The sequence below is a fragment of the Rhopalosiphum maidis genome, chromosome 1 (assembly GCF_003676215.2).
Source record: "Rhopalosiphum maidis isolate BTI-1 chromosome 1, ASM367621v3, whole genome shotgun sequence".
NCBI classification, from domain to species: Eukaryota; Metazoa; Arthropoda; class Insecta; order Hemiptera; family Aphididae; genus Rhopalosiphum; species Rhopalosiphum maidis.
Window position 1 is genome coordinate 77227241 of NC_040877.1, and position 72089 is coordinate 77299329.

Below are 72089 nucleotides of genomic sequence, written 5' to 3' on the forward strand. Positions count from 1 at the left end.
CGTTAGGTAGATCGCATTTACGAGGAAAGGATCGTATCAAAAAATATGTTAAGGCAGTAGAACCAAATATACAATGGAGAGAAGTTGTAGAGCAGGGGTGGCCAACCAGTCAATCGCGACAACCTTTCGCATTTTCTTGAAATTTTGAATTTTTTTTAGAAAACAATTGAAATATATATTTTTTTTAAATTTGTATATCTTTATATATCCCAGTAATAAATAACTATGAAAAACGAGATTATACACAGATATCGAATAAAAGAAGTGTAACACGCATGTACATATATTATAATAATAATATATTTTTTGTTTATTGACAACCTTTTTTTTTTTTTTGGTCGATCGCAAGTCTATTAAAGTTGGCCACCCCTGTTGTAGAGGATAGGGAAGTATGGTGCCATATTTGTTTATAAGATAATTATTTTAATACTTAGTGCAATATTAATAATTTACTTTATCTAACTTTTGTAAAATGTGACAGATACTTGGCACATAACATTATTATAGTGCTGTGGCGGGACAAGTATAAACATTAATTAACCGTGTAATGGCGCTGTGCTCTGTGGCGTAGTTCATCAATAGTTGCGATGAAATAAGTAAGACGTAAAATTCTTCAGTGTTTTTTTTTTAATAATTGTAAATATTTCTAATAAGTCTAAATAACCAAATCTTAACATAGACCACGAATTAAGGTATATCATAATTCGTGTCATAAACTAACATGAAGATGTTCACGGGAACAAATACACTTTACCATGCCTCTCACGAATTTCGAAATTTTTCCTTTAAAAACGTGTTTTTTTAACACTGATTTCAAAACTGTTTGAATTTTTTTGCGGAAACCATTATTTTGGAAGTTATAACTTACCAAATTTTGCGACTTAACGTTTGTACACATGCACGCCACACTTCTGCTGTGCGGAGCGCCTATAACATATTTCGATTATTTTTTTTTACGGACACAATTCAAATTCTAATTCAATTTCATACTTTGGTTTATTGGACTTAATGAACTTATACACATATAAATATAACCCAACAGTAGATACAATTAACGAAAATATTCTAGTTTAGCAGCCTATAGATTTTTAAATTTTTTTTTCTAAAATATGTGGTTTTTAACGCTTAATAGATTGGTGAAATCAAAACTTATCTAACATACTTACTTTTGAAGTTTTTGTACGTAAACATTGACAAACATCATTTTCAAAATTCATAATAAATCCTTTCTTAAGTTAACTGATAATCAGATTTTTTATTATTATTATTTTTTTTTTTTTAATGTACAGTTTTAGATGAAAAAGTTTTGGTGAAGTCAGAATTGTACTATCAGGCTTATTTTTAGAGTTACTTAATTTATGAAAAATGTAATACAGGTAAACAGGTAGTTAAATTTTACTTATAAGGCCAATATAATATATATATATATATCAATAGTTATCAAAATAAGCATCATTAATAATAATAATAATACCTATTGTGAAAATAGCATTTAAGGGAATTGGAAGCGGTGACTTTCTGTCTTTGTCTAACATACGTGGAACATAGCTATACGCCTGACAAAATTAAGGTGCTTCTAGTTGTTCGATTTAAAATATGTAAAGATGTTTTAATTGGTATAAAAGTTTACTTTGCATCGGTCGAAGCACTTTTTCGATTGTTTTATTATTTAAAATAAATATTTTGATGAGAATAAATATTTTAAATTTTATAAATTTGTCAATTTTTATTATTAAATATATTAAAAATATTATAAAATATGCTTCGACCGATGCAAAGTAAACTTGTTTATATATAAAAAAAATGTTGGACTCCCCCAAATTTTTTTTCAGTTTCGGCCTGGATAGTATCTGGTAAAAATATCTATAAAAAGCAAATGTTTTGTTGTACCTATCCATTTTTTGATTCTTGAAATGTCTGAAATATAGTTTAAATTTTAAATCACTGCAGGGAAAATGCACCTTTTTGTATAATATACCATTGTAGACGCCCATAAGTGGCATAAGCGTATACACTGGCGTAAATTGGGTCCATTTCTAGTGGTGCAGTGGCATATTCTCAACTTATAATTATTTCCAACACACCAATAATCCAACTTCTTAAGTAAAATCCTTCCCTATAAACTATAATATATTTCTTTAAATAATAAATACATTTTGAATTATTTTAGCAGTAAAATCTTTATTATTATAATACAATAAATTCCCGTTACAACGAATACCAATACAACGAAAAATCCCGTTATAACGAAAGTCATAGAAGTCCCCTGCCGAAAAGCAGAGCTTATAAAGAGCTTATTCGAATTTTGGTTACAACGAAATTTCCGTTATACGAAACAAAAATCCGGTCCCCTGGAGTTCGTTATAACGGGATTTTACTGTATTAATAAAAAAAATAGTAAAAAATGTTTTTTATTTATTTTAAGTTGAGACGACGTTCTCTTTCCACAGATCCCGAATCGAATTCATCAATTACACTGGGTCCAAATTAATATTATTCTTTTTTTCGAGATGCAAAGTAGCTAAACTGCTAAACTACTAAGCCTTTCTTGTCTTATAGTCGTTCTAAGCAGTGCCGGATTTACCATTAGGCTAACTATGATGTAGCCTAGGGCGGCAATTTTTTTCTCTTTTTTCGACTCTATAAACAGACAAAAAATTATTTTACTCTTTTATTACATGAGACTGATCTCAGAGAAGAACCTGAAGTTTTACGAAATTATTTCCCAGATGATTTAGAGTCGTCATTTGCAAATTAATTGATTCATTTTAAATTATACTGCAAAAATAAAGGTATTGAGAAAGTTTCCCCATCAAAACTACTCCAACACATACGTGATCATGATCTGACATCTGTTTTCCGAACATAGACATTTCAGACATTTTAGATGTGGTGGTGCAAATGCAGCACTTGCACCACCCAGTTTACGCCACTGAGCGTGTATATAGTATAGCTAGGTGAACAGATATGGATGTAACTAGGATTTAATAGTTACAAGGACTAGTCTTAGAAAACCAAATTTAAAAATAATTTGAAGGCTAATTGAGGCTAAAAAGTAAAACCTTATAGTGGGCTAAGCTCCCTCCGGACCCTCCTAGTTACGCCGATTTGTATACAGACGGTACTAGTGGTACCTATATTACTAGTTATAAAAGTAAGATATATCATACATAATATAAATATATAAAATAAATATTAGGTAACTAGGTAAGTATATAACCTGCGATTTGTTAGTTGTTGCAAGTATAGTTCACTGAAAAATCCTAATTTGTTATATAGTATGCGGTATTATAATATGACCTATGCAGTATGCACGTTTTAGCGGAGAACGTTGAGTGAACTTTGTGGCGGGACGTTTTCTGCTTTAAAAGTTGACCTAATTCTTCAGCAACAGACCACTATGAAGTCATAGGACTCATACGTAGGTATTGCAAGTGTGTTTTTGAATCACCACTGAATCGTGCTTAAAAACATTTGAGCACCGATAACTTAAGAATACCTATACTATATATTGCAACAATATTTTAGGTTTACACCGTAGTCGTCATCCGAGTATTTGATGCGTATGTGTGCAATAATAATTATGTGTCTTGGCCGACAACCATAATATTTTGCTTGTGCAACCATTCGCCATGTAACACAGAAAACATAAACACAGAATACTCGCCGTTTCTTTGAGGACGCTTTTTGGTCGCCGCACCGACGATTATTATTATAATTTTCTTCCCCTTCTTTGCACGCCACCATCGAACTATCGAAGCACCGTTGCAATGATAACAGTACATTTCGCCATGTTTGTTGTTGTGTGTTCGTTTGATTAGATTTTTCTGTTTATCATTTTCTGCGCGTACAAGTGACTACTGAATATTTTAATACCTAGAGACTTTGCGTTAAACTTTTGTGTCCGATTTGCACCATTATTATCGTTATGTTTCCCTTGTCGTCGCTGTTGTCCGAAATTTAGCTATGGTGCCGCTTGTGTCGTAATAATAACGATCCCAAACGTCCGGGTTTCCCCGGAATTGTGTACGTTGTCCCTGGAGGATTTCCACAATGGCGCTAATTGGCTTCGCGCGACCTAAAGCTCTGAGCCAGTCCGACGATTTCATTGAGCTGTGGACATGAACTCTGGTGTTGGTTAGGCAGCTATTAAGACGATTGTTGTTCCGGGTAAGTGCCAAGTATTGGCTATTTGCTATTTTAATTTTCAATTTGTGCTCTTAATTGCGTCATAATTGGGTCAAAACATCGTCCTTGTAGGTTTTTCATCGTCAATCCCTCTGCAGTAATATGGACGAGAAGATCAAAGTGGACGACTGCCATCTGGAGCCTGATGCTCCAACAGTAGTCTCTGAAAAGGGTGTGCTGTTAAGGACCAGTGCTAGAGTGTCCAAAAAATTACGTATGACACCAGCATCTACTTCACCCGGACCCAGTTGTTCTAAAATAGGTTTGTAGTGTTTGTACATAGTATCTTCATGCTAGTCTCGCAGGCATATGATTTATTTTTGTGTACAAATCACATATCTGTTATAGACTCAAATGATGCTCCAGTTTTCAAGTCTTCCAAAATTAGGCGTGAACTTTGGTCAGCAGAAGATACCAATTCTTTTTTTGAAGGCTTAAATGAGTTTGGCAAAGATTTTGAATCTATTCAATGGTTTATGGCAAACCGAGCTAAGCGTAAAGGTTCTTGTGAACAGGCTATTAAAAGTAAAGAACAATTGAGACACTTTTATTATCGGACATGGCACAAAATTTGCAAATATATTGAATTTCCTAAAGGTAATGACTAATAAATAATAGTATCTTTGACAATTTAATTGTTTAAAATGTATTATTCATATTACTGTATTATTGTAGAAATGCAAAAAGTAGTGCAAGAGCTATACGGGTTAATTAATTACGGTGAACTTAAACGAAGAATTGGATTTTGTAATGATAAAAATTGGTCAAAATTATATGAAATGATATATCATGGTTCGACTAAAGTCAGGAGTAAAGGAAAACTGTGGAAAGTTAAAACACCACATTGTAGAGCTTTGAGAAAGCTCAACTGTCTTGAAGGTATAATGTATTTTTTTTACTGTTTATAATTTGTTCTAATACAATTCACATTTTTTCAGATACAATTGGAGACTTAAAATTGCCAGGAAAAGTTAGTGTTGAATTAAGGCCTCGAGATATGGATACGTGGTCTTTAGTCCAATCACTTGCCATGAACCCTCGCATTAGAGCAACAGTTGAGTTACAGAAACCTTTGTCTATGCTTTTGTCATTTTTAGAAAATAGATGGCAAACAGAAAATCGAAAACTTGTATCCTTTTCCCAATTGGTATTTGATTTTAATTTATTATTATATACAAAGTAATATATTTATTATATCTGTCTAAATTTTAAATTAAATGTCCTTAAACACTATACTACTAGCGTGAACAAATACACAGAGTTAAAACACTAGAAATTGATCAAGAATCCAAAAGAATTCTAAGAGTTGCTCCAGCAACTGGTGTTAATATTACTCCTATTAGTGTAAATTTTAGTGATATTGAAAATACAAATGTTAGTTTATTAGCTCATAGAAACACACATGGAATTTCTAAAGAATCTGTAGAATCAATTCTTCAAAAGGTAACATTACAATTTTACAATATTATTTTTATTTTTGTGTATTTTAAAAGTTATTTATTTTTTATTTAAAGTTTCCTTCAACTAAAGTCCAAAAACCATATGTTAAACGGGTGCGTACAGAAACAGTTAATTCTGCATCTGGATCATCTGGGAGTCAAGAAAATAGTTCAACCACATGTTCATCTACAGTATGTCCGATAACAGATGTAACTTACGATGGTGAAAAAGGCTTGGATATTCTAATGGCAAGTCCTCCCAAAAATGATCCGGTTATTTCATCACATGACCAAGAAAAAGAGAAGAAAGAAGAATTTATTGCTAGAGTTAAACAGGGGTGGACATTAGCAAATGTTGAAGCTATTAAAATAGGGGAACTTTATCTCATAGTAATATTATTTTATTAGTACTTAAAAGAATATAATAATAATATACTCTTTATTTTTCACATTAATAAAATAACTTTTTTCTTTTTAGTGTGGTGCTGAATCTAAAATTCAACTTGAGTATTGGTTTGAAGATTGTGTTGAAGCTACCAGTCAAAATAGACTATCCCAATCGCTCAATAAACTCATTTCTATTGCTCAGTATAATTTAACTTCTTCTAAAGTATGTCTAGGTTCTTAAATATTAACATTGAATGTTTATTTTATTGTTCACTGAATGTAAGCTTATTCTATGTGAAACTTTCAGGGCTGTTCATGCGGATCTGTAAACAACAAACCACATAGTTTGCCAAGACAGACAGAGGTAAATTTTAACCAACCAAATCATGCTAATTAGTAATTTTATTATATAATATCAATTTATAAAATGTGGCTGTATTATTAATTTTAGATTAAAACAGAGGTGGATCAAAATCAACGTGGTGCTTACTCGTTAGTCAGTGGTTGCAAAGTAATGGTTCACCCATCATCAGTATTCAGACGACCTTTGCAGCCAAAACCTTTACATTCAACTGGTTCATTCAAAGCTCAACTTGATGTAAGATTTTTTATTTACAATTTCAATTATTCATTTAAATTTATAAATTATTACCTTTGCTATTAATTTGAGTATATTTAATGTTACTTATATCAGGTTATACCGGTAATACTATACTATTTAATTAAAGCACTCATAATTCCAAAATCTTAATAGTTTTTGAAATAATGAGTGCCTTACATTAAAATTTAATATACTTTGTGTAATTAATGATTAACACTTGAACTTTTATTTGCAGAAATTACAACCTAGGTATTGTAATCGAACAGGTCGACCCAGTAATAAACATGTTGGCATTGTTCAAAAACTTCTGCCACTCCAACCAAAGACCAGTTTAACTATTGTGCAAACATCTAATTTTAGGCCTATTGTACCAGCAATTAGTTCTGAACAAAATCAGTTAATGGACGGCAAACAATGTGATATTAACCATGTAGATCAAGCCCCACTTTCTCCAAAAAGTTAGTATAATAGTTTTTTTATTTAAACTTGTTAAGGAAAAATAGTAATATGATGTGAATAATTTTGGAGTATAAATTATGAACTTTCTTAATTTTGTATCTTACCAACTAAGAATTGAACACTCTTCCCCGCAACTTATTCAAATATCCTAAACCACTTTCTAAAATCTTTGTTAGATGCACAGCAAACAACTAACTTGATATTTTTGTTAAAAATATTGATTCATAAAATTAATGTTTGATGATTCTATTTAATCTTACTTTCTTGTAGAATTCTATGTTAATTTCTATAAAAGAAATGAACTAGCTACCAACTAAAACCGTTCATTGGCTGCGCATACCCCCATCAAATTTTGTGAATTGTCTAATAATAATAGTTAATACATTTTTCTATATATTAAATATAATATCAACAATTTGTAATAAAGTTAAGTAAGAATTAAAAATTATATTATTTAAATGAAATTTTTGAAATTTAAAACCATGGATATGTGTGAATGCCAATATACTGATAAAGTATCAGTAAACCATGAAACATGGTAAATGGTATTAGATATAGTAAAAGCTCTAAATATTATTTTTAATTTATTTGAGAAAATGGAAAAGGGGAAATTTACTTTAGTACACTTTAAAATTAATGAATAATGAATATTACCAACTATAAGCTAAATCATCCATTGCTGTGTATGACTACATTTAGCTTATTTTGAATCACCCTTTTTGCTTAATTGTGTGTTATTTTAAATTTATCATACTATTGTAAGCTTATATTTATTGAAAATTGTAATTGTAAAAGTTAAAAATTCATAATTATAATATTATTATTTTTTTAGAAGAGTGGAAACCCCCAGATGAAGATATTCCAGATGATGTAAGTATCACATCATCGACTATAAACAGGTTAATGGACATAGCGTTGCCGTCCATGAACGAATTCTCAACTCCAAATTTTTCTGGTCTTTTATCAAACTGTAGTAGTTCAACAACGTCTATTAGCTTAACAACACCATCCACTAGTCCTTCTAGACTTTTGAAGGACGATAGCAATCAATGGCTAAATCCAGATGTATGTCAAACTTTTATTGCTTAAAATATGACTAATATGTTATTATTATTTTACATAATTATGATTTAGGTCACTTAGTTTTCATTATCTAAAAAAAGTTTTTAATTTCAGATGGACTTTTCATTAAGTAGTTTCTTAGGTCATCTGGATAAAGAACAAATGGCTGAAACTACAAGAAATGATCAAAAAGTTATTTCAAATGATGTAAGTATAATATTAATTTTAAAAGTTATTTTAAGTTCTATTTCACTTCATGAATATTTTCACATAGCATAGTAATTATTAATTAATAATAACTATTAGTTTATTGTTATGGCCTGTAGTACTTAAATTGTTATCAATTTTGTGTTGATCGATATAGTGGATTGTGATCAGTGATGTAGTCCTAAAAATTTTTATGGGTACACGCATGAATCATTGTAAAAAAAGTATGCGGGGCTTTGCCCCCCACACCTCCCTATAACATGAACGAGTACTGAATGTTATCTAGCAGTAGCTATTACATATTTGATAAACAAAACCAACATTTTCATTTATAAATAGCATGCTAACCCATCGACCAACATAAAATTATGGTAGACTCAGGGTAGAGATAGCATACTGAACAAGTATTCACTATTTTGTTTATTTATTAGTTGTTTATAATATAATATACAATAATACCTAATACAGTATGATATATAATTATATAAATATCAAAATTTAATAAATTTACATATTATTTGCTGGGTAACGTGAACGTTAATACATCTTATTCAAGCTCCGTGTACCTGCGTACCACGATTTTCGTTATAAGTACACGCATAATTATAAAATTAGGAGGTGGGTACACGCCGTGTACCCTCCACTACACCACTGATTGTGATACTGTGTATTATATATTACGTATTGCTAATAATTAGTTAAGTTTTTTTCACTTTGGTATTGATAAGAACTCCAACAAGCAAGCATTGAGAAGATATAAATAATATAATAATTTATATCTTTATACATTCAATTTTATATACAATAAATACTGAATTATACTTTAGTAAAATCAGTCATGAATTCATGACTATAGTGTAATTTGTTACGAAATAGTCCAAGATGTGTTCTTTTTACATTTTAATCATTTGTAACTGATATGACTCGTACTAAGTGAGTACCCTAGGTCGTCAAAGGCACGACTTGATATTCTTGAGAGAAATTTTAATAAGAAGTTAAGTCTTGTGATGAGGTGGTGATAATGATGAATATCTAGCAATTGGTCATCAACCACTGAAGTAAATCGATCGATACCCAACAGTGCAATTTCTGAGTGAATATTTATGATACCTACACATTCTTGTTATTAGTATGGTTAATATAAACTATGTCATTAATTTAAGTAACTGATATAAGGATATATTATGTAGGTGTCAATCTAGGTATTCCCTGATAAGACCTCAGAAGAGAGGGTAATATAGAAAACCAAATATATTATTGTGTATATCAGTAGGAGTGATAATTTATTTTTGTGTTATAAGTAATGATTCAATTATTTAAAACAATAAAAATCTTTAGTTTCTTATTAGCGCATCACAATATCAGCCCTTGAAATGGATCATTATTATCTCCAATCCATATTATCTTATTAAACTTTTTTAAATGTTTTTGATGTAGAAATAATCAACATAAAAATTGCCCTGACCATTGTATACTAACATATAATAAATTAACAATATAGTAAATGTAATGATTTTTTTATGTATAGATATATGTTTTATTTAATCCGAAAATCCGTTCAGGAGGAATCTTCCTTTTTATCCTATCATTAGATCTGCTTAATTGTTAAGCCAACACAATAAACGGTAAATATAAATATTTTTATTAATCTTAATTTTCTGATAATAGGTGGAAGCCCAATTTCAGTGTCTTATGAGTGAGAACAGTGTGGATTACACCGCTAAATTTGCAGATTTAGCAGCACAAGTAGCTGCAAGCAATAATAACTGCCAGTAACTTTCATTATTATTTTTAACTATTATATATATTTATTGAATTATAATTTAATATTAAACAATGTTTTGTTATTTAATATAATATTACATTTTTTTTTTTTTTTTTTTTTTTGACGTTATGTACAATATAAAATATGAATATTTATTGTTTTATTTATATTATTTAATATCTTTATGTTATACAACTACATAATGTTGTTAATATTTTTTTAACTTATTATATTATGTTGACAAAATAAAGTTGTGTTCTTTGTAATATAATATTGAAACAAATTTTATAATAACATTTTTTTTTTTTTTAATGTTTAAGATTTTATTCTAAATTTAAACTATTCAGTACCATAAATGATAATCCCACATAGCTATAGTAATAAATTAATAACAAATTCAGTGAATTTGATTGGAAATAAATATATTTTAACAAGATAAAGGAAATATTAAACAATAGTAAAGTTATTTTTAAAATTGTTTAAATAATATTCAAATAACAGTTAAATTTTAAGTAAAATACAATTTACATTCAAATATATTGCAGAAAAATATAGAAATTAGTTTTCCATAAAAAATATTGCAAAGCATATTTTTATCAGTACATTATTGGTGTAAAATATTAATAATAATAATTAATATGTAAAAAGCAAGAAAATTAATTTGAAAAAATGTTGCACTAATTGAAAAAAAAATGGAAGTATTGGATTTAGTATCACTTTTCTCTATAACATTTTATAAAAAAAAAATTGGACATTTATTTTATATTAATTCGGTTTGAATGTATGTTTTCTTTACTTAATACTTTTGACTAATTAACATAAATCATCACTGACACTTTTACTAAATAAATTGTTTACACATTGAGTGAAATGTAAAATTAAAAAATGTTATTTTAGTAATGATTTTAAAAATATTTACACTTATAATAGCATTTATCTCCAAAAATATTTTATTGGTAGTTTTCTAAATCTTTGTTTTTATGGTTTATTTAAAAGATACAGTTTATATATTATTCATACGAAACATTGGAAATATTTTTAGGTATTATTTATACTTACATAGTATACTATGAATAACTAAAAATTCAAATACATAGGTTATATTAATAATATCTCATTTCCAAATATTAAGAGTAAAATAACCTTTATTTTTAAATTTATTATATCTTTATATTCAAAAATACAGAATGTGATAATTTGTTATTCAATAAATTATAATAATATTTATTTTTGAATTTTACAAAAATTGGTTTAGGTGAGTAATAATCTTGTAAATATTTGTATAATTAATATAAATTTATCGTACATAATATTCTAGAAAAAAATGATAAAACAATCAAATTATCAAATCTATTTTACAATGTCAAATACACAAATATTTTGATTTACAAATAGGAATGCATAAGTTATAATAAATTGAATACAATTATTGAATGTTTTTTTTTGAAAAAGATAAACATATCTATAATATAATTAACATTAAAATAACAATAACAGCACAAAATAAAATGATAAAATATTAGTATTATTTATAAACAGTTGTAAAATAATCTACCAACATATATATATATATATGTATAAACTACTATAAAATTAATAACTAATGTGTTGTATATGTTGGTGGAATTTCAGTTGATATATATACTATTAGTGTAGGGACTAAACAAATTAATTTTTTTTAGTAATATAATCCAATTATACTGTGTCAACTGATTTGCATTTGATTTATTAATTAAAGCAAGTGAAAAGTAATATTAGGTTTAGTACCCATTATAGGTAATTATCTGATACCTTTTAATAATGCTGTCAAATTGCTGACTTGGCACTTGTATATTATTATGTAAAATTTTAATTGTTTAACAACATTTAATCGACCAATTGGAGTAAGGAATTAACAGTAAGATCTTTGTTACCGTTGTTGGCTTCAAAAACAGTTTTCACTGTTTCTTTATCCATATTTGGGAACATGTCTTGAATCTAAAAAAGAAAAATAATATGAAATATTAATTTTATTTTTAAATTATATGATTAACTTACTTGTTTTAAGTCTTCTGCACTAAGAGTTGGTACTTGTGGTGCTGAAGGTTGAATATAAATAGGAGTTAAATTGGCACTTGAATTATTGAATTTTGGCATTTGTGGTAACATCATAACTGAACTTGTTAAGCCCAAACTAGGAGGAGTCTTAAATTTAATAAGAAAATATAATTAATATATAATCTTTGAAACAAAAATATAACATTAGGTACAGAATTGTAATTTTCATAAAAAAAATGAATACTCACTCCAAAACTTATAATTATATTAATAGTTCCTTCGTTATTTGGCCCTTGTTTACCAGTAAGATTATACCACTGTTCGATTGTAACCCCTTTATAAATTTGATTGGGTATTGGTATTGTTGTCCAAGCAATAAGTTCATCCATTTTGAAAGAACATTCATCAAATATTTCTACGTTAATTTGATTAACACCTTCTTGTGGAAGTCTAAAAATTTACAATTCTTTTATAATTTACAAAAATCTGAATACAATTTTTTTTTTAAATTATTTAGCACTAAAACTTTAATTACGTTTGAACAGTTTTATGCCATTTAGGAGTTTTACCGCCATTAGGATCTGTTTGTGTCTCATATACACAATGTCCAATTCTAAGACGTACATATGGATCCATTCTGGTTAAACCATAGTTTTTGACTAGGCGTGCTTGTACAATTGTAATATTTAATCTATTTCTATCACGATCTCCTTGCACACAAGATAATGCTTGTTGTAGAGCCATAGCAGCTTGTTGGTCCGCAGCCTCTTGTTGTAATCTGTTAGTAGAATCATCTACAGAAACCACGTCAAGGCGTAAAAAGTCTTTAGGTAAATCACCAACATATACCTGCAAATGTAAATATTATTATAAATTTAATTTAATTTTATAAGACCAGTGGCATCATATGTGGGATGCAAGGGTGTACAAATGCATCCAGTGAACAAAATTATTATTTGTTTTATACTATAATTTCTATAAAATGATCTACATTTACAAAAAAAGTGTGTTGAAAAAAATTCATGGGATGACTCGACCATGCAAGTGACTGGTATTACTTTAGATTTTCAATATTGGTTTTGCATCCCATGAAAAAATGTGAAATGATGCCCCTGTATAAGACATAACTACATAAGATAAAATTGGTTAATTTTTTAATAGTGAAGATTAAGAGAGATATTTTTTCACATCTATATCATTATTATCTTTATAGAATATTAGTAGAACAATTAATATAATTAACACTAATAATAATATAAACAACATATTTAGGGTTATTTAATCTGTGATGCAGCTATGAGTTTCAAATGGTTTAGCATAAAAATTAAATCTGAGATAGAAAATATCAGTAAACAGTGAATTTGTTATACTAAAATACAGGACTAGATTTATGTACTTATATCATATCTATAACTTTTATACTTATATCCTTTGGACTACTATCGTCCAGAAATGTTTTCCAAGGTATCACCCACTTAAATTTGATATTACATTCGCAATACTTATATATAGACTTATCATTTATCCCAGTTTTAAAGAAATTTAGTTTGTTTCAGTTTATAGAAGCTGAGAGAAAATAATATTTAATATTTAACATAGAATATTGTACACTGTGTCATTATATAAAAATTATACTAAAATATTACTAAAAAATAATAATCAGAATATATTTATTTCCACATGAGTGTTATATTTCTATAAAAAATGTTGTTCAATATCATGTCCCTATATTCAGGGTTTAAAAATCTGTATACTTATAAACAATGATCGACGACATTGAATATAACTTATAGTTTATAAATTATTATATATTTGCAGATAACACTATATAGTTTAAATTATACATCAAGCCAGTTTCATGATATATAATATTTATATGAAATATATTTTTACAGGATTTTACGCTTTAATGTACAAACACTTTAAGGTAGATATTCTATGAATAATTTAAACAGGCATTAATAATTATTTGTAATAGAGAGTAAAAGAATATTTACAGTTTTTTAAACCAATATGTATTTATGCATAATATATTACAGTGGCCAATGCTGACTGATGTATGGGCATGCTCAATTATCATTATGTATTATACAGTAGAACCTCAATTATCCGGGGTAATGGCGAGGAGAGGGTCACACGGATAAATGAAAACCACGGTTAATAGAGACTTTTTATAATAATGTAATTTTTTATTTAATTATAATTAGAAATATACACAATAATGTTATACATCTACAGTCCATATTTATTTTTAAATTTTCGGAAGAGTGAAAATTAATTGTGAACACGAATAATTGAGTCACGGATAATCGAGGTTCTACTGTAGTTCTAATTAATTTATTATTAATAAATAATACACAAATTTGTATTAATTTATAAATAAGACTTTAATTTAATATAAATATATAATAGCACTTACTTAAATAATACTTTAATAATTGTAATTGAGACCTGACTCTTTTAACTAAAATAAGTTACCTTCACATGTTTTTTATTTATAAATAAAATCAATTCTTTTTTCTTTTTCAACAAATTTTTCCGTTACATTATCGTAGAAAAACTAAGAAAAATTGTCATATACTCGTAGACGTAAATTATATAAATTACTACATTGATGATGTGTAACAGAATGAGCATTCCCTGGGTGATTAATACTGCGGCTGCTAGTTAGTGGAGGCGATCTCCGAATAACTGGTATTTTATAGCGATAACAAGCGTCGTATAGCTTGTACACACATCTATCGTATGCTCTGTCATTAAATGTGACAATAAAAATAAACAAAGATAAGTATAACAGAAATAAATGAAATTATTGCAATACATTATGTTTTTTTAAAGTAATATATTATTGATTACAAAATAATTTTTGTATTTTGGTTAATAACGTTTTATTCCTAAACATGCGGCGCATGCTGAGCATGCCTGGAGAATTTGCCACTGATATATATTAACATATAGTCTATAAATAATAATAAGACATTGATGCAAATAGAAGATGGTTATTGTGTTAGTTTACAAATTAAAATACAATGTTGATTAATGATAATAACCACCACATACATATTACCAAAGATAATGACATATGCATTCCCAAATTAACCAATTTAAATACTATTTAATATAAAGATTAATTTATATTTCTACTGTTGAAATGTCTGAAAACTACTGAATTTAAACAATCTAACATGATAATTTTAAAACTGTTACTTAATTTTTGTTATAGAAAATAAATAGATATAATGTTAAAAAATGTTATAAAAAAGTTCCATCATACACATTAAGTATACTAACAAACTTAACTTTTATTCTCATTTTGGATTATTGTTTTTCTTTTGTCTTCAGAAATTTATGACTTTATATTACAAATGATTATATAGATAACCATTAATATTATTATATTTTAAGGAATTGTAAATACTGAGTTGAATTACATGTATTAATAGATATGAAACTATATACAATAAATGGATAAGATAAATGAATATAATATACAAAACAATTAGCACAATGTCAAATACAGTACTTTCAAGTAGATTTTAATAAAATAAATACATAAAAATATTATGTATATTGGATTATTGGATATTAAATTACCATTTTTCGTCTCTCATCGTTAACTCTGGCAGTTACTGATTCCATAGTTTAAAATTCGTTTTACAACACGGACACGTATTCAATTTGTCAAATTGCCAAAAATATCAAAAACCACTATTGAAATTAAAATGTACACAAATGTTCATTTGTTGTTTGTGTAATGTTCTTCTATTTGTTTTTGTCGACAACACTTAATTCACAATTGCGTATTTGAGTTCACTGTATTTGTGTGAGTGTTGCTAAAAAAATATAGTATAACAGTTACACAGTATAACTAAAGTAGTAGTAAAGTATAATATTAATTATTATATTAGTCACCTAAATAGTAAATACAAAATACCTATGAAAATTTACAAACGTTATCACGCAAAAATATTTAAATAACTTTTCTATGAACAGCACTAGTGATAAAGACACAGGGTAAGAATAATAAAAGATAAGAGAAAATAATATAAATTATAATAATCATTTATACCATTGAACATTCTATGTGAATAATATGATATTATAAATATTATTCAAAATATCACAGATATATAATATAGAATAAATATTCTATTCTATATTATATTTTATTCTATGTATCTGTGCAAAATACATTGTTCTTTGAAAGGTGGATTGGTATTCAATGAATTGAATCCACCTTGGTGGCTTGGTTCTATGATAATAACAGCGATAATATTATTCTATCGTGGTATTATCATTTTTTCTACCACAGCTGTGCTGTAGATAATAAAATATGGTATGATGAAATTACCGCACTAACAAGAGTTAGTTGCATGCACTGATTGCCGAAATAAACAGAATGCAAACAACTTAACCTCAACAATAGCAATCAGTTTCTCTGTCCTTCTCGAAAACGTGTTCATTTTGATATTTCTTTTTAAGAAATTCTTCTTTTTAATTCCACTAATTTAGCAAGTATTTGCTAATTTTTTATTAAATTTATTGCTGTACCTATACACTAGTCCATAATGTCCGACGTTGAAGATGCCGTAGAGGTTGGTGAACACGGAGAAATGTACAACCTTTTGAAAGAAGTGTTAAAAAATGCCCAGGTGAACGGCAGCCTTTTGCACGGAATACACGAGGGTACCAAAGCTCTAGAGAAGAAACTTGGTAAATGTTAAACTTACCATTTAATTTATTTTATTATAAATTACATGTTTTAATTTTTTGCATAGGAGTACTATGTGTGTTGGCCAACAACTGCGAAGAAGCCATGTACAAGAAATTAGTGACTGGATTATGTGCCGAGAACAGTACTCCTCTGATTGAGGTAGACAGCAACAAGACTTTAGGGGAATGGAGCGGTCTTTGTAAGTACGACAACAACGGTCAAGCCAGGAAAGTGGTAGGGTGTTCATGCGTGGTTGTCAAACATTTCGGAGACGACACACAAGAATTGGACACTTTGTTAGAGATTTTGAAGAAAAAGAATTTTGCGTAGATCAATAAAACCAAATCTTTTTAATTTAATTGTTAAACTTGTGTTTTTTATTTTTCATTTAATAACTGAGAAAATACCAACATGGCACTGATCTTTGTATACCATATACTTAAGATCAGATAACATTAATATTATTCCAATTATTAATTTTGTTACTTAATAATTTGAATAAGATTTTACTTGGGTTCCCATATTTATGTATACATTTCTTTATGGTAATGGTTTTGGTTCAAATCTAATACATTTTTAATATTTTGATGATAATTTTCACCTGTTATATTAAGTGAATATTATCCTTATTGCAAGAGATTCATAATATTACACTATGCTATACATTGCTAAAGTACATATTTGATGCTTATTGCTGACAACTTATCTGTTGTCACTCTATGCTCGTTTTAAATAATGTTATAACTATTAACTTTGGTTTCTATAATAACTTATTGTTTTTTTCTTTCATGCGCATATCTTAAAGTATCATAATATAAAGATAATGGGTTAAAAACAGGACAATCACATTTTAAATGGCATGTATGGTCAATGGTCACCACCCTAGTTTTACCAAATAATGAGAAAAAATAATAGTGCCATACCACATATATTTTTTCATTAAAAAAAATGACAAGGTGTAAAATGTTAATTTTGGTTAAAAGTTGTTAAAATAATTGCAGTTACAAATATAATTATTTTTTAATATATATAGATATTCGAAAACTCGCTTGTTGAAATAAACTACATTTATATAAATTGTTGCACTTAAGGTTTTGAAGTGATGTTAATACCTATATTAAAAAAGTGATAACTAATAATATTTAAGTTATATTTGTTAACACAATAATACCTGTGGGCTGCGTTAAACCAAATTTTATCTTTATTAATGTTATCGTAAGACGTTTGTTTACTAAGTATATTACGAAAAAAAAATATATGCTGAGAATTACATAAACCCAAAACATTTAATTGGAGAAGGAGATATACCAATTTTTTTTTTAATAATTCTAGCATATAGGATAAATATGATTTAATTTTATTATTATTTACTTATTGAACTGAATAATTGATTTATAATATACTTATACTTTAACTAATATTTGGAATTTTGAAGTTAAATGCATTTGACGTTTTGTTCCTAGATTTGTTTTTCATACAATATGTTTAAATATAGGAGCATTTTGTTATAAAATATTACTAACATCTTGTCATGATATAAATGCTAAATCTAAATAAAATAATACTGTAGTCATTGTCAAATTTAGATTGTTATATACTACAAGATAAATATTTAAAAAAGAATCAAATGATAATTACACATTAAAACAAAATTCCATTATTTGATTTTATCCAACAAGCAGCGACTACTGTATTTGGTGTAATAATTATGTATTGGGTAGAATGGCTATTTTAAATCTAATGGTTTCTAATGAGAAATTGGCTGTTTTTGTTATAGTTCAAATGATATGTGATAAATGCATGCCAACATCATTGTCAGCAGGTATTGATAATGTGATCAGTATTGAGTATATTATAAATTTATAAGATAATTCTATTAAAATATAATATTGAAATTATATAATGTATGGGTATTTAATTTTAAACATTATTTTGACCCTGTAAAATACTACCATATCTGATACATTATGTTTAGGATAATTTTTTAATCAAACAACACTTATTTTTCCTACACATAATATACAGTTGAATTAAACATTTGAAAAAAATTATGAATATGTTTTACTATAATTTTTTATGTTTTTTACTTTTTGAATAATAATAATAGTATAATATAATATTTGGAAGCAGAATATTTTTATTTCGATTTTGATACATACAAATTGAAATTTGGACAATTAGTTTATGAGTTATAAGCATTAAAATTGGGTGAGCTGAGTAATAAAATTACATTTTGCCAGATATCCATATATTTCATTCTGCTAACCAAAACTATCAAATCATCTTAATTTCAATTTTTATAAATGCTTAGAAAAGTGTTTTGCTTCAGATCATGAATTTACAAATGTATGTTGTCATTCAAAAAATTAAAAATAATAATGATAAAAATGTTTATAAATTTTGAAATAACAAAAATTATTTGATTGTAGAATCATCCTATATAAAAATATAAGCTTGAGAATGCCATATGTATAACCCAAAATATTTATCAATAGTCAATATTGAAAATATTAATGATAATATTATGATATGTATTGATTGTATGAAATTATATATTATATTCAATATATTATAAATTAGTATTTTGCAGGCTTGTTTTGCAGAAATGTGTTTTTAGTTGCCCCTTTTATATTGTTATTCTAATTAATTATTATTTATTATTATTATCGTATGGTAATACTAATTAATAAATATATATTATTTTCAAGAAAATTTTTTAACTTAAGCGTTTTTATTCTTTAAAGTACATACAGTTAAATTAAAGATTAAAATTTTCATCAGCATCCAATTGTTAAATTGTTTTTCCTCAAATACATATTTTTAAGGTTTGGTCATTAAATGTTAAATTGTATTCAAAGGTAAGTGGTTATTTTTTATTATTGATAAAATAAATAAATTCTACCTTTGTAAATACCAACATCTTAATAAGTATAACATTTTCTTTGAAGTCTAGCTCCTTAATTTCAATAATTATGATTAAGTGAATAATGTAGGTGTAATAATAATTAAACTTATAATTAATTAAAATAACTTTTATGAGTTAAGTTAGTAATCTTTATTAAGTTCATGGTTAAGTGATATTTGAATGGATTGTAAGAAGTCTTCGTCTATGCTAATTCACAGCTGTAAAATAAAACAAATAATATTAGAATTTTTGGATCAAATTATACAAAATAGTTTACTGTATGCTATAATAGTATAGTATTTTCTAAATATTGAAAAAAAAATTCTATAAGTTTGTAAGTTGTAACTAGGGAAATTAGTAATTAAATACACTGCTATACTATGAAGTATATTATAATTCAGGGATTTGTATATGTTTCCCACCTGCATGTATTGTAATCATATTTGTATCCTGTTGTACATTCTTGCTCTTCAATACATCGACATGAACAAGTGTCTGAATCCCATACCTTTTTACCTTGTTCTTCGCACTCTTCTCCTGAATTATTACAAACACATTGACATTCTCTGGCATTATACATTTGCGAGGGCTTACAGTCCTATGGAATAAAAAGGTATTTCATTTTTTCACTTCTTGCAGGTTAATATTATATAGTTTTATTTGTTGCTGATAAACACACTTTCTCTTTAACGATACAATCACATTTACATTTCACATGTTGCTCTATAGTAATAATTTTTTTTTCTTTGAAAGTGAATGTTTCATTATACTGTAGAATGGTAACCTGTGGATAATACATTTAAAATAAGAATAAAAGTAATATAAAATAAATATTTAAAATGTTTTAACTTTCTTCAAAATTAAGCATCTCTACTTCGGTTGGTTGACAGGAAACCAAACTGCTACCACAACAACCACCACATCGCTTCACTCGTGTACAGGGCGGAGAATAGTATAAACTTGGGTTATTATCATCTCTCAGGCTAACTGTTTGATTTTCTGTGGTACAAGTGGCTGCTTTTGGAATAATCGTCGAATCTTTGGATTGTATAATAAAATTAAATATTGGTAGGTAATCACTAATCAATCATTATAATTCAATGTATTAAAATAGTATGTACCTACTGTTATAAAATATATAATTTTAATTTTTTTAATCATTAATTGATATTTTTGTTATATTCCTATCCAATATTATAATTAAAGACCGGATTTAATTGCACCAAAAATATGCTAAAATTGCAATGAAAACAATACAATAATTGCATAATAAAATCATATAATTGCTTCAAAAATTATACAAATTGCATTATAAAATGTATAATTATTATTTATTTTCTTACAAACATGATAGACATTTACAAATTATAAAATAAAAAAATTCTTGAAAATAATCAATTATTAAAATATATTATTAATTTATAAATTTATAATTCTCTATACTTGTTGATTCTTGATGGAGTTTTTAAGAAGGTTTTTTTTCCTAAAATATTCAAAATTGTGAACATTTATAGATTAATACCATTGTTAATTAATTTATTAATGTCTGAATATAATTCACAATTTTTTTCTAATACTCTGTTAACTATCAAACACGGGATATGAATTAATTTTGGATACAATATTTTAATGTTTTCGCTGCTTTCACCATATAAGTTAACCAGCATCATTTATAAAAAGTAATACTCTTTGTGTTTTTTGATAGTTTCATTGGTACCCACTAGTTCTTTACATGAAATTAAATATGATTTTTCTGAGTTTCCATCTAATTTACTAATTAATAAATTAGCAGTACTCAAACCTAAATAATAATTTTTATATACATTTTTCTGTAATTGTTTACGTAAATTAATTATAAAAAAGTCGGCCAGTGGGTATCGCTCTGCTGTATAGTAGAAATGGAGAGTAGGTCACTGGTCTCTATAATGGATGTGTTTAATTTGAATGCAATAACAGACAGGTATCATTGTATACGAAAAATGATTCTGAACGGAAATGATTTGTCAGTCAATGATAATTAATAAGATATATCATATTATTACCTATATTTAAATTGTAATATATCATTATTTTACATGATTTCGAAAAAAATGTTCATTTCATATGCTCATAACATTTTTTCGATATTGACTTGACGCTGGAATTTTTTTTACAGTTACTTGAAGGAAACCTTATGGATAACCTTGTATATGGTTTTTTAACCTTAGGTATAAATCACAAAAATTTTATGAATTTTCAACTTTAAAATCCCTTACAAATTTTCGCAATTTTGATATATTTTGTAAATTTTTGAACTTTAAATGCTTATAAACAAAAATTGTGATTAACGATTTTTGATTTTTTTTTTACTACAATAAGTAAAACTTATAATAAACCTTGTGTTAAATTTTAAAGATTTTATGGATAGCCAAATTATTTTTATCGGCATTTCAAGAAAAAAAACTTGGAAAAGTAGAAAATTTAAATTGTCTATAAGTAGCTTAAAAAAGATCAAAATATTTTTAAAATTTAATCGTAAATATATAACGCTAATATAAACATTTGGTGGACATTTCAAGTATTTACAACGATTCGTTTTTGAATTGCAGCAAAATCAAAAAATCGATTTTGTCGAAAAGTAATTATGAGTAAAAATTCCCGTTTGTCCGTTATCTTTTCAGGGTTTTTCCGACGCTTTTAAAAACTACTTACTTTTAACCCCCTTAATTGGTACTTTAGTACCAACTAGATGAATTTTCCTGTTCAAAGAGGGGCTGAAGTCAAAAATCAAAGCATTATTACTACTCCAAAACGTGATGACAGACACAAAAATAAAAAAAAATACATCTTTGTAAGATTAATACATTCATCACTCCGTTCAAAATCTAAAAATATAAAAATATTTTATAAATAAATAATAATAAATTATTGTTATAGATACCATTAATGATCCATAGAAGTCCATAGAAAGACTGTAATTAATACAAATCGTGTACATATTTGATCAGATTCGAATTATTTAATGATATAAATAAGTTGCAATATCAATTAAATCCGGTCTTTAATTATAATTTACAATTATAAATACAATTAATAATATATCTTACTTTGACCATCATTAGTTTCATACTTAAACATTTCTTGAATATCGATATGTGGCATAAACTTAAATAGTTCTGAAACACTTTTAACCTGGTTTAATTCCATTATGATGTCCAATGGTATCTAAACATCGAGACAATCATTCTTAGTATAGAACACACATAGGGGCGGTAATGTATTAAAATTGAAAGTATAGTAGGTACAATTAATTTTTGTTTGTTATTAATTAAACTTGAAGTTAAGTAATTGGACACAATCAGAAAAAATTTAAGTTCAACTTTTTTTTAAGTTAGACTAACTTAAAGTATATAGTTATAGTCATAGGTGCAATTTGGGCTAAATTTATGTTGACAAAAGTGAACCGTGGGGGGCTTTGCCCCCTACACCCTCTTACAACGCCATTTATGCATTCACCATATTAATTTATTATCTATAATTATTAATAATTTATAATAACATAATACTAAAAAAAAAAAAACAATTGCCAAGTTAAAGATCAGCATGTAAACTTTCTTAATTCTTCAATTTTTAGAAATTTATTAATTGTATGCAATATGTATGTAAAATATATTTTATTTTCATTTTTATTTAGTGAGATAGATAACTGAAACCGGAGAGCGGATTTTGTTGTTTGAGGTCTTGTTAGATTCACATTGTCTAGGAGAAGTGCAGTGATTTTCAGAACTTTATCTTTTATAGTTAATTCACTAAAGAGACTCAAAATAAGTTAAAACACATTTCATTAGGTGTTTTTTATTTTTTTCAACTTTATAGCTTTGTAGTGAGTTAACGATTGAAGATAAAGTTCTGAAAACCTTCACAGCACTTCTTCTAGCCAATGTATATCTAACAAGACCTCAAATAACAAAATCCGTTCTCAAGTTTTGGTAATATACCATGCTAAATGAAAATTTAGCAAAAAATAACTAATTTTTTAACTATGAAAAATTAAATAATTTTTTTTGAAAATTTTTAATCTCACATTTTGTATCTAATTGATAATCCCTTTTTAATGAGCTATTAATCGACTTTTTAGCTAAAATAGTTTTGGAGAAAAGTTAAAAAATAGACATTTTGGGTCTGTTCACGCCGACGTTTTTGTGGATTCAAATCGTTATACTACTTGGGTGTTATATCGGATATTTTATGTTAAAGCTAACATAATTATCCACCTACTCATTACAACTGAGTAACATTTTTTCCTATTTAACAAAAATTCTTGTAGTTTTAAAAATTCAGATTGTTTTCACGGGGTTTCTAAAGTGTAAGGGGCTCTAAGATGGTGCCTGCTTCGCTTAAACTACAACCTTAACCCTTTGGGTAATCTAGTACGAATGTATGAATGTATTTGATTTAACGTTATATCTTATATATGGGTACCAATATGGAAGTAATATGAGTACCTACCTATTTTATGTAACTTTGTAGTCTTATAGATACAATAGAATAATACAAAACTAACTAATAATTACTTCTGGATAATTTTTAATTTGATAACTATTTGACTCGATAATATGCCCACCACACGGTCGTTCGGGTCCATGTTTGTTAGTGTTAAAGATGTTTTCACTAGACGAATCTTTAAACTGTTTAAACTGATATTTTTTGTCGAAAGTAGCCGTTGTTGTGATCAAAAGTAATAAACAATAATAAATTATAAAATATGTATGATACATTATGGATCGTGTTTTTACAACTTTGTTATTGCGTTAGCTATAGGTACATAAAATGTGGTAGCCGAGACCGAGTTAACTGTATAAAATCGTGTAGATTATCATAAGTGTTATACACTTTACTATTTTTTATTACACTACAGTATTATTCACACTAAAGAGTAAAGAGGAAAACTTGAGATAAGAATTGTTTAAGTATCAATTGAATTATTTCCTAGAAAATTTACCAAATCATACATAAATACTTATTACGTATAGGTATGTTGAGTATGGTGTATTGGTGTGTCAGTGTAGGACGTAGGTAATTAACTATAGTACCTACAAATAACACTCCAAATAGGTGTAGCTTGCTATTTTGGTATAAAATTAAATGGATCACCTATTACCTAGCTCACGCGAACTTTTTTTAAATATAATAATAACATAATAACAAATATTAATCTTTATTTACGTAATTAAATTCCAATTAGTATCTTATGAGTTATTACTAAGATAGTAATAGTAAGATAGTAATACCACAGAATAGATTAAAATGATTAAATACTATAATAATATGTGTATTATACATTGTGTAATAAGTACCCCCCTCCCCATCACCTAGCTTATAAATATAAATAAATAGATTTGTAATAAATATATTTTTAAATAATATGATGTAATAAAAGAAGTATAATAGACTTTTTTTTTTATTATTTTTTGAAAAAAATTTTATTTACAATCTATACATAATAATACAATAAGTAAATTTGATAATGAGAATTTTTGGCATGAGTTCACATGATTAGAGAAAATATTCATTGATATTACTCTATAGTTATGCAAATAGTGTATAATTAACTTGGATTATATTAATCAGATTGCAGTGGCGGGGCGAGGTAAAATTTATAAGTGGACAAAGTAGACTTAAAGAGGCTCTTTTTTAAATTTTTTTAGTGAACATTATTTAAATAACAATAGTTTTTAATAAATATTAAGATTTAGAATATTTTTAAACAATAAACTCTAATTATTAACCTTTTATTTGCAAATGTAGTTTTAATATAATTTTATTTACACATAATTATAAAATTAAATACATATTTTTTTAAATTAATAATACTATAAGAAGTTTCAATTTTTTTTTATTTTCAAGAAATGGACTTTTCGGCTTTTTGCTTCACTAAATGTTTTAAGTATATCTTCGTAATTTAAATCATTCGCAATTTTCGTTTCAATGGACAAAACTGCTAATGCTGAGAGTCTTTCCTGTGTCATCGTATTTCGTAAGTAATTTTTAATTATTTTAAGCTTACGAAAGATAACATTCGGCAACAAAAGTATACACAATATACGTGCGTGTTGACTATAAAGGAATTTCAAGAAACGACCATTATTAGACATTAGTTTAATACTGACTATACTGTTTCTATCAAATTGTCCTATGGTTTTTAGAAATAATAAATCATGTTTCCAATTTTAACTGACGCTCATATAGTGTATTTTCAATGTACAATAGTAACAAAAAATAACTACATTGGTACAAAAATGTATTCTAATATGATGAATTTTTGACTAGTACCTAATATGTAATTATTATGTTCATGATTTTTTTTTACAATAAAATAATTTTATAGATATAATAATTTTTGTACAGATACTTCTCCCATATTTCTCTATGGTTAATTATAAAACCCTTTAGAACGTGAGGCCCTTCGAGGTGCGAGGCCGTGGGCAATGGCCCACACCGCTCACGCCTAGCGCCGTCACTGAATCAGAGTTTAAGTATAAAAACCATTTTTTCTATTATTTAATATTATGATTTTTCTTCTGTTCTTCAGACTTTCAGAGGAGTAGGTAACATGTTTCTGGACCATTTTTTTTCGTCTACGTGATGTATTAGGTAGATAGATGGAGGAGAGGTTTGATATGAGAGGATTTGAGTGATGTAATTTTATGTGGAATATTTTTATAATTTAGAGGCTTGATAGGGGATGGTCAGTGTGTAGATCTTAATTATTTACGTACCATGGAGCAGGCGCGGGTCTAGAATATATTTGGGGGGGAGGGCAATACTATGTGCGTATCCGTATTTTATTGGCTGTCAAAAACAGACATCCTAGAATCTGTGTGGCAGAGTCTACGGGAAGGGATGGCCCCCTTCCCCTACCCATTGGATTCGCGCCTGCCATGGGGCATTGGTTATTCTGAGATATTCAATGAAATGCCTATATGATTTTTATGTTGGAGGTTTTGGAAGATCCCCAAAAGTAAATTCCATAAAAAGCCAAAGGAAAGAAGTTTGTAAATTAATATATATTTTTAAGAGGTGGATTTGATTTTAATAAGGGTCGTAGTTGGTGTAGTCTGGTTAAGAGGATGTAGAACCCGCATGCGTTGTTTCCGTCTTACACACGTGCGATATAGCAAATTTTCGTTCACCAGTTTCAATATTGCTTCATGGGCGCCTGCAGAAAATTTATCAGGGGTATAAATGCATAATGAAATCAAACACCAAAAAATACATTAAAAACAATTATATATCATATATATATAACAATTATATTCCTTGTAAACTACAAAATGTGTTTGAATTATATGAAATCAAATACCAACCCCACACAATAAAGTAAAAATATCGATGAAATGTTTATAAATCAAAATAAAAGTTAAAATGTTTAACATTCTATTTGAATTCTGTGGGGGGGGGGCAAATGCCCCGTCTTGCCCCCTTCCTGGGGCTCATGTATTGTGCTGTTAGTATTGATATTGGAGTGAACTGACCTATTATACAATTTAAAAGTAAGATTATTACCCAGGGCCTCTTGTAGCCTTTTATTGATATTGTTATTTTTTAGTAAGTTATGATCTTTTTGAAACTGTAGATTTTAAAATGATCATAAATTACTTAAAAATAACAAAATCAATAAAAGGCTACTGGGGCCTTGGATAATAATCTTAACTTTGAATTATATAATAGGTCAGTTCACTTTAATATCAAAACTAACAGCGCAATAATGAAACTTATAAATAAAAATTTGCTATGTTGCATGTATGTAAGATGAAGACGATACATACGGGCACTACGTCCTCTTAACCTAATGGGGTAAGCATGCTTAAAAAATCACCTTGTATATGACCTTAGTCCATGTACCAAGATATATGACGAATAGAACATTTTAAGTTTCTAGTATATCGAGGACAATTATTATAGTAATTAGTTTCGTGTTCTGAATGAAAGAAATTGAGGCCATTTGGCGCATAGATGTATTATATTTATATATAATATACAATTATAAAATATATGGTGGTATATTATCACAAAATAAATTATATTTAACAATAAATAAAAAGAGAAAAAAAATAATAATTAGAAATGAAAGGTTATATATTACTAGCTGAATTACCCAGCTTCGCCCGTGTGTATTTTTTGCTATTTTAAAATGATATTCTTCATTAGTTAAATCAACAACCATTGTTGTGTTTTAAAGAAGAAAAAAATGTATTTCACATTTTATATAATTTATGAGCTAGTCGGTATTTTACGCCTCGGGACAATTCATATTTACACGCCGCAAAAATACACACACCAAAAAATGGTCAGGTTGCAGGTAGCTGTTAACCCTCAGGCCGCCGTGCTGTACTGCCGTACCTTGGTTAATACGTCTATGGCCGTACCGTATTCCTGTTATCGGCCGACTGCTATTGTTATTATTATATGAATATAGATATACAAATTTATTTTCACTGGTTTCAACCCTTTAAAATAAAAATATTGAAAATCGAATAACGTGGTGATGGTAACACTTAGGAAGCCTTCCTGAGGAAGGTATTAGGAACAACTCTGTGAAAAAAACTTGGATAAAAGTCAAATAGCGTCGAGCGTCGTCACAAAATGATGGGAACATAAAAAATGCCTGATCTTTTATATTCATATATCTAAGGATTATTATTGTCTAAGATTTGGCGTTTGATTACATTTTTGAACCTGATATGATAAATATTGTATAGGTCAAGGCATATAGTTATAGGTAACTTTCTACCAACATGTTGTTACCTACGTAATAAATATACACCAATGACTTGCGTATTGTGAACATTTTGAACCAGCAGCTCTGTGCACATTGCACCTGACGTGATTGTACACCGTATCGTGACCACATACCGGACGTGACCAGATTTGGGCTGCTTCTTTCATTCGCTATCGCCGCCGGTGTTATCTCTCTGTAGATAATGTGTTACAGAGATAAGTATTATTATTATTATTATTATTATTACTATTTTAGTATTATGTACTATGTAGCCTATATATAGGTGCCGTAGTAGCCGTACTCCGTGGTGCGTACGTGCAGTTTGTGTTCGTGGTTCGTCCGTGGATTGTTCGCGAAATACGATATTCATGCGTTTTTCACCCTAATGGGTCTGTGTATCACCGTGTGTACGAACTACGAGTTTGCACTTTACCCGCGTGTGTGTGTGTGTAAGACATTTGGTAATGAGTGAATCGATGGTTTTTTAGTTTTTATTTTCCGTTTCTGGGTGGTAATCATTGAACATTAATCAACCGTAGTGAAATCAGAATTACTTTGTCCGTCGCCAAATTTTACGATGTGTGAGTAATATTGCGTTTAGTATCTTCGCTCAGATCTACACCTGCGTGTCCGTTATTGCGACGCTAATGGAAAACCACGACCAACAATTGTGAATCGAAGAAAATTATCACTAGTGTCCCGAAGCGATCGATTTAAAATAAAATAAATTAAGTCTGATTGTTCACACCAACATGTGAAGTAGGTTGGCCAAGACGTCAAGTGGTACTAGTTGAGACTGCCTCACAGCTTTGTCGACAAACGTTGTGTAAATGTGTTACAAGCATATTTTGTTTTTATTTCAGAATATGTCTTAGTAATGGGTCGAAATCGAAATAGAAGAGCCAACCACAGTGTTCAGAGTACCAATGTACCAATGTCCCAGCGCAGTGACTATGTTGATCTATGTCGCAACATTATACGCGACATGGATCTGTATGGAGTGTGTGTGCTAGATAATTTTTTGGGTTATCAACGAGGTATGACTGTACTAGATGAAGTTTTGAACCTATACAACATGGGAGTGTTTAAGGATGGTCAATTGGTTCGAAATAAAGCGAGTAATAATCTCAAAACAATACGAGGTGATCAGATCATTTGGGTTGATGGTCGTGAGGATTGTTGTAAACAAATTGGACAGCTTATAAGTGATGTTGATGCTGTAGTTATGGGATCAAACAAAATGAATGACAATGGTAAACTTGGAAACTATACCATTAATGGCAGAACCAAAGTGAGTTGTTAAGAAAAATAAACTGTATTCAAGAAATTTGTGTACAAAATGAAATAAAATGTATTTGTTAGTTTGGATCTTGTTTTATGTGAAATGTACATCTTGGTTCTTGGTCTTTAGTATTAATATTATCATTAGAGAATATATGTTAACTATTTAGGAAAATTAATTATCAATATTCAAACTACAGTAAGACTAGATAGAATTAAACCAAAATAATTAAGATTTAAATCACAATCATCACATTTATTACTATATACTTATTGTATTATGGTATATTCTATAAAACAATTTAAAAAATTGATTTATTTAGCTAAGTTAATCTGTTGTTGGTCGCATATATTTTTTATTCTTTAATAGTTATGTTGAGAGAATATCTCTGAGTAAGTGTGGATCATTTTACCACTAGACAAATATTGACAATCAATAGTCAAATACAATTTCTCTTGATGTACAATTAATTTTAAATTAAATGTTATTGAACATTAAAATAATATTGAGGTGAGAAAATATCTCACAATGCGACCAACGATGGGTACGGAGTATTATAATATAGATACATAAAAACATTTATATTAAAATAATATAGATTTAAGTTGTAATTAAGTTGAAAAACATATTAACATATTTTAAGTTCATTATTTAATCAGCTATATTTATTTTTTGTCACTATTTATAAATAAAAGGATTTTTTTCTATTTTTTGAAAAAAGCAATGTATCATTTTAAATTCATACACAACAATGACTATGGAATATATTTCTAAAATAGTTTTAAATAACATGATGAATATTTAACAAATGATTTGTGGGCAAATTTGCATGTTCACTTTTTTATAATATCCTACATAGTACATATCATAACCTAATTGTCTGGTATATCTTATTTTGATTTGTAAAAGTATTCTTTATTTAGTTTCCTTTTGTGAATCAAAGTTAAAGCCAAAACATTGGTCCATGTAAGAAGACTTGTTATTTTAAACTTATTTATAGAAAAATTCAGTTTTTGAATTATTATATTTGTTTTAATAAACAATTCTACCGTCTACACCTGTAATTTTTTTAAAACTGCTACTAAACCTTCAAATTAACTCTATGATTTTGTGAGTGTATTTTTCAATTATATTACTGAAGAATATATATGTATATTTTTATTTGTCTTTTTCTGCTTTATCAAAATATTGATGATTATTCTGTCATTCTCTATTTTTAGTTGAAATTGAACTACCCTGAATATCACTGGATTTCAAATAAACAGACATGCATTTAAAAATTAGCTATACAATTCAATATTACTTTATTTATATATTTATATTAATAAATTTTATATAAAATTAAATGATTTGAATTAATTTTAGGCTATGGTCGCTTGTTATCCAGGACATGGATCTCATTATGTCAAGCATGTAGATAATCCAAACAAAGATGGCCGATGTATTACTGCAATATATTATTTAAATAAAGACTGGGATATAAAAGTAAGCACTAGTAAAATATTGGTAGACATCCAAGATTTATATTTAGTCTGGTTTATGAAATTAATGTTGTTCTAGTTATTTATTTTGTTTTTTTTATATATATAGTTTTTTATAATTATAATATAAATTAATAAAAATTAGCTCTTAATTATTGGTATAAATATTGCATGCATTTATTGTTGTGACTTGTGATTAAATAAAATAATCATATTACTAGAAGACATAAATCCCATAGTCTCATATTTCTGATCTATTATTGCATTTAATTTCATGAAACATTTAATAGCACTTTTTTTATCATTATAAATAAAATATATAAACTTGCTAAAATATGTTTTTTCTTCAATGCAAAAAAAAAGATTTGCGGAATTAATACTCTATATAATCGTTTTCAAAATTATTTTATTTGTATTTAGATAAAATTTGTCAAATGACATTATTTAAGTTTTAATAATATAAATTTAATTATTTATGATTTAATTATAGGCTTATTGAATTTTTTTGTACTGTAGGAAAATGGTGGCTTGCTAAGAATATTTCCGGAAGGTTGGAGTGATCAAGTGGCTGATATAGAACCATTATTTGATCGTATATTATTCTTTTGGTCTGACCGAAGAAATCCTCATGAAGTTCAACCAGCTTTTAAAACTAGGTGAAATTTTCATAGAAATACTATTTTATTCTAAGTATGCAAATAGAGTTTAATCTATGTATTTGCATTAATTTGGTTTAGGTATGCAATTACTTTATGGTATTTCGATGGCAATGAGAAAGAAGAAGCTGGAAGAAGATTTCAAGATGCAAGTCAGTCTAATATCTGTTGTTACCAAAATGTTTGTTATTTTTAATTTGTCAGAATATTGTATTATTTTAACATTATGTTTATTTTTTTCAGGCGACTTAAATAGTATGCATGTTCCATAGTCTTGAAAATATCAGTAATGTCTCATTAACTGGTAAATTGGACTCTTGAAATTCTGTACTGATCTTAAATAAGAATTTATGTTACTCAAGGTGATCTGTACACAGATCAACACAGTAAAAGGGTTAAGGTTTTTAATCTGTGATTTAGTTTACTGACCCAAGTACAATTGATTCCTTATAATTCAAATAATTAATTTTGGATTTTAAATAAATGGCTCAAACCATTTAACCTGTAGGTAGAAATTAAGTAAAAAAATATTTGTATATTTATAAATAAAATATGATATAAAATAATTATGTGTTTTATAAATTTAAATATCACAACAGACTTGTATTTTTAAAAAACAATCTAATAAATTATTGTTATTAGTTCAATAAATATTTTGTTACCATTATGATGTAAAATTTAAAGTTGATAATATGTTCTATTTATACAAATTTGCAGTAATTCATTATAATATGTTCTTATTTGTTAAATTGTTTAGGAATATATAAGTATATTTTTGAATACTGAGAAATATTTACTATTTAGTATTCAACATAACATGTTAATCCATATACCTATTTATTAATTATTTTTTGTGATATCTTAAACAATTTTCTTCTCATTTACTGTTTTTCCTTATTCATGGTGTTTATAAACACAATATATATAATTATTTTTATTTCTTATATATAAAAAAAAAAAAAATAACAACTTTTTCTATAATCCAGTCTTTTATTTTAAATTTAACATTTTTATTATGTTTCATTGCTTCGATTTAATAGAAGCATTTGTATTACATTTTTGAGCTAAACGATTTTATTAAAATGTTATAATGTATATAATATTCTCTTTTTGCATGTATGTAAATAAAGGTTTTTGTATTTACAATTTTACAACATTTTTTTCTCAAAATTATTGCTTGAGTTTATTGTATTACATTGGTTCATTTCAGTCCAATCCATATGGTTCGAATATATCTGTGGGTCCGTTGTATATTTAATTAATATGCACCACAGTATTAACCCAATTAATGAGAGAACTAGTAAACAGCTACGTTTTGGCTCTTGAAAGTGAAACATTTCTCGGAAGTCAGGAAATCCCATGTGGTTGCAAAATTTATGAGCTATAATTGGTCCTATAACATGCCCAGTGGATATGAATAGCAATGCTGAATATGCTCCAAATATTGTAGTATACATAAACTGAAACACTAAAATAGCTAATTTAATAAATATCAAGAAAATATTAAATAATTATTTTCAAAACAAAACATTTTACTTTATGTATTATTAACATTTATTGATATACTATATCTATACTTTGCCTAATGAGATAATGTGTATAGTCTGTCTAGCGAGAGAACACGTCAATTCTACGCAACCCCTTGCATTACCATGCTATCAAAACCGGTTCGCTTATGGCTGGGTATCATTGGGGAATGCGCAAAAAACTGATTTTGGTCGATTTGCAGCGCGTTCTCTCGCTGGACAGAGTATAGATTACACACCGTCCTAACCTAATAGTCATGTAGAGGTTCATAGTAAAATCAATTGTCTGGCAGACTTATTCTCTTCCCCGACAGAGTATATACAAGTCACAAGAAATTTATTAAAAATATTTTTACACAACATAATTATTATATTTAAGTATATAATACATATGTGCAATATAATAAAAGATAATACATCAATAAAATGTTTTTAAGAATTTAAAAGTGTACCTGACATAATAAAAGCATCTAAACATGGTACACCAGCATGCATTCTTTCTATCCATTGATTAAAATGTGCTAAACAAGATATATAGTATGAGTTAAAATTAGATATGTAGTAATATTATTAAAACAATTCCATTACCTGCTCCAAAAAATATGGGACAAATTAAAATAGTGGTCATTGGCTGGAAACATTGAAGTAATAGAGGTATAATGCAAGCTCTAAAGGTAAATTCTTCAGATATTGGTGCTACCACATAATTTCTGAGCCAAATCAAATCTGTTACGTTTGATTTAATATTTTCAATACCTGAGAATAATAAATTAATTATTAAATTGTATTAAATATATTATAATATTATTATGGTAGTAGATTATAGATTTAAAACTTACTAATGATGTTTTTTAATTGAATGCTTTTACAAAAAATTAAACATATTGAACCCAGAAATAATATACATGTTAAAAAAAGTGAAGATGCAGCGGACATAAATATTCCGTCCCATTTCAAACCCAACCAATACCAAATAGGTACCTAAAAGTATTTATTTAAACTTTTAATAAAATGAAATAATTTTTTAATTAGTATATCTTACTTTAGTTTTGTCGTTAATGAAATACCATGTATATAATGGTGAAAATATTAACATAAATGATACACTAAGAAATCTTTTCTTTATAGTCAAAGGATGATCTCTTAGAACAAAAAAAAAAAAAGTAATTAATAATTAAATATGTTTATAAAATTATAATATTATTCACAATTGACACTTATTGTTTATGAATTACAATAAATTCATTACTATAATATATATCATAATAAATTATGAAATTACCTAGAATGTTGTGAATTCCATACATACAAACTGGACACATAAATCACAGATAATAAAAGGCTTTCCAGAACACATTTTAGGTAAGAACATTGGTAGTTTGATGTAATATTCATTGTAAGAACAAAATTATGGTCATATCATTTTTTTTCTTTTATTCTTGAACAATTTTGATGGTAAGCTATTAACAATAATTTTAAAATTTATGCATTCTAAAATAATGTATTAATTTTTATATGCCTATTACAGACCTATTTATTTATTCAAAAAGTTGTAGTATAATACTTAATACCTAATTATTAACTAATATTAACACCTTATGAAATTGAAAATTTCAAGTTTTCTGAAATAATATCTTGTCTATAGGCGTGTGTATGGGGCGAGCTTGACTGGAATCTTTTTATGAGCATAATAAAATTTCAAATTTGTGTATATTATATTTAACTCCATCATTATATTCGTGGAGATCATGAAAATTGTATTTTTCGTAATAGTTAAATAAAATAAAAATATTTGTGTACCACCACATAATTTTTATTGATTTATTTATGTGACTAAAACATTGTGCACAAAATGTCAAAATATGAGCCTAGTATGACTAAAAAGTACTAAAGAATCTATACTCTATATAGACAATGGCCTATCGCCTATGGGAAATAGGAAAATTCATTTATCAATTATTACATAATTACACATTTATATATTATCTACTAAGTTTATATGTATAGTTACATATAAAAACATGCATTAGGTATATGTATTAATATAATATATTATTTTCAACTTCAAAAATATACAAGTACCTATGTCTAGCACATTAATGTTGTATCTTGTATGCACATACAACTTGATTCTATTTGCATAGGTATATACATATTAAACAGTTTAGAATTTTCAATTATTACAATTAGAATGTATGTACCTAGTATGTTAATGTGTCAAAAAAATTAGGGGTACTGTTCAAGTATTGAGGAACTAATTCTTCCAGGCTCGACTGGAAATTAAAGTCTGCGCACGCCTATGATCTTGTCTAGTAATATGAACTGAATTTTTAATTAATATACAATGACATTGAAGTAATTTACTTTTAATAATTTAATGTTTTAAACTCAAATTCATTGTATTGCTGATTAAAATTTACATATTATTTTGAAATTAATTGGTATGACAAATACAAATTATTTGAATTCACATAATAGTTTAAGATAAAAATTATTTTAGAATATATTTTTTTTTCATAATAACTAAATTATAGGTAGTTTATTAAAAGTATATCATATTTGTTTTGTAAAAAAAATGAATCTATTTTTGTTTTTAAATTCATTGAAAAATAACTACAGTTCTGTTCATTTTTTTTGCTGATACTTGGCTCTATAAATATTTAAATTAATAATTACAAAACATGTCTTTGACATTAACAGTTAGGTGAACAAAAATCTATTTATACAAGCAATGAGAAGTTCAATTATACTAATATTTCATAGAACATTATAAACATAATAAGCTATTAAAAATATTGAACTAATTAATTTTTGTTAATTCAAAATGTTCAAAGAAATCAGGTTATAAAATACAATGAAGAAAATTGTGAATCATTTCAAACAAACGGGGAATTTAATTTAAATGAAAATTTAACATGCAAGTATTGTATGATTATTTACCTTTTATTTGAATTGGTAAAGCACTTAAATACAGAATACTAGATATGATTTTTATAATTATTCTTTATAACAGCATTTAACCGAAAAATTCAACGAGTAAATGAGTAAAATAATTGTGTATTAGTACTATTGGAGTACTTTAAGTAATTTATAGTATACTTTTATTTATGTTTTTCGATTTATAACTCTAATTATATTTTAATAAGACATTAAAAATTCAAACGGACGGTTAGTGGACTCGATCCAAAATATTAATATACTACATCCTAGCAAATAGCATAAAACATATTACCTAATATCTACCAGTTCCGAATTGCGAATATTTTACAAGTCGTTAAGGGGCAACTAATGATGAATAAAATATAAATATAAAAACACGACAGTTGCTATCACTGATAGCCACCAGTTATCAGTTAGTGATAAGTGCTATCAAATATGGCGTGTTTCGGATTTATTTTAAATGCGGGGGAGGGTAAAAAAAATACTCCTATTATCAGTGAAACAAATAAGTCAAATTTTTGTTTAGGGGAGAGGTGGTTCCTCCAAAACTTCGATAATATTAAATATTTCATTAAAAATGAAGTATACTTTGTACAGAGTACTAAATTTTGAGTTGGATGACTTAGCAGAAATTCGAGATGCTAATGATCAGTTACATGAAAAAACGTACAATCACAATTTATTATTTTATTATTTAATTAATGAATGTTCATATTTAGAGAGCTAATGGTTTAGTGGCCCCATTATTGGTTTATTAAATTAATCAATTTTAGATGCAACCTTGCATGGCCGCACGCGTCTCCCCCTCCCATTATTTGGGCCAATGCAAATTTTAATAATAAATAAATTGCAGTCAGTAAGGAAAGTAATACAGGTACAATTGTACAAATAATCTCGTAGTTGTGCAATAATAATAGCTGGTGCTATGAAAATTATAAATATTCGACAACGCGTTAGACGCGTTGTCGGCATCGAGTAAATATTCCAGGTAAAAGTAGACGGAAAATATCTTAGTCAGAGGCCTCGGTAGGGTGCGGACGGTCGAGCCGAGTCCGGCGACCGAAATCGGAAAAAAACCTAGATATCGTGAGTATAGAAACATAAAAAAAAAAAATAACATTCGTTCAGTCGTTTGGCGAACTACGAAGGCCCCACACGCCGAACGGCCCGTACGCCTGTCTGCGACGGCGACGTCGGTACGTTCGTCTGTTCACTGTAGCAGTTGTCCCGGGGCGTCACGTGACCGGTTCCGGGACGCGGTATTGGTTCGAGGGGCGCCGTCGACACGACGGTGCGATGCGTGCGACCGTGTCTACATTATTTTTATTTTTTCATTAATGGTAGTTGTCGTCGTCCCCAGTCGTCCGACGTCGTTCGCCGCCGCCTCCGCCGACCGAAGGTGGGTGAGTGAGCGCTCATGCGGACTCTCGGTACTCAAGTGTGCGAGGGGTGGTAGTGGTAGTAGTATTTTATTGTAGTAATAATATTGTAGTAGTAGTAGTAGTAGTAGTAGTAGTAGTAGTAGTAGTAGCAGCGATTCGGTGGTGGTCAGTGAGGGGCGCGGCGGGGAGACATTGTGTGGCGCTACGGTGCGTGCGTGCGACAGACAGAGAGAGAGAGAGTGTACGAGAGAGATAGCGGGTGCGTGCGTTCGTGTAAAAGAGAGAGAGAGTAGACGTTTGCCGAGAGAGGAGAAAAATGCCTGTGCGACTTCACCGCCGTCATCGTTCATGACCAGCAGCAGCAGCAGCAGCAGCAGCTGCCTTGTGCCTCCTTTCTTTTGTTTCGCCGCCGACCCGAACCGCGAGAGCGTGTGCGTGCGCCCGTGTGCTCGTTGGTGCATTGGTGTACGCGATTGTGTGTGTGCGGGAGAACCGAGTTACGGTGTGTATATGCTGTATATGTGCGTGTGAGCTGCGGAGTACAGACTGTAGTGACTGTGTGTGTGTGTGAGAGCGTCGTCGCTGTTGTCGTCGTCGTCGTCGTCGTCGTCGTCGCCGTCGCCGCCGCCACCGCCGCCGCGTTCACGTATACACACACATACGCAACTTAATATAAATTTTATAAAAAAAAATAATAATACTTTAATATTGTAATAAATAATATTATTGTTTATCAGCACTAGTGGAGTAGGCTTAAAGTGGCAGACCGCAGAAGCCAGTGTGTGCGTGTGTGTGCGCTGTATTTATAAATAAAATTGTGTACGTGTGCGCGCGCTGTGTCCGTATGTATCCGTCGTAGGTTCGCGTTCGCGTGCAATAATAATAATAATAATAATAATAATAATAATAATAGTAATAGTAATCAATCAATTTTGTGATAAATTTTTTACCCGCTATACCATAGGTGCATCTTAATTGTTTCGTTTTATATATCATTTCGTTGTCCGACCGTACGCGACGCGTTTTAAAAATTGTACGAAAAACGTCCTCGAAGAGAATGCCGAGCGCATCGTTCAGCTCTACCCGTTCTTATACGCGGAGGACGAGGAGAAAAGGCACCAACCGTTTGCCTATACCGTCTAGAACGTCGAATTCTGGTGAGTACCTTTGTATTATATCGCTTCGCTGACAGTTTCCCGTTTCCTCCTGTAGGCTATGATTGGTGGAGGGGGTAAGGACCCTTGGAGGTGCCCCTATGGCAATGAGCAGCGTGCGAAGGCCCAGCGAAAAGCGATTGCTTTCAAGGTAAAATGTGTTTCGTGTGCGTACGACTTAATGAATCGATAAACCAGACTCCGCGTGAGGCCTGCGTTTTGCTGCTTAGTACCGGACGGTAATGATAGTGCTATAAGATTTTGGTTCATATTTTTGGGGGGTTGTTGTTGCCATAGGGCCACCTTGGTTGTCCTGTGGGGGCGGGTAATTTGTGTGGCACTCGGTTGGTGCTAGTACTGACGTCGTGGCATGCAGGGGAAGAGGGGGAAATTTAATTACTAACAGAGAAATGGGTAGTTAAGACTTGGACTTTCCAATCGCACTAGGGTGATGGTCTGTTACCAGTGCCTTTGTTTTGGTGAACAAACCTGCCACATCGATCATCATAAGATAGATTTGGTGACTGTTATGGATATTTTGTCTACCGTATTTTTTTGATTATCAGTTATAACCTTGTAATTGTAAGTAGGTAGGCTTCGTACAAAAATACCTTCATATTTCATCATTGTTGTCTTTTACCATTATCTCTTAAATATTTTATTATGTTGAGAAGTTTTTTTTTATTGAAACAATATTTATAATTTATTTACAATCTGTATTTACATGTTATACAATAAGTAAATTTGATGAGATTTGATTGACGGGAGGGGGTAGTCACCAATGGCGGCACCCCTTAGTTTAGAAGTTAAGATATTATAAAGATAAATCATGTTAAAATATTATGTTCACTCTCTTTAAATATTCTTAACTATTTTGTTAATTATATAGTATATACTAAATGTTTCAAGTTCCAAACAAATGACTGCATTTTTTTGGTGGTGAATTACCTAATGTTTTTTTTTTGTATACATTTAGACTTTGATGTTTAAACATAGAATGACGTTTATTGTCGGATGGCCAGTTTGCTGTGGTTCGTAGTTAGTTTTCTGGCTTAGTTTTTAACCGGTGACTGGTTGTCAAAATTTGATTATCTGTTTGGCCAATATTATTATGTTTTCCTTTGTTGTTTCTATCTGATCTTACTTAACCAATAATTAGGTAGTAGATATATGATAAAGACTGGGTACTTATTGTGTGTTTTAAATATATTGATGTAAATCATAGATTTTAGTTAACTATTATTAACTACCTATTAATAAAAAATAATTATAATAAAATATTTAAAACCTATTAAAAAACCATTATCTTTTTTCAAGTAGGTAGGTACTACTGTTAATTGTGTGGACTTTGTTTTAAATAATGAAAAATTGTATTTATAACCATACATTTACCTATTATTTTATTTCAAGAAGGTTTAATAAAGAAAAATAAACCATTATAAATTATTTGTCCGTGGGCCAGGGCCTTGAAATATTAAATTAGTCATTTAATCATTGAAGCATTAAATTAAAGACTTGTATTTAATAAAAACGTTGGAACCTAGATACTAGCTTTTGAAACATTTACTCTAAAAAGGTTTGGTTAATACCAATTTCTTTAAATTGTCTTGTAAATTGTAATGGTATTTTATATTATAACTATTTTTATAATTTATTTGATATCTTTCATCTTATTAAAACAACACTTATTGTGTTTACATTCCTATTTTAAAATTTGAAATCTTTTATTTGTATTTATTGAGAATCTCTAAGTACTAGAGAGGATACTGCATTCAAATTACCTATGACTTGCATGACTTGTATACATAATAATTACTCGTCATAAATATGAATTAAAATACATTTTTTTTTAAACTTATTTTAAATTGTATATTGAATAGGTATAGCTATTATTATAATGTAATATTTATTATTATTTAGGTGGAGTTGTTGAAGCTGGAGTTACATGTGAACCTTTAGTTGCTGCAAGTGGTAGCTATGCTACTCCAGGAGGTGCTAGTACTAGTACTAGCTTCCAACATGTGCCGCCTTATGATTTACGTGGCCGAAAATCACCTTTACACTTACATGATGCTAGTACAGCTGGATTTAATGCAACAGCACCAGTTCACCCGACTGCCACTCGTCCTACATCACCTACAGCATCTGCTACTGCATCAGTATTACAGTCAGCTGCTACTCCACCTTTATCTCAACCTGCTCGAAAACGGCTTAGGAGAAATACTTCATGTACAATTACTAGCTCTGACAGTAAGTGATCAATTTATTAAGTTATATATTTAATTTTTTGCAATATTTTATCATTGTTTTCTGCTTTTTATATGTATCTATAGTTTGATATTGACTTAATAATATTTCATACTTCTGTAGGTAAATTACAAGATAGGTACTCGTACAATATGCTGTTTACCGGATGCTTGGTGATTTAGTATGCTATCTACAAAATAATAGGTATCAACCAATCTCTATCATTTTGTTATTAAGATTAGATCAGTGTTCGTTTTGGGAGGGCCTGGGGGCGGATTTTTAGTATTAAAAACAATAGTTATTAATTTTGATATCTATTTAGTATATTGAATAAATTACTGTAGAACTCCAATTATCCGGACTAATTAATGTCAAGGGTGTTCCGGATAAGCAAATATCCGGATGATTGACGTATGATGTATCAAAAGTTATATAATTGTATGAATATAATGTATGTATGTATTTATTATTAATATATATGTAATATAATTTAAAATTCATAACCATAAACAAATAATTTTATTATTTATTTATCTGAAACAAAATAAGCCTTAATTATAATATGTGACATATTTTTAAACCAAAAAAAAGCTTTTTTATCTCGACCAGATGATTGGCGTTCGGATAATCGGAATTTTGCTGTATATATATTGATTAATATCATTTTTTTATTTACTACTGTAACATGTAGGACGTAGGTATTACTTTCAAAATATATTATGTTTGAAATTTAAATATCTGTGTAGCTGAAAAGTGCTATTCAAAATATAAGTAAGGTTGGTGAGGGGGATATGGGAGTTTGCCTTAAGTAATACTGTTTGGAACGCAATTTTTAAATTTTCGCATTGAGCTCTACTTAATTTTTCTTAACCCGGACATTGAATTAGACTTTTTAGAACAAAAATCAAATTAGAATTATATTGGCATATAATTCAAAATCAAGAGATATAATACCTATGTATATTTTGCATAAGAATAGTCTTACATTTTCATTTGTAGATAGATAGGTAGGTTTATTAGTAGCATATTAAATCAGTATAAAATTATAGTAGATAGCATATTGTATGATTACTGATATAATTATATAAATTTAGATTTTTTTTTTAGAAACTTAAATAAAATTGTATACATATATTATGTAAACACTGTACACTTGGTAAGAGTTTTAAGTTGTGATTTTTATTAATTAAAAATAAAGTCTGGTTTGTATCTACTTTGAAAAAGTATAGTAGATTCTGCATTTCTGCTTAATGTGGGCAGGCCAAGACCAGCCCTGTTGGCCAACAATAAGTGGTTGCCTATAAAACCGAAATTAGTTAAAAAAAAAAAAAGTTTTTATTTTGCACATGTGAATCATACTATTTAAAAAAATATTTAATTACTATATAAATAAAACTAAATTTACATACTAAACATAATTACAATTTGGATGTGGAAGGTATATAAAACATTGTAATTGCTCATTGTCTAAGCTGTTTATTGTGGATCTGGTTGACAAAATGGGCAAACGCTTCAAGTTTATCAGACGGACTATTTTCATTTTTATTGCTTCTGATAACACTTACACACATACATTTAGTCAACAAAATCCCATTAAGATTTAAATGGCTTTATATTACTTTTGATACACACAATCTCATAGATATGACGAAACCCGATTAAATTAGTCGTTTTTAAATACATATGTGAATATTCTTAACGCTATGATAAAATAAAAATTGCCCACATAAACCGAATCGAGTACCCATATTATGTGATTTTTTTTTAATCTTGTTAATATACATTTGTATTGGGACCAGGCCATTTTACCCATATTAACCGGTGCCCACATTAAGCGGAATCCTCTGTATCTAGTTTTCAATTTTCTCAATAAGTAGTATAAAAATTTTTAAAAAATGTTGAAAAAAAATTAAGTTTAGTTAGGTTCTTAAATTATTTCTTCCAAATTTAATATCATAACATACACTGCATTAAACCTTAATAATATAAAATAATATCATTCCAATATTTGTCAGATATATTTATAATACAAAAAAGTATAAATATAAATTTTATAGGTTATTAAAGTTAAAATAGGCATATTGATCTTTATTCTTTTAGTCTAATATGAAGCCATTTTAACTATAAATTCAATTTCTATAATTTAAAATAAATACCTAAAAATTAATTTTTTTAAAGTAATTTTTGGGTATATATTTGACTTAGTTGATTTTTTTTTTTTTAAGTGATCCTAAAACAATATCTGATAAAAATTATATTACTCAATAGTATTGATTATAATCCATTAATTATAAATATTCAAATTATTAATTATTAATTATAATCTTGAATAATTCTTGTAAAGTTTTAAAAAAGTTAATGATATAAAGTATATCAAATTTAAAAATAAAAATGTAAACATCTTTTGAGACAAATAAAATGTAACTTTAAAATTTCCAATAATTGATAGAATAGAAAAAGAATAGAAATAATAGCAATAGAATACAGAAAACCATTTGTGTACTTACCGTTAATATAAAAAACATACTTTTGTATAACAAAACAATTGTTTTAAATTACTTTTTATACAATTTAAATAAAAACTAATATTAATGAGTTTAAAAAATCTACTTAAAAATTATTAAAATTATTATACTAAAACATTATTAATTTATTTTTTATTTTTTATTATTAGAAATTTATTTATTTTGATCTATTTGAGCATTTTATTATATGGACATATTTACTTAGACATTATTGCCATGGTATTTTTTACATACACATTATATAGACTAATGTCTGTACAATTATATATTTATTTTATTTGTTTGGGGTATAAATATTTCTGTGAAAGGAAACATTATAAGTAACGACTAGAACTAAATTTTTTAAATTAAACAATTGCAGTATTATTAATTTTATGCAAAATACAATCAATAAAAAGATGTATTCTTATGCTTTTATATTATGCTGATGGATTTGATGTTAATTTTCACTGTATATATAGTTAATAAATCAATACCACTGATATGATATCAATCCTTAATTAATGGCGTGTATATTCTTTAAATATTTAACATTTATAAATTATTTAATAATTAAATTTGTTAAATATCTTTTATGTTTGTCTAATAAGTAGCCAACAAAAAATAAAAATTTAAATAGGTGTTTTGGTTTTTATTAAAATAAGTTACCTATTCCATTCTAAAATAAGATATCAATTTTTATGCTCTCTAGTCTCTGTGAAAGAGGGGAGGACATTCTAATATATAGTAGCCAATAAACAAATTTAACTATTCATATTATATATATAGATAAAGCTTGAAGTTGGAGAAAGTCCAAAGCAAATGTTTTAACTATATGTTCATATAAAATAAATTACTTGTGATATTTCCATGATTGAAATCTACTTATATTTCCTATTTCTATTGGTATAATATGTATACAATAACATTTATTTATTTATGTATGGATAATACCCATTTACTTATATTCTGTTATATTCTCTCTAGGTTATTTTATAAAAATAAAAAAAAAATGCTTTTAACTATATAAAAATATAAGTATTTTTAGTTATTATTAAATATAGTCCTAATATAAAGTTCCTAACTTTTGATATACCTATGTGCTCCTTTAATAGAATTGTATATTACCAAGATACCCATATTATATTCACATTATGTATTGTACTTTATATTTTGTATTAAATAATCGTCTCATATTTAAATTTTTATTCTTTCCTGTTTTTCATTTATTGTTGGTATATATAGGTACAGATTTATTATTACATTTTGGTGAATTTTCATGATAAACCATTTATAAGTACTTATATATGAATATAAATTAAAATATATTTGAATGTTTCAGATTCAAATTCAGCCGCCCATTATTTACAATGTGAACTGCCAGATGAGGTAATGTTAACGATATTCAGTTACTTATATGAACAAGATCTATGCAGAATAGCACAAGTTTGTAAACGATTTCAAGCAATAGCGAATGATAATAATCTATGGAAAAGATTATATCAAAGTGTATTTGAGTATGATACACCACTGTTTCATACAGAAAATTGTCGTTTTGATTTTATTCCATTTGAAGAAAGTGAACATCACAATCCGTGGAAAGAAAGTTTTAGGCAACTGAAAAAACGTTGTTTACATGTACGACCACATTATAATGGTACTGCTAAAGATCCAGTTAGGAGAATGCCACATTTTGAAACAATCCAAGCGGGTTTAGATTATGCAGATGAGCATTTAAATGGTGGAGCAAAAATATTTTTACATCCTGGTACTTATCGAGGAGAATTTTTGGTGATAGATTCAGATGTAACATTAATTGGAGCTGCTCCTGGTGTTGTTGCTGATGCAGTAATTCTTGAAAGAGATTCTGAATCAACTGTTATGTTTGTTGAAGGTGCCAAAAGTGCCTATTTGGGACATGTTACATTAAAATTTACTCCAAACGTTACTTCAACAGTACCACATCATAAACATTTTTGTTTGGAAGTTGGCGAAAATTGTTCACCTACAATTGATCATTGTATTATAAGAAGCTCATCAGTTGTAGGAGCTGCTGTATGTGTAAGTGGAGCTGGTGCAAATCCGAGGATTCACCATTGTGATGTTAGTGACTGTGAAAATGTTGGTATATATGTTACTGACCATGCTCAAGGAACATTTGAAGACAATGAAATTTGTAGAAATGCTTTAGCTGGTGTTTGGGTTAAAAATCATGCAAATCCAGTAATGCGTCGCAACCATATACATCATGGAAGAGATGTGGGCATATTTACATTTGATAATGGATTGGTAATTATTAATTTTAAAAATAAATTATTCTATTTTACTTATTCTTACAATTTCTTCTTTTTGTTTAGGGTTTTTTCGAAGCTAATGACATTCATAATAACCGCATTGCTGGTTTTGAAGTCAAAGCTGGAGCAAATCCATCTGTTGTACAATGTGAGATTCATCATGGTCAGACAGGTGGCATTTATGTCCATGAAAATGGTCTTGGCCAGTTTATTGATAACAGAATTCATAGTAACAACTTTGCTGGTGTTTGGATCACTTCAAACAGCAATCCGACTATACGGCGTAATGATATATATAATGGACATCAAGGTGGAGTATATATATTTGGTGAAGGCAGAGGACTTATTGAACATAATAATATATATGGTTAGTACAAAGATATTTATAAATATCATGATATAAATATTCATATATTTATATATATTTTATCAGGAAATGCATTAGCTGGTATTCAAATTCGTACAAACAGTGACCCTATTGTTAGGCATAATAAAATTCATCATGGACAACATGGTGGAATATACGTACATGAGAAAGGTGCAGGGCTTGTTGAAGAAAATGAAGTATACGCAAATACATTAGCTGGTGTTTGGATCACTACTGGTAGTACACCAGTTTTGCGGCGCAACCGAATCCATTCGGGTAAACAAGTGGGTGTATATTTCTATGATAATGGACATGGAAAACTTGAAGACAATGACATTTTTAACCACTTATATTCTGGTGTTCAAATAAGGTGAGTAATAATTTTTCTGTATGAAAATATTAAAGATCAAAAATCTATTGCTGTATTTTAAAGATAAAGGAAATAGACTACTACTTCTTAACTTCTTTTAAATTGTACTCAAAACATTGTAAAATTTAAAAAATAACTCATTTAAAGTATGTTATTGATCTTTCTTCTAAAGTTGATGACATTATGATAATTGTCTGTCAATTAATGTACACCACTAATGAGAAGAGAATCACTTTTCAAAATTTTCATTTTTAAGTAAATATTTAAAATTAGGAATACAACTTACAGGGTTAGACAAGTCACTTAAAACAAAATATCATTATACATGATACATGATACTTTTATATTTCGAATTGAATTTTATTAACTATTAAACGTCTATGCTTTAAACTGTTTATACATAAATATATATAAAGTCATAAATATAAATAATAGTTAAAAGTAAAAAATAATAATAATAGTTAATAGTTCAATACATAATATTATAAATTTATAACTAATACATTACTATGTATAAATTATAAATACATCAAAATAAGTATTAAAATTAATAAATTACATAAAAATTACATCTCAGTTTATACTGGTATACATTTTTCATTCATATCTAGGTAGAGTATTCATATTTTATGAGAATAAAAATTCTAGTTTAGTGTTTATCTGTATGACTGTAGTTGGGTATACGGGCACCTTAATTTAATTTTGTTTTTTAAATTGTCTTGCAAGTTATAATACTGTGAGGTAATTTTGTTATTGTTAATTTGGCTTGATTGCACCTAGACAATTTTTTTAAAAAATATTCAGTTTAGGTATTTGCGACAAAATTATCTACAATACAATATTAATAATACACACACAAAAAAAATATACCATAATTTATTGTTACATTTATTTTAAGTTTTGAGTGTAATGCAAATCAAATTGTTTGGTACTATTTAGTACAATTTTTTACAATAATAGTATCTTATATCTTTCGAAAAAATAAGATACATAATACTTGATACTTTAAAATTATGTATAATGATAAAAGTTACAAAATACAATATACAATTGTACCTTTAATACTACCCAACCCTAATAACTTATCATATAAAATTAGTTGGTATCTGTTAATCTAACATCTGATGATCTAAGTAGGTTTTTAAAATTATCTTATGTATTAAAGAAACTTAATATTAACATATTAGTAATTAAGGTAAATTATTTACCAGTTATGACTATTTATAATGTTTTACTTACCTAAATAAATGTTGTATAAAACAGTAAAAATTAAAAAATGCAAAGAGTTATAACTTTTGTGTGTTAAATTCATATTCTTTATTTTGTGTATTAGTTATTAGATTGAGATAAATTATATTAAACCAACATTATTAAATATATTTTAATTTTTTGATACATTTAGTGTTTTGTTAATTGTATTTAATAAATACTTAGTTCATAAAATAATAATATATTTATATATTTTTTTTTTAGAACTGGTAGTAATCCAATAATTAAAGGTAATAAAATCTGGGGAGGTCAAAATGGTGGAGTTTTAGTATATAATGGTGGATTAGGAGTTTTGGAACAAAATGAAATATTTGATAATGCAATGGCTGGTGTTTGGATAAAAACAGACTCTAACCCAACACTTAAACGGAATAAGATCTATGACGGCAGAGATGGTGGAATATGTATATTCAATGGTGGTAAAGGTAAAATATTTTTTATTATTTTATATTGTTGTAGTAAAATTTTTAAAAACAATTGTTTTAATATTTGCTTATTTTATTATATTAAATTAATATATATTCAATATGCTGAATGGCGAAAATTAACATCATTAACATATACTGAATTTTCCTGTTTAGTATCATCTTTCTTGTTATTAAATGCATCACAATTTGATCAGTGTTATAATTAAATTATTGGTTTTTTTTACTTATGTTTCTTACAAGTACTATTTCATACATTCAAGTGCAAGTCGTTCATTAATATTTTAGTTTTTCAGTTTTTAAGAATTTCTTTTTTTAAACCCCAAACTATGTATACTCAGGTCAGCAAATGTATAACCTAAGATTGGTGCACAGAACTCTTCCATATTTCTTAGGTTAAAGAGGCCCTTTTTTTCAATTTTTTTAGTAAACATTATTTAAGTAACAATAGTTACTTAATAAATATTAAGATTTAGAATATTTTTAAACAATAAACTCTAATTATTAACCTTTTATTTGCTAATATAGTTTTAATATAATTTTATTTACACATAATTATAAAATTAAATACATATTTTTAAAAATTAATAATACTATAAAAAGTATTGATTTTTTTTTTATTTACAAGTAATGGACTTTTTGGCTTTTTGCTTCACTAAAAAAAGAAAATCTTAAAAACTGAATAACTAGAATATTAATGAACGACTTACACTTGTAAGAAACATAAGTAAAAAAAAACCAATAGTTTAATTATTTTCAGTAACAACAAATATACTCAAATATAATGTAGCTAATATGTTAAAAATATTTATATAATTTATTAATTTACAGCACTGATTTAAATAGTGAGTACTGGAAATCAGCATTAATTTGTTTGGTTGAAAACTGAATAATTGAATAGTACATACTATTATCAAATAACATAAGGCAATGAGTGGCTCTCACTATATTTCACCTAATTTGTTTTACTAGTTCTCGTTTTAATGCAATTTTTTGCCACAGCATGTGAAGCTGTACTTATAGCCTAAAATAATATAGAAATGATACTCGATCAACTGATTGGATTTTTACTTACATGTGACCTGAAGTTATAATCTTATAACCTAAGAAATACGAAAAAGAACTCTGTGCATCAATTTTATGTTATACATTTTCTGACCTGAGTAAATGTAGTTTACCTGGTGACATGGTTTAAGATAGTACCATCTTAAATCATGTCTGGTGGTGACCAAATCATAGTGTTGAATACTTATTTATAATGTGGTGTTATTATTTAATTTAAAATTTTTGCTTCCCTTATTTACTTTTTTTTATGGTAGTATTCCATGCATTTAACTGTTTATATTATACAAAATAGAATAATTTACAGTGTATTTGAATTGATAAAAATGATTTAATATCCAATAATTTAAATTTTATGTTGTAGCATAAATATAATTTTACTGAAACTTAATAATATTTGTAACTATTAACCACCTACCCATAAACCTGTTTGTTTCTAGTCATTCTTTTCTTCATCTCTACATCTAAGTACTTTGATCCAACAATTCAACAATAGTAGTTACTAATACTAATATTTTATAATTTTATTCATATACATATATATATATATATAAATATAAAAAGTTAAATATAATTATATTAAATAAAATTTTATTTTTTTTACAAAATTGTATTTTTAACAAAAATATTATTCAATCTCACAATTTCTTTTGATTATTTTATATGAACCTCTTCCATTAATAAGATATATTATTTTTTTAGGTAATTTAGAAGAAAATGAAATATTTAGAAACGCTCAAGCTGGTGTTTTAATTTCAACTCAAAGTCATCCTACATTGAGGCGCAATAGAATTTTTGATGGCTTAGCTGCTGGCGTTGAAATCACTAACAATGCAACAGCCACCTTAGATAGTAATCAAATATTTAATAATCGTTTTGGTGGGCTTTGTTTAGCCAGTGGTGTACAACCTATTGTTAGATGTAAGTATAGTTTATTTATGAATCTTAATTTAATTTTTGAAGAATTGTTATTAATTTTATATTTTTAGGCAATAAAATTTATAGTAACCAAGATGCTGTAGAAAAGGCTGTATGTAATGGTCAATGTTTGTATAAAATATCCTCATACACTTCATTTCCAATGCATGATTTTTACCGTTGTCAAACCTGCAACACGACTGATAGAAATGCAATTTGTGTAAATTGTATAAAAACATGCCATGCTGGACATGATGTTGAATTCATAAGGCATGACAGGTATGTCTAGTATAAAATATAGTATGATTATATTTCATAGAAAATATTTTATTTGTGTTATTTATATTTTCAATTCTGCAATAAAGGCTTAGAAATCTTTTTAATAAACACAATATATTTTCATTATATCTTAGACATAACTATAATATTTAATTAAATAACTACAACTTTTGTATTATAGATTTTTCTGTGATTGTGGAGCTGGCACATTAAATAACCAATGCCAGTTACAAGGAGAGCCAACACAGGACACAGATACACTTTATGACTCAGCAGCACCAATTGAATCACATACTTTAATGGTGAATTAAAAAGTAAAGAAGACATTTTAAGTACTTAATATTAAGTAAAACAAAATGTATGTATCATATTAGGATTTTTTAATTGTTAGTAAATAATACTTGATGGTAAATGAACCAATTAATAAACCCATTATATGGTTTATTATGTAACCTTAAGTATAAATTTATTCATTCCTTTTGTTCTTCTACTTAACAAAAAAACTTTTCGTTTTAAACTTAATAAAACGTACAACCTAATATATTGTCCAATTTATTATTACTAATTCGTTGTGTATTATTTTGGATAAATATTTTTGACTGCATAATTATGTGATTTATCATTTCATGTTAATAATAATAAGCCATTCAAATTTAAACAAAACAATTGGTTGGCTCACCTCATTCTTGATAGGCAATTTTTTTTTTTATACTTAAATCAGATTACCTGAACATTACCTACCATTAGGCTTAAAACTAAATTATGGTATTAATCTATCAAGTCTGTTAATAAATTAACAAAACTAGAATTTAATTTGTATTTTTTTTCGTATTTTAATTATTAATTTTGATGTATAATATAATAAATATATATATCGATTTAATTTATTAAATATAATTAATATTAGAGTGTGTACTTTTTATAAATTGTGCAATATATTTATTGAATATATATATATATATTTTTTTTCATATAAATTATCATTTTTTTTTTTTTTTTTGTATCATTCTAGACAATTATTGTATATTAGTTAAGGCCATTTTGTGTATAAATTATTTCCACTTAACATCTAAGCTTTAATTGTAATGGTAATAGAATGTACTACGTCTATATTGTTTATAAATAATTTTAGAAACATTTGAAACTCGACATCAAAAATAATTTTGTAAATAGAGTTAAAAATAATTTAAAATATTTGTATTTGTTAATTTGTATTCGTTTTTTTTTCGTAGACTTAATGTACATGTTTTCAAAATAACATAAAAAATGTTGATTTCACAATTTTTTTTCATGTATTTATATATAAATATATAATATGTTATATATTTATATATATTTATACTTGATATAATAACTAAATAAACAGCACTTAATGAAAAAAAGAAAGAAAAAACGTTACCATAATCTTAAAACAATTTTTTTCTGTCTTTCCATTGCTCAAAACAAACTAATATATAAAAAAAATGTTAGAAATTATATAGCACTTTATGATTCTTATCATCATTAAATAAAATCACAGGTCCCGTGTGCAATTTTTCTTAGTGTTTAGAGTTGTTGTTTATGTGTTTGCTTGACATTTTATTGTAATGCATTTATTTAACAAAAATGTGTAAATAATTTTTTTAAATTCAATTTGTTTTCTTTTTTTTATGCTGTGTTGTGCCATAAATTAATATTTTGTACAGGAAAACACTCCAAACTCTCAGGACAGTTTTTTTAAACATTTTTAATTTGCTGTTTTTATTTTCATAATTATTTAATATTTTTTCTATTCTTCAAATGTATTTAAGGTTGTGATTTAATTTCATTTTAACATAATATTATGATGATTAATAAAACTAGTAAAATACTTTATTTCCTGATCTTAATTGACTGTTGTATCATGATTATTCTTATTATTTATTGTGTAATACTGCTGTATTTATAACTATGTCATACCAACAACCCTAGTTTTGGAATTATTTTTATGCCGAAATGAAGCCGTATTATTTTTTTTTTGTTCAGAATTCCTTTTGATACCGGGGAAAAGTATGATGTTACCTCAATGACTGGTATTTGATACTCTATCAGATACTGAGTACCTGATACCTTTCAAAATGATTTTTTTGACTTGAAATTTTTGCAACCAGTCTATTCCAAAATTCAAGATTTATGATTTAACTTGAATCCTAAAAAAACCTTATTCAAGCTGGGCGATTATCATCATTATGATGTCATACATTTATCTAATAAAGTATATTTTTTAATTCAATGTGATCATAATTTCTTTACTTAAATCATTTGAAAATTGTTTTAAATTAGACTAGTGCTAGATCCTAGAGTGATGTTAATACATTTATTAAGTTATGTTACATATTATTTGTTTGCTTTTGCATAATTTTATATCTAATGTGGTATCACATGGATCCTAGAGATCAATGAAAATAATTGATGACGAAGCATTCGTAAACATACATTTTACCAAATCTTTAAGTTTGAAATTTGTAGTTTTTTTCGCCATTAATAAATGTGAAATTGGTGCGATTACAGTTTTATAGCTGCCAGATGTTGAAATATTTTCAGACCACTTTGTACAAGTGTAAACATTTTTAAAAAATTTCTTCTCACTTTTACTAATATCCCACGAAAAAATGTTATACAGAATTCTAATTTGGTTTTCACCCAAAACATTTCACTTCACAGAGTTGTTGATGTTATTACTACTTCTCTCAAAACGAAAAACGGAAAAAGTACTGTTCAGTTGTACAGATGTAATCATCTCAAAATGTTATCTCATTGATACAATACCTTGAAAATAAATATAAATTAACTAAAATTTACTCACATTACACCCAAACTTAGACCCAAGGATTGTCTTGAAATTACATTTACCTACTCTGTAATCTGACATTCAAGGGAAACAAAATACCTTGGCCATGATACTTGACAGGAGATTCACCTGGGGAACTCATCTTCAAAGCAAAAGGAAACAACTTAATATGCTCGTCTATAGTCTACACCTTATAACAAAAGTTCTTTCTTAACCTTTTTTTGTATGACGTCACTCTAATTTGGATTCATAAAAATTGCGGCACGGTTTTAGTTAATATAAGTGATTTTTGAAAAAGTTATGATTGCAATATTGCATATTATATATATTTATTTATTAATTAATACATTTATATATTATATTATAAAAGCAGTAGGTACCTATTAGTTTATAAAGGATATTAATGGTATCCTTTACCTTGTGATTGGTTTTTGTTATTTCTTATGTCGAAAATGCTGATTCGCACATGTATGATGTTGCAAAAGGAAGCAACATTTACAATGCTTTTTTGCTCACTCCGGCATATTCGTTTTGCAAAGAAATTCAAAATGAATCATTTTAAGACATACAAAATTATTAGATTTTAACATTGCACATTTGTATTTTTGATGATATTTCTAATACATGTTCTTTTCCCATAGAAGTTAAGTTTATATTTTTAATATTTTCTTCCTCATATGGACCATAATATAATGAAATTACCCACTGTACTGTAGTTGTTGAAAGTGATGAAAAATAACTCTTTAAACTTCGATAAAGTGTCATTAAATGTTCACATATTATATTTTTCAATTCCATTTTCGAATTATCCGTTCTTAAATGTACCTAGTACTCACTATTAATTCTTCGACTGAAGAAAAGCATGACAAATCATCATGTTTTATGGACGATAACCGTAAATTGTTATTTTTTTAAACATTCAATTTTATCATTTGTAGAAATTATATTATCTTTACGATCTTGCAGCATACCTAGGTGATACTCGAATTTAAAATATTCAATTTTTGAAAAATATCTGCAAGGTCTGGTAAGTTAATTTAGCACACCACATTACACCATCAATTGTATTTGCATAATTATTTATGTTTCCAGATTGAAAATAAATATTATAATTGACTTATTAGGTACCTATTCATTATAATAAATTATAATAATAAATAATAATAATTATATTAATAACAATAATCATATAAAATATAATATATATTTTTTATTTGTTTATTTATTTTAACCTTTGTATATTTTATCTTTTAAGTTCTAATACACGAGTTAATAATTTACCTCTTGAAAGCCAACGTATTTCAGTTTAAAACAACAGAGTAGTGTGTTATACTATTCTGTATACTGATATTTTTAATTTTTACGTAATTCTTCAAATATTCTATATTTAACTGGTTGTTTTTAATGTAGTTTATCATTTCAATCACAGTTTTGAGAACATTACTTAATTTCCCCCCATTCGAACTTTTAATCATTCGGTGTAAAAACAGTGAGTTGTAATCAATGACGGCTCTACCTACGTATTTTGGGGCTTTGGGCAATATTTTTGGTGGGGTCTGTTAGCTTATGTTGGTAACGCTGATGTCCAGCCAGGGCGACTAGGGCATCAGTGTAATTAGTTGTTTTCGAGCTTATTAATAGTCATTCGTTTATACAAGTGTATAGCGGCGGAGTAGTGGACTAGCAGTTATAGCTTTACTGTAAGCTTCTTCTTCACCGCCTCACCATATGATTTATTTACCAAGATAAAAGAGTGTAACAATTATAAATAAGTATGTTACATGACACTTATATGTAGGTATACGTACGTACCCTGCTGCTGATCAATGCATTATTTAACACACACATATAGTTGTAAGGCCTATGGACAAGCTACTGAATGTATAGGTAGTCAGTCGATTGTACACCTTAGACATAAAAGATTGCAGGACTCCGTATGACTACGTTAATCTCATTTTTAGTATAGAAGATAATGGTCCGCGAGTAGCATTAGTATTTAGTATATAATAAAAGTTAATAACATCTGAAACAGAACCCTAGTTATTTATATTACATTTAAGATTTCTACATTCTACCCCTGGCTACGGAAACTATATCTATAGAGTCTTACGACTCTCCCCGGATATCTCATATTTAGCTGGTCATTTCCCGACCACGTTACTAGAGAGAACTTAAATTTGATGCAATTCCATAAAAAAACATAGAATATACCAATATACCTACTTGAATACCCGATATTGTAACTTTAAAGGTAAATCGTATTTAATTAACCGATATTTACTTAACTGAAATAATCAGTTTTTCATTAAAATTATTTTCTTTTAATAACTCTAAAATTTCGAAATATTTAAGATTTCTCCAGTATAGCGTAAAAGTATTAAGGTAAAAAATGACGAGGATTTAAATTCGAGTTTGGACAGTTAGGTTAGGTACTATAAGTTAGCTAGGACTATAATTCTATAATTAAAATAAATTATATATAAGTATACAAGCTATGATGATACTCTAGAAACCTATGGAGCTTTTTGGCTCACACAATAAATTGTGAATATACTGTATCATACCACACCACTCGTTGAGTTAGGTTATCAATAACCAGTATAGTACAAAATATATATAAAAAAAAACAATTTTTTCAACATAAAATATCTTTATTATTAATAATTAAACTTTTTAACTAAATTATAATTATAATAGGTACGTGGTTGCGTTTGTGTTACATAATATCGTGTGTGAAAATACCATTTTTTTTCATTCTAATGTATACCTTTTTAATCTATTATTAAATTCCATAAGTATATAAGTGCTAAATAACTTTAATAACTAGATTAAAATTTTAATATATAACATAAAGATCATTTAATTGTTATTCAGTTGTAAAATAACTGTCATTAAACATACTTATTTTGTAACAATAATGTACTTAAAAATAAAAAATGGTAAAATATGCAATTATATGCAAAATAAAATTTTGATATTTTGAATATAGATATCATCAAACACATTTGTATATAAAAATGGAAGCTATTTGACACCCTAAAAAATATGCAAAATCATAAACATCCTAACCTTATATTCAAAAATCTTATATATTATATTTATTATTATACAAGAGTTAGTTCATTTTTCCACAACGAATCGGGTAATGGTGTACATCCTGAAAATTAGAATTATTTAGATACTTAGATATCTTAATATTGAATAATTAAATATTAAAAAATTTGGACATTGTTGATTTTTAAACAAATTTTAATATTGTTAAATTAACGTAAACACCTAACCACATTAAAAAATCATTAATTTTCATACACATAAGTACCTAATATAAGTTATAATCACTATAATCTTATAAATAGAGAAAAAAATAGTTACATTTCTGTTATAATTTAAATATTATTAAGATTTCGAATGGTTTCAAAACTATTTTTTTAGATCTAATTGGTTGTTAATTATTCTTGATTTATTAAAATTATATTGTGCTTTATAAAATGTAAATATAAATTAAAGATCTGCAGTATTTGATAAAATTGTCAAAAAAATGTTTTGATAATTAATGAATAGAATTGATTCTATTATGTGTATCTAATTAACATAAATGTAATACGCTTCTAACGTAGTTATATAATTTATATTTTATTTTACCAATAATTTTTAGCCTTAGTATGTATGTTTTATACTTTTCTCCTTTAATAGCCCGACCTGATAATAGATAATAATACATAATTTGAAAACATGATTCGTTTTTAAAAAGTAAGAAATTAGTAGACATATAGAATCTTATTAACATATAAAGATTAAATTGAGTTAATTTATTTAAATTAATAACTAAATTACTAAATCTTATATGTATTATTAGTGATTGTCGTAGACCAAGGCCATAACTGAAAAAAAATTTCTGGGGGAAGGGTCCAAAATTTTTTTATATATAAACGTTGAAAATGTATAGTCAATAAACTATATTCATCACTATAATATTTCTACTTTTAAAAATTTCGGGGGAGGGGGGTCCGGACCCCTGGACCCTCCCCCCAGTTACGGCATTGTCGTAGACAATAATATACGTATTTATTATTAGATTTAGGTCAGTAATTGTGAATGACAAATATATCTCGGGTTAAATAAAAATGCGCTTTTCATTAATTTGCATGTTAATAATAACTAACAGTAGTTTACTTTGGTGCAATAATTACAGATGCATTATATTTTAATTAAAAATGTTGATGTTCGTAGGTTGATATGGGAAAATTAAGGTAAAGTGATGTATTGAACATTTACTAATTTTTCGAAGAAGATATTTCTATAATCTTTATATTAAGTGATTAATATTAAATTTATAAGTGATTTTAATATACATTTTACATAGTTAAAACTTAAAAATGGTATGCTTAAGTTACTTAGAATAAGTCAGAGGAGTACTTAAAGTATGTATTACATTAACAGTAAATAATACATGAAATCACTTACATGTTTTCAATTTATCAAAATATTTTTTGGTCACTGAAACATAATTATTTATTTTATTATATTCTACATTCTACATTAATATAGGCACTTAAAAGTTCAAAATACCATAGACACAAATTGTAAATTTAATGTAAAACATTATATCACGTAAATGTTTGTATTTTCTAAATTAATAACAATAAAAACAGTAGACATATAATTAAAACTGAAAAATTCATTGTTAAAATAATGTTAATGTTTATAATTTCAAGTGCATTGAATATGAATTGTATTAACTTTTTATTATTTAATTATATCTATGTTTATATTTTACATTTACATGAATATATTATATGCAACATAATAAATAATGATGTGTAATACTTTTATTATTTTCTTTTTCATATTTGTCGTATATGCCATTGTTATCTACCGGAAAAAAATTGTATTATTTATAGAATGAATCTAAACTATAATAATTTATATATTATTTATACAAATTTGAAATTTGCATAATGGTCATAATAAATAATAATAATTAACAAATTGGCGTTTTAAAAGTATTAATAAACTAAGTCCAATGACGAGATTCTGACATAGACTTGCGTTAAGGTGCTCGTGCTAACTCTCATAAATCACGTCTGTTAGTCCTAACCAGGGGTCTCTTAAATAATCAGTTTTTTCCATCTTACTTCTCATATCCCTGCTGGTCAAGAGATATGCACCATCGTGTTCTCATTAATCGCGCGTCCTCGGAACGCCTACGTATGATCCGCGGTCCGATGGCTCAATCTTGTATGTATGGAGTAAAGGGCCTGATTCAGGAATTTTGGCCTTAGCCAAAATAAAAAATGTAGTCCCTTGTCAACAGTAGCGTACATAGGTCCCCCCTCTCCACAAATGTGTTGTATAAAACAAATTAATAATTACAATTTACTTATAAATGTTCACAAACATAATTATAATGTTATACATTTTTTATCTCTACAGGTCACGGATTTCATTTTACTGATTATTTATTAATTAATATAAGTATATATATATATATATATATATATATATTATATGGAAAACAAGATTAAACTTTATTTTTATATATAATTAACTGTAAAAACAATACATTTTTACATTTTTTATAGAAATAAGCTATTTTTTAATACTACATTTCTTGCTTTTTTTAAAATAAATTCATTTATTATGTCATCAAAATTAAAAGAAGATGTAAAATCGCTTTCTATTGATAGTAAACCTAAGTTACCATGTAAAATAAAATCAAAATAAGGTTCATTAAAATCCGAGGCCTTCTAATAATGGAGGCCATAGGCAATTGCCTATCCTGCCTAATGGTAAATATATAAAATATGGCCCTGATGGAGTATGCACTCGATGAAAACTTCTGCGTAGTTGATCACGCCTATCTAGTCGTATTATTTATATATGGAATATACACAATGACTTTAATCTTTGAGAATGGAGATCATTACCTTTTGACATGTATTGATGATCCCATAGGACTTACTAGACCTACCCATAAGTGTATGTAGTGTTATTGGACTTAGTTTTACCTCGTCATATTCTGGAATGTGTTAGCTATATACGTCATAGTATATTGATATAATATTGATGAAAAACCAGAGCACGTAGCGATAAATTAAATCACGCATTATCGTCACTAGTCGACTGCATATAATTTATAAAATAAATATGAATAAGCTATTACATAAAACCAGCTCTAGTTCACCAACTCAGTATTATCAGATTCATGTACAGATACTTTCAAGAAAGTATTCAAATACTGTATTTAAGTACTTTTTTCAAATGTATTTAGAATACGTATTTGAATACTTCTACTCAAGTACTTTATAAGACTGTTTATACTGTACATTTATATTGAGTATATATAATATTACTTTCTTTTATTTGATATATGGGATTTATACCTATTTCATTGTTATCAGATTTGCCTATAAGAAAAATTAAAAAAACAATAAATAAATTTATAATAAAATATGAAATATAAGCCTTCAATGATAATGCAAAATAGTCATCTTTCAAAGTATTTTTTATACTTAGTAAATGTACTATTAATCAATTATCGTACATATTATTAAAATTACAGTTGTAGCAATTTCCTAGAAAGTAATTAATTTGACAAAAAATATTTCGACGAACGAATTTTTATTTAGGTTAATGTGTGTTCATGATACGGTGGCTGTCGTTGAACTGGGCTAATTGCAAATACCGTATTTAATTAAAAATTTAAAAGTTTGTCAATCTTTAACTCGCGACCAATACAATTGTAAGAATTAAGAATTCAATACATTAATTTGATTGAGAGATCCTACTTTATTTAATTGTCCAACTCCGGAATTTTTAGTTAAAAAAAACGAGCAAAGTTGTTTTAGATTGATTTAAATTCATAAGAAAATCAACGATACTCTAAGACACAGTGATGATAAATTACATAAGCCCATTAACCATTTTCTACTCTCGATTTAAATAGTGAATTTTACCAAATTCCAAAATAGTTACGTAGATTGTAGGAGATCAATAATAGTTTACTAGACAAAAGCTATTGTAGTTTGAAAATTATTATTATAATAATAATATAACTATGTTTGGTTAAAACCAAACATAGTAATGTAATGTAAAATATTAATAATTTTTATTAGCTGTATTTTTCTTTTAAAGTCTTTAACATTGATTATTGTTATAATTTTATAGAACACCATAATCATTGTTAGTGTATCAATGTATCATTACTAAGAATATAATACAATTACTCACTAAAGATTTCTGTAAGGGTTTAAAATACATTTTACATATTGTATACAATATTTAATATAATTTATTGAGATTTAATCGTGTTGTGTCACTTAAGGGCTATATAATTTATATAATAAAATCATGGTTGCCTACTAGAGCAGTACCGGTCCTGGGGTTTATTTTTAGAAAGTATAAAATGAATTTTTTCGACTTCCAAAAACGAAATTTGTTGTCTATAAAAGCGTTTATTATTTAGTATTACTATTTATTATAAATAGTATTTATAATCAATAGTATTACGATTATAATAAATTGCAGTTTTTGAGATTATTTTTAGGATTTTGTAAAAAATAAAAATATGAGGAACTTCCATACCTTAAACGTTATTAAAAAAAACATTGTACCAATGTAATTTTAATATTTTTTAATTGCTATAAAACAAACTTTTTAGATATTATATATTTTACTTTTCTTAAAAAAAAGTGAAAGTAGGTAACTGCTCTGCATAAGTAATCGAATGTAATTTTTCATTCAGTCAGCGACTGTAATGAATGTGTTAAATTTGAATTTAATGATTTAGCTAATAATCATTGTAAATGATTAGATCTAAGTGGAGACGGTATGTTAGCCTATTATTTTATATATATAAATAATATATTAATATATTGATAATTGCTATTAATTCATATAATATAGAAAATATTCAAATAATAATATAGGAACAATGGTACTCTATATATTACTATTTCCACGATCAAGACTCTCTGGTTCAGTTTAGGGAAAAAGCACCTATTATATATTTTATAAAGAAGAGTATTTCCTGTGCATTGACTGGATAGATTTTTAATACTTACATTTTTGAATAAGTTATTAATAGTTAAAAATAATAAAAAATTATTTTAAATTAAAACATGCTTATTTTTATGAAAAATGTAAATATTAAAAATCTATCCGGTCAATGCACAGGAAATACTCTTCTATATAAAATATATAATAGGTGCTTTTGCCCTAAACTGAACCAGATAGTTGTAATCGTGGAAATACGGAGTATCTTTGTTCCTATATTACGTGGGAGATAAACAGAGAAAACAAATGCTGGTGTAGCAGACTAGCAGTCCCTTATACGGTCATTTCCTATTGTCATCTTCGATCCGAGTTCCTTTTTTAGTTCTCGCTGTTAAATTTTTAATTGCCTTCTGTTCTTTCACTAGGAGTTTTGATCAAATCCAATATCACCGAGTTCAACACAATTAATCACTGACTGTCTTTTTCATAGATTAATCTAGTTTTTCTCACATTGAGTTTATATTTTTATGATTTCTCCCACTCCTTTGTTTAGTTTATACAGTGCTTCTATACAGGTACGCAATTTTTTCTGTTTGCTTCTTTAATTTTTCAATATCAAATTTCTTGGTGATGTTTTTCTTAATTCTTCAATTAACTGATATTCTAACACATATCTTAACTTGTACAAGAAGTGATCAGAAATTTTACTAACTTCTCTACTGCTCTTCACGTCAAGTACATATCGTTTTCTTCTTAAATCAATCATTAGTGATAGTCTATTTGATTTTTTACATAGCCTCCCTGTGACATCCACGTGTGTTTATAAATGTTTTTATATTAAAATTGCGTGCCGCTTTTCTTACAATTCCGAAGCTCCACTTCCATTCGAGGTTTTTGTTGTGGTTGTTACTTAACTATTAACTTTAGCGTATTAAGGTGTTAGGTTATTGGCATAATGACAATCCTCATTAATGGAAATTAAAAATTGCCCCCAAAATTACGGTGGAGGTGCAAATTGAATTTGTTAATAACGAATTTGTACAATTAATTTTAATGTATACATTTTATCTTACGCATAATATTTTGTTCTCAATTTATGAAAAAAACATAAGTGCTTAAAATTTAATTTATGATAATGGTTATAGTAGTTATGGTAATTAAAATTTTGCTTACTTAAGTATTTAACTGTAATTAAAATTAGAATATAAAAATATATAAGTTATATTGTTATACAAGTGCCAGCATTTTCAAGTAATAGGAGTTTCTCCTATTATATGATACATATTTTCACATATAATCGTGTTATCATTTCTCTCCTAAAATGATATACTATTATGTATAGATAATTATGATATCTGTGTATATAAATTTAAATAGGTACTGATTTTACTGTTCACACCATTCTTTGGACTAAAATTATATCTATATTTTTCCAAATGGGTAATAAAATAATTATACTATTCAAACTTACTGAACAAGTTTCTTTTCGTTTTAAATGCGTTTAAGTCATTTTCCGATGAACTTGGGTAAACTAATAATAAAAATTGATAACATTTTTATTTTTTAAAGAATAAATAACTTCATATTTTTCTATATTTTAAATAGTTCTTAAGTCAATTAAACGTTGTTGGCATCCTGAACCACTATTAAATAAAATAAAATGTGCTTACTCATGTAACCTGTGTGAATTGAAAAATCCTATTTATTTATCATTTAAAAATATATTTACGTCAAGATTTTAAAAATAATATGGCTATGGTAAACAATTGAATATCAGCAAATAAGGTGATAAATGATAATTGTGTATTTGTGTAATTTATAAATCATAACCGATGCTTTAATAATTATACATTCTTTTACCTGACTGGATTTAAATTATAGTTTAAATTGGAATATTATTTAAGAAATCAGTAAGTAGATAGGTAATCTAAGTGTAGCTCAATTTTTACAATGAAATGGATTTACTATCATAATCATTATAAAGGAAAATATATAAATTATATAAATATAAATATAAAAACAAATATCGTAGGATAAAAATTATATTTTTTCTTGTATTTAACGTGAAAGATTTAATACTAAATAATAGTGTGGGCGCTACAGCACAACGGTAGACTGATGAAAAATATTAAAAACATTTTGTAAAAATATTTGGCCCAATAATTTATTTCTATCTCGCTAAAGCCTTACAGCCTACTAAGGCCCTAATGATGTTATTGAATTTCGAATATAGGTTAATTTTCCCGTGGAACATAAATGTTGCTGTCTTATATAAGATTCTTTGAGTATTGATAAGTAAATTCATTAGGACAGAGTTAATCATAGATATAAAAGAAAATACAAATTGGTATAGTTATTATTTATGGATATATATATATATACAGATATATCGGTGGTACATACAGTGTATTTGTTTTTATGAATATAATATTATAAATATTTTTAAAATAGTATAATACAATAAATACATTTTTTCTCTCTTTCTCTCTCTCTATATATATTATATCGAATAGGGACAAATGGATGTAGCCGTTTGGACGTGGGGACAATTGGACGTAAAAAATAAGATATAAAGAAAATAAATAATATTACAATAGATCATCATCAAAATACATTAAGAAAGATTCAAAAAAACTAAACATTAATAGTTGTGCTTTATTTATAGGTATTTATAAATTATAAAACCATTGATATTATATGTTCATAACTAATGGTATTGTATCATATCAAATATTATCAAATAGTACAAAGAAAACGAAATGAATACATGCAGCACCAAATGCACCGCATGATTTGATAACACTAGAGATACCAGATACATACAAGGTTTACACACCGTCTGAAAGTATATAGGAAAATTATTTATTAGACCATAGCGGGCATAATGAAAATAGGATTTTAATTTTTGGAAGACCTAGAAGTTTAGAAACACTACATTTTTTAAAAGTTTGGTATTGCTATGGGACATTTAAAGTAGCACCAACAAGTTTTGCACAAGTCTACGTTATTCTTGCGGAAGCACTAAATGGCGTCCATCTATTAATTTATGCACTGTTACCGAATAAACAAGAAAAAACAGATGATAAATTATTTGATATGTTAAATTTATTAAAACCATGTGTCACGTGATTTTGAATTATTTCAGTAATTAATACCACAAAAAAAAAAAATAAATAAATAAATACCCTGACGCTGAAATTCACGGTTGTTTGTATCATCTAACAATAAACTTTCATAAAAAAATAAACGAAATGCTTCAAGATATAAAAATGATGATGATTTTTCAATATTCATAAAAATGATTGTAGCTCTTTCACTTGTTCCAATCGACAATCTAAATACCGCTATACGACAATTAGGAGATGACTTACCAGAATGCTTACAACCTTCATTTGACTGGTTTGAGGACAATGATGTTGGAAGGGTTAATAGAAACGGAAGAAGTCGTCGGACAGCATTATTCCCACTACACATTTGGAATTTACACCAACGAATATTGAATGGTCAAGAAAGGACTAACAACCATGCTGAAGCAGCTAATAGACGACTAAATGTCTAAATGGGAGTTCAGCATCCTAGTTTGTGGTCTTTCATCGACTGTTTACGAAAATTACAAGCTGGGCGAGACGTATTTTACAAACAATTTGAAGTAGGCAAGAGTCCCCTCCAAAAAACTAAAGAAATTTATTGACGCGTATTTTAAAAATTGCTCAAAGCTATGAGACTAAACCTAAAATATTATTTTTATGCGGAATTGCTCTAAATATTTCTTTACATTAAAATTATATAATGTAATTAATATATAAATAACTATGTTTGACATTCAACAACTTTTTAAATATTTTAAATAATTTTTTTTATACGATTTACCTATATACATTTTTACGTACTATAATAAATATAATTAGTATAAATAACTTTTTTTGATATTATTTTTTAAATATTTTAATTGTTGGCGTACTTATTATGATAAAAATTTATTTAAAATATATTTTTAATTTTAATATTTTATATAATGAATAATTTGTACTTTTAAATATTTTATAATCATTTTTGACGTATAATAATAAATATAAATAGCTTATTAATTGTATTTACTGATTTATATATTTATTTTTTTTGACGTCCAATTTTCCCCACGTCCAAACGGCTACGTCCATTTGTCCTAAATCGACATAAAATCTATCACAGCAACACGAAATTAACCATATATAATATCGATCTAGGATAAATGGACTTAGCCGTTATATATAATTAATTTCGTGTTGTTGTGATGGATCTGATGTTGTTCACATTATTTAGACGAGTATATCTTTTATTCAATGTTTTAAATTTTAAATTTTATTTAGATTCTCTATTATATAGATTTCTAATTATAATTATTATTACGCATAATAAGTAGATGATTATTGAAACATGTTATTACATTTATTCCATGTGCATTTTTGTTGTTGTTAAAATTTTATTTAGAAACCTAGTTTTTAAGTAATTATCTACCGGTAAACAACAACTATTAAAATTCGTTTCGCTAATTTGGTTTCTGGGACGTCTTGAATAGTTTTAATTGAATTTTTGTACTTATAATTTGTATAATTGGTAGAGAAAAAAGAAAAAAATTCTATAAAAAAAAAAAAATAGTCATAATATTTTAAGGGGTCACAAGTGTAGTACACTGAATGGGCTTTATTAGCTATTATAGAGGTTTGCACGGGTCGATAATTTTCAGCCCGGTCCAGCTTGGAAATTTTTTAAGTTAGCTCGGCCCGGCCCGGAAACCATTTGTTGTCCTAGCCCGGCCTAGAATTGTATAGTATGATCATATAAAAATGCAGGTCTTTATTAGCTAATATATATAATTGTAAATAAATATGATTATGTTATATTAAGATTGAATTAATGGTAAATTTAAAATAAATTAAATGTCATTTAAATCAGAGTTAAATATTTATGCTTAAAAAAAACTTACTCAGTTTTGTTACTTTGAATTCCATAGGATAAAAGATAAAGCCTAAAATTTGTATATTCATAAAAATGTAGTGAATGTGTGTTTTATGATAAAAAAATATAACTAATAGATTAACAGATGTACATTTAATACGTTTTTTGCACTTTCGTTGAATATAATTTATTACGGTTCTATATTTTAGATGAAATTAGGAAGGTAATAGGCAAAGATAATATTCATATTGTAGGGTTTACCTTCAAACAGTTAAGAGACATGTAGTATTTGGAGTAAGTATAGATGAAACAAATAATAGGCATAATGAAATTAAATTGGGTTGTATATATGTCTAGTGAAATAATATATTCCAATATTTTATATCAGTCAATACAAATTAAAAATAATATTTATACGAAAAATAACTAAACAAATATTTATTTTTAATTGATTATAACATTAATAGCCTTATTTAGATAAAATTTAGGAATTAAAAATACAATTAACGTATAAACAATATTATTATTATACACATAAATGTTAACGGTTTTTTAATATATTACATTTTAATATTTAATGTATCAATTTTTGAGAAATTAAATCTGTATTTTATACATAATTTATAGTAATACAATTTTAAAGCAAATTATACATTTATTGTACCAAACTGGTTGATATTTTTTTATATACCTAAATCAATAATGAAGTAGCAAAATATTTTTGAATTAAATAAATGATTCATTTTATGAAGAAAATATTAGTAACGGGTTTTTAGAAGTATTGTAAGATATTGTTTAAAATTTACTATTCAATTTCTTCAATAAATAATAACTTCAATATTCGAAAATTATATACTTTAAAACGAAATTGTGTGAATATATAATTTGAGCTCTTTGTGTTTCATAGAATATTTAGGTATTATAATTTCTTACTTTTACATTCGCTATATTGTAAATCTGGATCTTTTAGATCATTTATTAATTCAATATCTAAAGTTAAAACATTTCATTTATTAATAATAAGATTCCAATTTATCATTTAAACATATTTTATATTAATTTTGATATTAATTAATTATTAATATGTAACGTATAATATTTATTTTTAACTAATAGATTAGTATGGTACTATAAAGTAAATTACTATTTTTTTGCATTTGTTAAAATTACCATAATAAAGTCTTATATTATACATATTGTTGTTGTTATATTTAATGATTTGATGGAACGATTTATAGCGTTTGCTATTTAAAAAATCATTATCCTGTATATTATATATTAATCACATTCAATCTAAATACTATTTAGAATAAATAAATAATAAGCAAGAAAAAATAACCGAAATAACTTAATTTTAAAACTGGCCATAACTTCACTAGATAGCTAGCTCAGGTTAGACATAGCTGTTACGGTTAAGACTGGTTTAGACTTGGCCCTGAACTGTAGTTTAGTTATGTTTCCGTCAACGATTTTTGATTTGAGAGATGAGTTTATGCAATTGAAACATATTTAATTTACGTTACTTCATCATGCGAAAATAGAAGAAAAACGAACTCACTGTTCGAAAACCACTTTTTAATACCGCTTATTAATCGCTTCGTTTTGATTTAAAAGGTTTTCGAATTCGTTCAAATTTGCTAATTTGGAATATGAATCGTCATTAAGAATTGCATTCTTAATAATATTTTTTAAGCACCTAAAAAAAATTTGCGAAACTGTTTCATCGGATTAATGGATTTTAATTCAATTTTATAAAGATAATAAAATATAATCGAGAAAACATTTTCGTTTGCAATTCAAAGAATAATTATTCAAGTAAAATTTCTTCGAGACATTTTTAATTGAAACATATGCCAATGGCTAAGATTATAACGTTAACTTTAACATTTTTTATTGCAATATATAGTCAATAATATCTTGGTAACAATGGTTATATTTCAATTATAAGTTCATCGTACGTTAAGTTAATTTAAACTTATTTTAAATCAATAAATCAAAATACTTACTAGTAAAAGCTGGGTATAAAAATTAACAAAATAACATTTTCATAAATCATTAATTGTTTCTTTCAAAAATATTGTTATGCATTAAAATTGAATGTAAAAAAATGTTTAAACAAGTAAACATTTTTCTATGTATTATAAGTGTTTACAAATAAATAAAATCATTCAATATACATGTATGGTGATATTTACTTTTGTACAATTCTTGGGTTTCATCTCTAAGAGAGAAATATTGACCTAAAAAAAATATTAACTTTGTTTATCCATTTTGTAATTGAATTTATCCCCACGGAGCATATCTATTTTAAGAGGGATGGGCTTAATAAATCCGAGATATCTATTTGTGCTGAGTCGTCCATTAATGGTGGTGGTTGGTGGGGCTTATCATACCAAATATAAAACGATAAAGATTTTGGATAAACAAACATAACTCGAAATGCGGAGCTTACGAATTTATATATGTATATAGGTTGACTTTATCATTAATGACAATGTTTAACTTAATGTTGTCATGTTTTAATCAATAACAGAATTTAATATTGATACCACACGAATTTAAAGGGAAATGATATATAAAACATATATTCGAAATAATAGTTTGCACAGCGAGTCCAATTTGAGAATTAAATTTTAATTCTTAAATATAATGTAGATATATTTAATTTTAAATTTATAGTTTTAACTGAAACTTGACTAATTATTGATAGATTTGATTGTTAGTTATAATGTTGTTAACCATCAATGATTTTCAATATTAATTTATATATAGATACATTTATGAATTCATTAATCTTTCATTCCATTTATCTATTATTCAATGTTAATTAAAGAATAGCATAGTTTTCGATTTAGCCGTTCAACAAACACTTTTTTTTTTTAGTTTTGTACTTAATAATTTTAAAACCCATACACTGGCATAACTTTTGTATACGCAGATTTTCTCAAAGCATTTAATTAAGTTCATCGTACATTCCTATAGGGAGTTAAGTTAATTTCTCGATTTGGTGAGTTTATATTGTCGTGGTTTCGCTCGTATCATCGTTAATATAGACATATAATTGTTGTTCGTTATCTTGTTTTTTTTTGTCATTGATTTTATTTGTAGTGTTCTACACGGAAAATATTTCTCTTAATAATCATTTTTTTTTTCAATACAAAATCTATACCCACGTAGCACAGTAAGTATATGCGGTAAAGGAATGAAAAAATAGATCTATTTAATTATTAAATACGTTATGATAATAATAAATACATATTTACAGAAAGCTTTCATCTGAGAAGTCACCCATACAATACACACCATTAACAATATAAAAAAAAAAAGTTTAAAATTATTTTTTAGATTTTATTTTATTACAAGGCGTTTTAAATTCGTTGGAGGCTTAAGAAAGTATTGCCAAATTAGTTCTTCAATATTTAAATTTTCATTCTAAATTACTCACTTGTTTTTGCTAGCTCAGCTAAATATTTTAAGAATTCTAGCTCTTTTTTTTCTAGTATTTTTTCTGAAAACAATAATTACTGTATTTCATATTCAATTAATTTGATTATCTTAAATTAGCTAATATTATAAAAGCTCCGGTGTAGAGGACATCACTTTTGATTATTTTTAGAGAATTAGTATAACCCTCTAAAAACGAAACCCACCTTGTCATGGAGGGAGGCTCACTAATTTGGTTCACACTAGGAGATTCCACACCAGAAGGAAAACTATAAACCCAGTGACAATATGCTAAAAATGTGAGGTGGCTCAAAATAAAACGATTTTACTACTTATGACTAACATTGGATGACTTGCTACCTTTTAAAAAGAAGCGTCGATCTAAGTCATTGATATGATATTCTCTGACTCTGGGCCTACGCTATTATAGACTGTGAAATCATTGACGTCTACTTTGGTAGCGATAACAACTACATCACATTTAACCTCATATTCAACACGCGAGTACTAAGCGATGACGAATCCGTGAGACACTTTGATCATCTTAGATGGATTTCATGTAAGTTGGATGAGAGGTCACCGTCTTTGAAACAGTCCACCTTAGGGGAAGTTCTTAATGACTACCTGATTAACGTTTGCAATGCCTGCATGCCTAAAGTTATGACAAAGATCACAAACGAAAACCAGTGCATTGATGGAATTAGAACATTTTTAACCTCACAGCTATACTGTCCTGCTACTGGGAAAAGCAGTAACTACAAAAATTAAATTTTCGGGAAATTGAACTTTTGTGGTTTTTTTAATTTTTTTAATTAATTGAAAATTGTAAGTACACTTTTCGACTGAAATAGATGGAAATGTGTGCTGGAATTTCAAAAATGCTATTAGTTTTGTGATTAATAAATTATTTTTGACAATTTTACATAACATTACAGTTACTGCGTTTCTCTTTAGCATTACTTAATTATATCATATAGTGTTACAATGTATAAAATGCAGTATTATCAATATTATAAAGCACTGTTAGTAGACAATGCAGTAACTACAACAGTAATCAATTTACACAAATAAAAAAGATACTTCTTAATTATATTAATTTTATTAAGCAATACTTCAGGCAGTTTGGTCTCAAAATTGTTCACAGAAACTGTATAGTGGATATCAGTAAATTAATATTGTCCAAATTAAAAGTTCAGTATTATTTAAAAAAAAATTACCTAAGTCATGACATAACATAACAAGGGCGTATTTGAGTTGTGACCATGAGAGGGGGATTCATTTTTCTACTATACAAACTAAAAATAATTTATAGTTGATTACCTAAATAATACTATTAACTTAAAAATAAATACTACTAACACAATATTATAATGACAAGTTATCATTAGATAGATAACAAAAAGTTACGGCAGCTGCGCGGTAAATGATAATAATAAAGTTGTAGACGTTGTAGTGTTACTAAAAGAAAATTTTATTTTAATATTTTATTTGAATAATTAATAAAAGAAAACAATTTAAACGAATTAACCTTTTTGTATTTTAACAGCCAAAAGGATCACACACTAATATAGATCTACCTATATAATATACACACACACTCAAAAAACTAACCTATAATATGCGGTTTGATTGTTATGTAACACATATTATATAACATGAAATATAGTAAAAATATTTAATATTTTGGTCCTATAACGGTAAATGTAGTAACTACAATGCACATCATATTGCTTTTAATTGTAGGAATTGTTAATTACTGAATTTTACTCTATTACTCGTGTTAGGAACCCTTGCACTCATTTTAGATGAGTAAGCATGTTATACAATAATATAGTAGTGTAAGCAATATGTGTAATTTTTTTTTGCGACTGCGTCGCCAAGACGAGAACGTAGAATAAGCAACAGTTAGTCGTGAATAAGTAACCGATTCGAATAATACTGTGTTGTTAAAATATTCTTATAATAAAATAATTAATAAAATATTTTCTTAAAGTCGAACAGATTTTGTGTGGTGTTTTGAATACAATCCGTAAGTGAACGAACTCTTTTACAACATATATATGCCTTTTGGTCTTAACCGAAAGAGTATATAACACTCGATTTTTGTAAATGTATTGTACTTACGACTTTTTTTAATTGAATTTTAAGCAACTAGATGTCGAATCAAGTCGAAATAATCAAGTTTATACTATATGACTTTAATATACTGTTTAGTTATCTTA

At 27.0% G+C, this 72089-nt stretch overlaps 8 protein-coding genes across 15 annotated transcripts in view; 4 read left to right on the forward strand and 4 right to left on the reverse strand.

The window, feature by feature from the left end:
* The first annotated feature begins 3585 nt into the window (after positions 1 to 3585).
* LOC113555983 (protein cramped) lies at positions 3586 to 10223 on the forward strand. The gene is made up of 14 exons (XM_026960646.2): positions 3586 to 4170; positions 4261 to 4450; positions 4537 to 4785; positions 4864 to 5067; positions 5127 to 5317; positions 5431 to 5631; positions 5703 to 6017; positions 6106 to 6237; positions 6322 to 6378; positions 6466 to 6612; positions 6851 to 7073; positions 7907 to 8139; positions 8251 to 8343; positions 10012 to 10223. The coding sequence occupies exons 2-14, from the start codon at positions 4291 to 4293 to the stop codon at positions 10117 to 10119; spliced, it is 2313 nt and encodes a 770-aa protein (XP_026816447.1). The 5' UTR covers positions 3586 to 4170; positions 4261 to 4290; the 3' UTR covers positions 10120 to 10223.
* A 1397-nt stretch (positions 10224 to 11620) lies between these two features.
* On the reverse strand, positions 11621 to 16193 carry LOC113556665 (toll-interacting protein-like). 2 transcript variants are annotated; one of them, XM_026961759.1, is made up of 6 exons: positions 16058 to 16193; positions 15740 to 15978; positions 12681 to 12994; positions 12394 to 12595; positions 12146 to 12292; positions 11621 to 12085 (listed from the first exon to the last, which is right to left on the reverse strand). In XM_026961759.1, the coding sequence occupies exons 2-6, from the start codon at positions 15782 to 15784 to the stop codon at positions 11975 to 11977; spliced, it is 819 nt and encodes a 272-aa protein (XP_026817560.1). In that variant the 5' UTR covers positions 15785 to 15978; positions 16058 to 16193; the 3' UTR covers positions 11621 to 11974. The 2 variants fall into 2 exon arrangements, with proteins under 2 accessions (XP_026817560.1, XP_026817559.1); XM_026961758.1 differs by having other exon boundaries at positions 15740 to 16083.
* A 371-nt stretch (positions 16194 to 16564) lies between these two features.
* Positions 16565 to 17218, forward strand: LOC113555818 (40S ribosomal protein S12). Its single transcript, XM_026960370.2, has 2 exons — positions 16565 to 16858; positions 16924 to 17218. The coding sequence occupies exons 1-2, from the start codon at positions 16714 to 16716 to the stop codon at positions 17187 to 17189; spliced, it is 411 nt and encodes a 136-aa protein (XP_026816171.1). The 5' UTR covers positions 16565 to 16713; the 3' UTR covers positions 17190 to 17218.
* A 2672-nt stretch (positions 17219 to 19890) lies between these two features.
* LOC113555461 (vascular endothelial growth factor A-like) lies at positions 19891 to 24631 on the reverse strand. Its single transcript, XM_026959763.2, has 6 exons — positions 24318 to 24631; positions 22851 to 22968; positions 20618 to 20802; positions 20444 to 20548; positions 20187 to 20362; positions 19891 to 19982 (listed from the first exon to the last, which is right to left on the reverse strand). Exons 1-6 carry the CDS (start codon positions 24519 to 24521, stop codon positions 19967 to 19969), a joined length of 804 nt encoding a protein of 267 aa, XP_026815564.1. The 5' UTR covers positions 24522 to 24631; the 3' UTR covers positions 19891 to 19966.
* A 1019-nt stretch (positions 24632 to 25650) lies between these two features.
* LOC113555462 (egl nine homolog 1) lies at positions 25651 to 32592 on the forward strand. Of its 4 annotated transcripts, none has more exons than XM_026959767.1 (7): positions 25655 to 25780; positions 28506 to 29308; positions 29389 to 29816; positions 31173 to 31292; positions 31805 to 31944; positions 32026 to 32125; positions 32188 to 32592. In XM_026959767.1, exons 3-7 carry the CDS (start codon positions 29403 to 29405, stop codon positions 32194 to 32196), a joined length of 783 nt encoding a protein of 260 aa, XP_026815568.1. In that variant the 5' UTR covers positions 25655 to 25780; positions 28506 to 29308; positions 29389 to 29402; the 3' UTR covers positions 32197 to 32592. The 4 variants fall into 4 exon arrangements, with proteins under 4 accessions (XP_026815565.1, XP_026815568.1, XP_026815566.1 ...); XM_026959765.1 differs by having other exon boundaries at positions 25656 to 25780; positions 28506 to 29284; XM_026959764.1 differs by having other exon boundaries at positions 25651 to 25780; positions 28506 to 29816.
* A 328-nt stretch (positions 32593 to 32920) lies between these two features.
* Positions 32921 to 37715, reverse strand: LOC113555459 (CAAX prenyl protease 2). Of its 4 annotated transcripts, none has more exons than XM_026959759.1 (7): positions 36703 to 37715; positions 34753 to 34930; positions 34513 to 34612; positions 34310 to 34451; positions 34059 to 34226; positions 33923 to 33991; positions 32921 to 33412 (listed from the first exon to the last, which is right to left on the reverse strand). In XM_026959759.1, exons 2-7 carry the CDS (start codon positions 34863 to 34865, stop codon positions 33093 to 33095), a joined length of 912 nt encoding a protein of 303 aa, XP_026815560.1. In that variant the 5' UTR covers positions 34866 to 34930; positions 36703 to 37715; the 3' UTR covers positions 32921 to 33092. The 4 variants fall into 4 exon arrangements, with proteins under 4 accessions (XP_026815560.1, XP_026815561.1, XP_026815562.1 ...); XM_026959760.2 differs by lacking the exon at positions 36703 to 37715 and adding an exon at positions 36411 to 36692; XM_026959761.1 differs by lacking the exon at positions 36703 to 37715 and adding an exon at positions 35553 to 35650.
* A 688-nt stretch (positions 37716 to 38403) lies between these two features.
* LOC113556793 (F-box only protein 11) lies at positions 38404 to 51551 on the forward strand. The gene is made up of 9 exons (XM_026961950.2): positions 38404 to 38949; positions 40867 to 41196; positions 45040 to 45986; positions 46055 to 46358; positions 46425 to 46728; positions 48202 to 48422; positions 50187 to 50405; positions 50474 to 50681; positions 50863 to 51551. Exons 1-9 carry the CDS (start codon positions 38850 to 38852, stop codon positions 50990 to 50992), a joined length of 2763 nt encoding a protein of 920 aa, XP_026817751.1. The 5' UTR covers positions 38404 to 38849; the 3' UTR covers positions 50993 to 51551.
* A 4928-nt stretch (positions 51552 to 56479) lies between these two features.
* Positions 56480 to 72089, reverse strand: part of LOC113557735 — an 18070-nt gene continuing 2460 nt past the window's right edge. Inside the window, exons 3-17 of the mRNA XM_026963291.2 lie at positions 69869 to 69931; positions 68619 to 68663; positions 68430 to 68438; positions 67357 to 67413; positions 66452 to 66493; positions 63156 to 63164; positions 62957 to 63016; positions 62659 to 62670; positions 60721 to 60729; positions 59874 to 59897; positions 58318 to 58362; positions 57955 to 57987; positions 57133 to 57189; positions 56601 to 56647; positions 56480 to 56526 (exon numbers count right to left, since the gene is read on the reverse strand). Coding sequence (XP_026819092.2) covers positions 56515 to 56526; positions 56601 to 56647; positions 57133 to 57189; positions 57955 to 57987; positions 58318 to 58362; positions 59874 to 59897; positions 60721 to 60729; positions 62659 to 62670; positions 62957 to 63016; positions 63156 to 63164; positions 66452 to 66493; positions 67357 to 67413; positions 68430 to 68438; positions 68619 to 68663; positions 69869 to 69931 — 524 coding nt within the window. The 3' untranslated portion in view covers positions 56480 to 56514. The remainder of the gene's footprint in view (positions 56527 to 56600; positions 56648 to 57132; positions 57190 to 57954; positions 57988 to 58317; positions 58363 to 59873; positions 59898 to 60720; positions 60730 to 62658; positions 62671 to 62956; positions 63017 to 63155; positions 63165 to 66451; positions 66494 to 67356; positions 67414 to 68429; positions 68439 to 68618; positions 68664 to 69868; positions 69932 to 72089) is intronic.

What these genes read in the sequence shown, in the direction of transcription:
- LOC113556793 (XM_026961950.2), top strand. Translation starts at nt 38,850, where the DNA reads ATGCCGAGCGCATCGTTCAGCTCTACCCGTTCTTATACGCGGAGGACG. An exon ending in GTCTAGAACGTCGAATTCTG is followed by an intron (nt 38,950 to 40,866) that starts GTGAGTACCTTT and finishes ATTATTATTTAG; the next exon opens with GTGGAGTTGTTGAAGCTGGA. An exon ending in TACAATTACTAGCTCTGACA is followed by an intron (nt 41,197 to 45,039) that starts GTAAGTGATCAA and finishes TGAATGTTTCAG; the next exon opens with ATTCAAATTCAGCCGCCCAT.
- LOC113555462 (XM_026959764.1), top strand. Translation starts at nt 29,403, where the DNA reads ATGGGTCGAAATCGAAATAGAAGAGCCAACCACAGTGTTCAGAGTACC. An exon ending in CCATTAATGGCAGAACCAAA is followed by an intron (nt 29,817 to 31,172) that starts GTGAGTTGTTAA and finishes AATTAATTTTAG; the next exon opens with GCTATGGTCGCTTGTTATCC. An exon ending in ATAAAGACTGGGATATAAAA is followed by an intron (nt 31,293 to 31,804) that starts GTAAGCACTAGT and finishes TTTGTACTGTAG; the next exon opens with GAAAATGGTGGCTTGCTAAG.
- LOC113555983 (XM_026960646.2), top strand. Translation starts at nt 4,291, where the DNA reads ATGGACGAGAAGATCAAAGTGGACGACTGCCATCTGGAGCCTGATGCT. An exon ending in ATATATTGAATTTCCTAAAG is followed by an intron (nt 4,786 to 4,863) that starts GTAATGACTAAT and finishes GTATTATTGTAG; the next exon opens with AAATGCAAAAAGTAGTGCAA. An exon ending in AGCCCCACTTTCTCCAAAAA is followed by an intron (nt 7,074 to 7,906) that starts GTTAGTATAATA and finishes TTATTTTTTTAG; the next exon opens with AAGAGTGGAAACCCCCAGAT.
- LOC113555459 (XM_026959759.1), bottom strand. Translation starts at nt 34,865, where the DNA reads ATGAATATTACATCAAACTACCAATGTTCTTACCTAAAATGTGTTCTG. An exon ending in TGGAATTCACAACATTCTAG is followed by an intron (nt 34,613 to 34,752) that starts GTAATTTCATAA and finishes TTTTGTTCTAAG; the next exon opens with AGATCATCCTTTGACTATAA. An exon ending in TCATTAACGACAAAACTAAA is followed by an intron (nt 34,452 to 34,512) that starts GTAAGATATACT and finishes AAATACTTTTAG; the next exon opens with GTACCTATTTGGTATTGGTT.
- LOC113555461 (XM_026959763.2), bottom strand. Translation starts at nt 24,521, where the DNA reads ATGTATCATACATATTTTATAATTTATTATTGTTTATTACTTTTGATC. An exon ending in AAATTAAAAATTATCCAGAA is followed by an intron (nt 22,969 to 24,317) that starts GTAATTATTAGT and finishes CTCGATGTTTAG; the next exon opens with ATACCATTGGACATCATAAT. An exon ending in TGAAACTAATGATGGTCAAA is followed by an intron (nt 20,803 to 22,850) that starts GTAAGATATATT and finishes TACAATCCAAAG; the next exon opens with ATTCGACGATTATTCCAAAA.
- LOC113556665 (XM_026961759.1), bottom strand. Translation starts at nt 15,784, where the DNA reads ATGGAATCAGTAACTGCCAGAGTTAACGATGAGAGACGAAAAATG. An exon ending in TGGCATAAAACTGTTCAAAC is followed by an intron (nt 12,596 to 12,680) that starts GTAATTAAAGTT and finishes GTAAATTTTTAG; the next exon opens with ACTTCCACAAGAAGGTGTTA. An exon ending in ATATAATTATAAGTTTTGGA is followed by an intron (nt 12,293 to 12,393) that starts GTGAGTATTCAT and finishes ATTAAATTTAAG; the next exon opens with ACTCCTCCTAGTTTGGGCTT.
- LOC113555818 (XM_026960370.2), top strand. Translation starts at nt 16,714, where the DNA reads ATGTCCGACGTTGAAGATGCCGTAGAGGTTGGTGAACACGGAGAAATG. An exon ending in AGCTCTAGAGAAGAAACTTG is followed by an intron (nt 16,859 to 16,923) that starts GTAAATGTTAAA and finishes TTTTTTGCATAG; the next exon opens with GAGTACTATGTGTGTTGGCC.